Here is a 70,849-nt window from a genome sequence, read left to right as displayed (position 1 = left end):
CAGTACTGAAAGAGAAACATTCAATTTTCAAGCAAATATCAGCTGTGTCAATTGAATCACAGAATTCTATTGACCAATACCAATGGTGATAGACATAGTAACTACTAAAAGATTTATGGATTACTTGAGAACCTCAACTCCCCGGCGGGCGTGGGTTCAAGTGCGAACCACAATTACACGACATAGTTAACGAATAATTATACCAAAAATCACAAAAATATGCATCACGAAGCAATTTTTTATTCCCCAAATTGGTAGGCACTTCTCACATCAGAGCTATTACTGCTAGTACCATCAGTAACAAAAATGATTTTACGACCCATCAACGCCCATAGCTCGTGCTGCATACCCGTATGCGCAAGCAAAGCAACCACGCTCCCCATCACCCGATCGCGTAAACTACTGCGAAATCAAGGGCCTCTAGCGGCAGCAACCCCTCGCGACGGCCAAAGTCGAAGAACGAAACCTCGGAGTCTAGGGCGACAAGACAAGCGGCAAGGCCGGGGGAGGGGGGCGGGCGCCGTGGGGTACCTGGGGTGGTAGTAGAGCTGGGAGTCCTCATCCCATTCGAACCCGCCGCCGCCCGCCAGTCCAGCCTCGCCTCCGCCGCCGCCCCCGTCCATCGCCCCCTAGCCGGAGCACCAGAGATTCGAGGGAAATTTAACTATTTGCCACCATTTCAAACTACCACTCATAGAGATGCCACTTTTAGGTTAGGTTGTACCTTAATTTTTTGCCATAGGAAAGATTGTGTTTGCTAATTTTTTGCCAATTGTGTATATGTGGCATCTCAACAGGACATGCTAGTATGGATGGTAAGAGTGAAATGTCCCTTTTGGCCCTATCTCTATCTTTTATTCCGTAAGACGCAAAATTAATTTTTTAAAGATATTTTTATATTAATATATAGCCGAAAGAATGAACATATGAACTTGTTTGTCATAGTTATAGTCTACTGTATATGATTAGAAGCTATGAATTTGGTTCCTTTGGCCTACTAGGAATGTCCTGTTGTATGGTAGGATCCTCTGTATGACATGATGATTTTTTGATGATTAATTGTATGCTGTAGTCATCTTTTGAAGATTAATTATATGATGTAGTCAAGCTTTTAAATTGATATTTATGATTTATATATGAGTTGGAGACCTAGTTATTATGCATATACACGTGTATGGTCTAATTTTTGAACGGGTGAAATTGGTGATTGTTATTTATTCATGGATTAAAGAGTTGTTACTATACTCGTATATATATGTGTTCATTCTTCCAGCTATATATTGCTATAAAAATACCCAAATAATTAGTTTTGTGTCTTATGGAAGATAAGACATACATAGGGGCAAAAGGGACATTTTACCTCTACTATCCATGCTGGCATATCGTGTTGAGGTGCCACATATGCACAATTGGTAAAAATTAGCAAACACTCTCTTTCCTGTGGCAAAAAGTTAAGGTCAAGAGTGGTAGTTTCTAATGGTGGCAAATAGTTAAATTTCCCGAGATTCGAGGCTCGACGGCCGCCGCGCGCTTCGATACTCGTCAGCGTTGTCGCCGGAGGAGCTGTGGGCCGGGCCAGACGGATTGGGCCTCGAGAAATAACCGAAGCAGTAACCTCCTTGTGGCTCACCTGGGCTATCGAGCTCTTGGTCCAGTGGCCTGCTGATCACATGGGCCTCGTTTTATGGACCCGAGTATTTGGACTTCCCGACCTCTCAAAAAAATTATTATGTCCGTGTTTTAATAGATGACGTCGTTTACTTATTGTCATTGACTATTCGTCACAATAAATATGTAAAAGTTTAAGTTTATAAATAAAATACATTCCATAAATCCAAACACAAAAATAAATCATAATTATATAAGATTTTTAATAAGACGAATGGTCAAATATGTGTCAAAAGGCCAAAAGAATCGACTATTAAAATATGGAATTATTATTTGGACTTCACATTGGTCGGGTTTAGCATCTGGGCAAACTGGCGATGTCTAGCACGTTGCTGAGAAAAGAAAAAAGGGGTAAAGTGGATTTTTTTTTCTTGCCATGAGAACCTGAAAATACCTTTTGGAAACTCCTAGGTGAAAGTACATATTTCTAAAAAGGTTGTCTCCTAGATAGACGGTTTATAAAATAATGAAAATGTTTTATATCTTTGGCCTTTACCAGTAATGTAAACATTCATCGCAGCTAGCAATCCAAGCAGGACAATAACAAGAACCACACGAGAAAAAAGAGATTGTGCGGAGAGAGACAAAGACCGGGGGAGCCAAAATATTCCAAACTGATTTAAAGTTAATTTTAGGTTTTCTTCCTCTTAGTTTATTTTTCAGCATTTGCTTTTAGATAGCTAATAACATGTATATAAAAGTTTTATTATTTTTTCTTTGCAAATATATTATTTGTGTTTTCATTAAAAATGCCAAAAAAATGACTCCTTTATATATATGCCTCCAGTTTAGTTCAGTTCCCACGGAGACCCGGTACAGCCCAGCGCAGAAAACCGAAGAGACCCAAGTGTAGCATCTTGCTTGATACATACGGCAAATTCAGTCTCCTGACACACCCGATCTTCAGAGCCATCGACCAACCAACTTAATTAACTACTGGTACTCATAATCAACTTTCAAGAGATGAGTTAACTAATCAATTTATCTCCAATTCTCCATCGATGGAGTAGTTGCCTGCGAGAGAGGGAGTGCGTGCATTGCATATTGTGCATGCATCCGCTGACAGATGCACGAACGGCGCTGGATGGGCACGCACGAGGCGTCTGTTTAAGAAGCTTTTTAAATTCTAAAAAGCAACTGCTTAGCAGTTAGTTTATGGTTTATGAGAATCTAAAAAAGTCTGTTTAGCTTCTGAATTTTTAGTTCACTTTCTAGAATCTCTAACTATATATTCTCGGAAGTCGTTAACCGTTTGGGGCAGCTTTTGAACCTGCAGCTGGGAGAAGCTCTCCCACACATGCCCAAGGGAAGCAAAGGGTGAATGTTTAGGCCTTTCTAGAAAAAATCAAATGGTATATTTATAAATAAAAATAATTTATAGATAAAATATTTATGTATATGTTTTTGGTAATAAAAACTAAGGTTGAAAATAAGTTAGGATAAAATGACTTTAAAATTTTATTTTAGTTTACAATGAAAAAATGGGGAAAGTCAGAGAATAATGAAAGGAGTAGATCGATCTAGAGCTGACTCGATCGATCAGCATGTCGTCCTAGCCAGGAAGTTCTCGATGCATAGACGGCTTCGCCTTTGGAGTTTGGAGTTGTATCTCGAGTGTTCTGCTTGCATGCTAGCTAGTGGTACAGTTGCAAGGCATGCGTGCAGAACTATTTTACCATAACTATGTATAAGAAAATTACCTAATAGATATGGTAATAATTGATAATAGAAAGACATATGTGGATAACACATATAAAAATTGATCAAAAATTACATAAAATTGCTCTTATACATGATGCATCATACCACCAAATGTTAATTAAATTTGATAAAATTTTATAGTATGAACACATGTTTATAAATTTTAGGTCGAAGTTTATATAAATGATATGAATAAAACGGCTAAAATGGAAAATACCTTACTTGTACCCAAAATTTCAATACGAAAGTAAAATATAGGTATGAGTACAGGGCGGTAATGAATAACCGGTGGCAGGTCTAATCTACATGTGCATGGTTGCTGATTGCACTAGGTAACTTTTATTTTAGATAGCAGCAATATATTCTTTTCAATTGATTTCCTAATAAGTTTCTAGACGGAGTGTTCATAAACAAATTGTGTATGATGTCTTTAATGTAATTTTTAATTTTATATAAGTTAATTCATTCATTTATATTAGTTGGTATAAAAAAACCAATTAACTCACATAATCTAAAAACTTACGAGAAAAAGAACACCAATGCATATGTTGGATAATGAACACAAATCACGTATGACAGCCACAGGTTATTCATTATCATACAGTGGTCAACCTAATATTCATATCCATGCAGTTCAGATAGGGTGCGAAGCATAATTACTCTTTTGGATTTTGGGTATACGGAGAGTATATCCACTTTACCCGCTTTGTCCATATCTATACTCTATTTAGTATATATAAGGCCAGGCTTAATTTTTTTAGTTCACGTTTACACTATAGAAATTTGTCGATTTTGACCGGAAATTGAAAAGATGATTTATTATATGGAAGAGCAATTTTGTGCAAATTTTGGTCCATTTCAACATATAGGATCCACACATATAGATCTTTTTTTACCTATTGGGTTACCTATATGGAAATAATCATTCGGTAATTTATATTTAGTTTGAACATCAGTAATCTCTTTAAAAATAAGTATAGGAATGATTTATCCAATATCCTTTCTAGTGGTGGGCATATTATCCACATCGTGTGGAGCCAACAAAATAAAAATATTAGTACTTTAGTACCAAGGCAGGTTCAATTCCTAATCCATCTGTTCCAAAAACCTCTATTTTTAATAGTTCTCATATATAACTATACAAGACCGAAAAACTAGAATGTCACTCACGTTTTTAAACTCCAAAGCATTTATCCACCTATTTTTTAAATATCAATACATTTATCTCCTATTTTATCAAACCGCAATACAATAATTTCTTAAAAGTAAAGTATTCAAAGGGATAGAGAAGATGAGCTAAAAATAAAGTACTTCTGGGGCAAAGGCAGTAGCATTTTCAACCATATCAAAATTTAGCATCGCCGAAATTTGGTATTTAGCAATCTAAACATGGCCCAAATATTCTACCCTACCATATGATACAAGATTTCTAGTTTTCTAGAAACATTATTATCACTCAGGGGTTGATTGTCAAATGGCATATTCGTAAATGAAAAATAATTTATGAATAAAATTTTCATATATGCGTGCGTGTATATTTAGTAATTAGGAACAAAGATTAAAAATAAACTATGATAAAAAAAACTCCACAATCAACTCCAAACCTGAGATTAAAAATTCAAATTTTACTTATAAGCATAAACGAAAATATTTAGCAAGGTACCAAACTAAACATCACCCATATATCCCAACGTGCTAAATTACAGCGTTACCAAATGTCGCTAAAATTTCGTGTTGCCAAATTTTAATGCGATAATTTTGATATCAAAATGAACACGCCGCTAGCACCACCTGTTTGATTTGCCACCGGTCCAATCGCTGCTCGAATCCTAGCTCTTCTGCATTGCGTTGCAATCTGGAAGCACCTCACCTGAAAAAAAAAGGCCAAGAAAAAGAAAACGAAAGTATATGTTTGAACGAGCAAAGATTTCTTTCATCCACACGGCTCACTGGCACCTCCAAATCCCAATGACCAGACCCGTGTATTCAGTTTTTTTGGCCCGTTTTTTTCACGTCGTCCAACCAGCAACTACGTGTATATATACATGGTTGGCATCGGTTGGTTTGGTGGATGGAAAGAGATGGATAGAGAGCTCAACACCTGGAGGGTGACTCCTGGGTGAGTTCACTCAACCGACCAAGTAGGAGGTAGGGTATCGTCGCCCATTCCTAGCTAACCACACGCACACCGGCCATACACCGGCCAACGAGCAGCTGCAGCCACACCAACCACTCGTCACATCAACACAGGGCAGCGACGTAACGGTCAGCGTACCGTTACAGTTCGTTAGGTAAAGATGTAATCGTTCCACGTTATGTTTACGAGTAAAAAATAATCATGTCTTAGTCAAGGCCAAAAAGTTAAGCAGGATTAAAAAAACTTTAAAATTAATTTAATAAAAATCTAAATTTTGGCTAATAAGTATAAGAAAAACGAAAAAAAAGAGCGAAAATTTATGGTAGCTTGAAAATATAATACATGTGGATAAATTAAGTAGAGAATAACTAGATGAGAGGGCAAGTGATGAAACAACTATATCTTAAGATAAATATGAAATGGTAAAAAATAACTTTATTTTAGAACGGTGAAGCAGTAAGATTGGGTAGTAAGGGTCCCCCAGGTGTTCTTTTACTATGTCACTATATTCTTATATATTTTTAACTCAAGAATCAACGAAAATAGTCGACCTTACTTTAAACCTAAACTCTAAATTTCATTGATAACAAACTTATAGACGTGTAATTATCCATATGCAGGAGTACTACTACAATTTAAGGTTATTGTTTTTATATATTTATAAATAAAAAATTAGAAAGAAAAATTATATATGTATACTTAACAATCTAAAAACCGTTAAAAACTAAGGCCGAAAGACAAACTTTAATATTAAAACCCTAAAATTAACTTTAAAATTAAGATTAAAAATTTAAATTTTAGCTTATATGCATATCGAAAATATGCAGGGGCATACAGACGTAAGTAGTAGCAAATCCGTTGTCGATTTTTCTCATGATTAAGCTAAGCTAAAGCACAGGGTTAGATGACTGGACACGAACGAGCTGGTAATGACGGTTACAGGCACGGCATTGGCTCCCATTGTTTTGCAGTTATCACTGCTTATAAACTAAAATTTAAATTTTTAAACTTAATTTTAGGCTTAAATTTGTGGTTTTTTCATCGTGTTTTTTATACCTTTCGTTTTTAAATCGCTATGGACATATATATATATAAAAGTTTTTATCTATAAATTATTTTTCGTTTAAAAAACACATTTTCGCTTTGAAACAAATGAGAGCCATTGTTTATTTTCCCTCTCCCGCATGATGCACGTTTTCGTCGACAAGGCACACCCGGCGACACGAGATGAAGCTTCTCCGGCCTCCCGGACCCCCGGATCGACACGGGCGTACGTACGCGCTCACCGGCCCGCCGTGGGGGAACGAGCGAGCGGCGAGCACGTCGCATTGATATGTGGCCGCCTTCTCGCGTCGCGCCAAGTACAATCCCAGGATACGGAGCCGGGCCCACTTATCCAGGAGTACTACTAATAAACCAAAAAATTTTAATGGATGATATCGTTCGGCCCGTCTTCTCGCTTACACTTATAAACTATTTATGACCAAATATTTTGAAGTTGATTTTTCGTATGTTACGGAAGTTTATTTTTTAGTCTTATTTTTTAGATCGCTAAATATATATATATATAACATTTTTATTCATAAATTATGTATCATTTGCAAATACATTGCCAGTTTTTTATAAAAAAAAACAATCCCCTATAGATTTTTGAATTTACCTTGACCAAAGTAAGTAACTACTATTTTTAGATACATTTGACATTAAAAGATGTAAATGTGACTTTGAGTTTTATATAATTATTTATATAATAGTTTAAAAAAACGAATGACAACATATATATTTAGAAAGTCAACACTGTTAAATATTCGGAGCTGGCCTTTAATTCCAACCGCCAACTGCCAACAAGTTTACCGAAATGAAAGGGAAAAAACAACACAAAATTTAGTAGGGGTGTTAACGGAGCGGACTCGAACGGATAGTTATCATACAATATCCTAAACCATATTTTTTAAACGGATACGAAGCGGGTGTGAATGTTTTCGGATGCGGATATGGATGCGGATTGTTGCGGATATCGGAGTCGGTGCAGAGTCGACTCGAAAACGGATTATTATGACCGGATATGATATGTACATGTAATCAATACATTATCATTCAATATTAAATTAAAAATACTTATTGATGGGCTTTTGATCTATCCGCTAAAATGTCTATCGGATAATCCGGTAAGAAAATTAGATAATCCGCATCTACCGGATATTAACAATACCACATCCGTATCCGAATCTGCAACTCACTGTCCGAATCTGACTCTGTATTTGCCGGATAGTTGTAAACCCCTACCACATTCTCAATTCAAGTAGATTCAGATTAAATATTATCCGATCCGTTAACATCCCTGAAATTTAGAAACATCTATACTAGTAAAAAATAGCAGTGGTTGGTTGCCACCCACTCCACCACCAATTCTCTACTTGTTCCTTCTTCTTAATATAAGTATATTCTGGTTTTGTATAGCTAAATTAGTTATAAAAAATCAATTAAATGTCACTCGTTAAATAAGAAAATCATATGAAGTAAGAAATATGTAGAGCTAAAATGGATAGATATTTGAATATAAGGTATGAATGAGACAAATGTATTTTTATAGCATACAAGTTTACCGAAATGAAAGGGAAAAAACAACACAAAATTTAGTAGGGGTGTTAACGGAGCGGACTCGAACGGATAGTTATCATACAATATCCTAAACCATATTTTTTAAACGGATACGGAGCGGGTGTGAATGTTTTCGGATGCGGATATGGATGCGGATTGTTGCGGATATCGGAGTCGGTGCAGAGTCGGCTCGAAAACGGATTATTATGACCGGATATGATATGTACATGTAATCAATACATTATCATTCAATATTAAATTAAAAATACTTATTGATGGGCTTTTGATCTATCCGCTAAAATGTCTATCGGATAATCCGGTAAGAAAATCAGATAATCCGCATCCACCGGATATTAACAATACACATCCGTATTCGAATCTGTAACTCACTATTCGAATCTGCCTCTGTATTTGCCGGATAGTTGTAAACCCCTACCACATCCTCAATTCAAGTGGATTCGGATCGGATATTATCCGATCCGTTAACATCCCTGGAATTTAGAAACATCTATACTAGTAAAAAAATAGCAGTGGTTGGTTGCCACCCACTCCACCACCAATTCTCTACTTGTTCCCTCTTCTTAATATAAGTATATTCTGGTTTTGTAGAGCTAAATTAGTTATAAAAAACAATTAAATGTCACTCGTTAAATAAGAAAATCATATGAAGTAAGAAATATGTAGAGCTAAAATGGAATGATATTTGAATATAAGGTGATGAATGAGACAAATGTATTTTTATAGCATAAATTGAATTCAAATATACACTAGACATAGATAGTTTTTTAACTATGGACACAAGGTTCCACGTATCAACCACTAAATATTAATTGCGAGAGAAGAAGACAAGAAGACTATGACCATATATTCATTATTAATTACGTATGATATATAAAGAAAATAACGGTTAACGGTAATAATGAATCGACGATAAACATTTTAAATTATTTAGTTCTCAAACACTTTTAAAAAACATCACATCGAACCTTTGGACACCTAAATAAAACATTAAATATACATAAACATTAAAACTAATTATACAGGTATGGAGAAGATCGTGAGATGAATCTTTTAAACCTAATTAGTATATGATTAACCATAAGTACTACAGTAATCAACATGTGCTAATGACGAATTAATTAAAATTAAAAAATTCGTCTCGTGATTTGTATGGTAGTACGCGTTGACGTAGCATCTCTCCTAAATTTCTTTTCCAACTCCTTTAGCAATACACGGCAGATCTCCGGGCTGGAGGGTCCCACTGACTCCCACATGGTCCATGGGCTGGGTTCCAGAATCGTGGCGGACGAGGAGGCATCTTCTGGAAGTACCTGGACGGCTGGCGGTGGCTTCGCGCTAGTTAATCAACTAGTCAATCAAATATATATATATATATATATATTGGATAGTTCGTGTTGTATAATAGTAGACTATAAGCCAAGTATAAAAGAATAGAGAAGAGTAGTAGGCTACTAATTTATAGCTAGTTGCAGCACGACCTTTAAGACGTAGTATGTATAACATGTGATACCATATATTAAGACTTTATAGGTAACTATTGTATAAATTGACTATTAGATTGACTATAGATAAATTAGAGCAAGTAGTTGGCTATACTATTGAACTTGCTCTAATCTTATCTTATTGCTCTTTTTTCTTCTCTTATCATTTTAAAATATATTTATAATTGTCTGATAGTCTGCTTAGAGCAGGTACAATAACAGGCTATAAGCCAGCTATAAGCATATTTTAAAGAGATAAGAGGGGAGAGAGAAGAGAGATGAGCTACTAATTTATAGACAGCTGTACACGGACTTCAAGATAAAATGTGTATATAACATGTGGGACCATATATTGATGTTTCGTAGATAACTATTATATGAATTGACTATTAGATTGATTATAGATAAATTAGAGTCAATAGTTGGCTATACTCTCACTGTACCTACGAGAGGGCTCCACGTCGGCTAGCGTGGGGTCGCGGGCACGCGTCCTACCGTCGCCACGTGGGTCGTGACCGTTCCGCCTGTTTGACGTGGCATCACCTGCCTCGTTCGGGAACTGGTAGGCACCCGCACCTCACCTCTGCACCTTCTGCTCCCTGTTGCTTGGATCCGTTTGAAGTTTGATCTGGCTGTCTTGTGGTAGTAGTAAAATATTATTCGCTCTGGTTTTAAAATATAAATATAAAATTATTTAATAAAATTAGGTGAATAATAACATAATATGATATTATTTGATAAATAAGTAATGGATGAGCAAGAAAGATATATGCAAATACAGTAAGAATAATTTTATTTGAAAAGTGGTCGACAGAACACATGGTGTTGCGAATATTAATAAACATTCCTAGCTATGATGATAAAATTTAAATATTAAAAATATTTATGTTTTGGAATAGGAGGAACTGGAGAAGAATACTCTTACTAATGAATTTTATTAAACAAGAGGGCCCGTGTGGATCGATGCCAAGTATGGACGAGGATTGATGGTAAATCAATAGTATGTGTGGCCCAAAAAAATATGTTTGTTTGGTATGAAGTCAATTTTAACTCGAGCTAGTGTGTGTATAATAAATAATTGGTAGCAAATCAAATAATCATACTATATAGTTGGGTTGTCAAAATTTTGCTATACAAAAATTGGCTCAAAACCAAAAGCTTCAATCCAAACCAGCCCAAATAACTTCGTTGACATATTATAAACAAAAATAGTTTGCAAATAGAAATTTTATATACGTATTGTTACTGATCTAGAAAGACAAGGCTGAAAAATAAGCTTAGATGAAAAACCTTAAAATTAACTTTAAATTTAAATTTTTATAATTTAAATTTTAGCTTATACATATAAACATAAAAAAAAAAGACGGGTTGCTCCATTTCTTTCTGGTCAGGAAGCTTAACCGTCCATTTGGAACTTAGTGCGGCGATCTAGTCTATCACCGGGGAAACATTACACAATCCACAAATACGATTGTTTACCTATAAAAGAATCAGGACGATGGATTGCTTACCATTATGCGATGACAGTGTCCTCTGAAATTAGTACCATCAGCGGTGATAGGAAATTCGATCATTAATTACGAGAACGCTACGTTACCGGTTAATATCATCGCTGAAAATCCTCGATGGATAAATGTATATAATCACCAAATGGAAATGAGCCACATGATTACTGGCTTATCTGAATAGGATAAATGGTTTAAACTTCGACACGAAGATTAGCCCATGAGAGGATGCGAGTTAATTACCACATGAAGGTTCGCCATACAACATTGAAAAGGAAATTGGAAAGATATGGGAAAATTATTGACTATCAGAGGGACAGAAAAAAATAAACTAAAAAACAATTTCCAAATGGGGTAGATGTTGTGGGCCACCACACACGAAACCTCTATAAATTGGGCGCCAAATGGCCTCACATCTCTTCAGCAAAAAGCCCCAAGGCATAGCACCAGCAAAAGCAAACCAAAGCAGAGTCTCCGCTCCCATCTCTTCTTCTCTCCGAGCCTACAAGAAATCCAAGCTCGCCATGGCGCCCAACCTCAGCAAGTCGAAGGACGGTCTGCTCGGCGACGTCGTGGCCGTTGACGGCCTGATCAAGCCGCCGCGGTTCACGCTCAAGGGCAAGGACCTCGCCGTGGACGGCCACCCGTTCCTCCTCGACGTGCCGGCCAACGTCCGCCTCACCCCGGCGTCCACCCTTGTGGCCACCGCCGCCAATGGCGGCGCCACCGCCGGCAGCTTCCTCGGCTTCGACGCGCCGGCGGCCAAGGACCGCCACGTGGTGCCCATCGGTAAGCTCCGCGACACGAGGTTCATGAGCATTTTCCGTTTCAAGGTGTGGTGGACGACCCACTGGGTGGGTATGAACGGCAGGGACGTGGAGAATGAGACGCAGATGATGATCCTCGACCGGTCGGGTTCGGGCTCAGGCTCGAACCTGACCGGTCGGCCCTACGTCCTCCTTCTCCCGATCATCGAGGGGCCCTTCCGAGCTTGTCTCGAGGCCGGGAAGGTGGAGGACTACGTCGACATGGTCATAGAGAGCGGGTCGTCCACAGTCAAGGGCTCCGTGTTCTGGAGCGCCTTGTATCTGCACGCAGGAGACGACCCGTTTGACCTCGTCAAGGAGGCCGTGAGGGTGGTTCGCGCCCACCTCGGCACGTTCCGGCTGCTGGAGGAGAAGACGCCGCCGCCGATCGTCGACAAGTTCGGGTGGTGCACGTGGGACGCGTTCTACCTGAAGGTGCACCCGGAGGGGGTGTGGGAGGGCGTGCGGCGGCTCGCCGACGGCGGGTGCCCGCCGGGGATGGTGCTGATCGACGACGGGTGGCAGTCCATCTGCCACGACGACGACGACCCGGGCAGCGGCGCCGAGGGGATGAACCGCACGTCGGCCGGCGAGCAGATGCCGTGCAGGCTGATCAAGTTCGAGGAGAACCGCAAGTTCAGGGAGCGCGGCGGCGGCATGGGCGGGTTCGTGCGCGAGATGAAGGCGGCGTTCCCGACGGTGGAGCAGGTGTACGTGTGGCACGCGCTGTGCGGGTACTGGGGCGGCCTCCGCCCCGGCGCGCCGGGCCTGCCGCCGGCGAAGGTCGTCGCGCCGAGGCTCTCGCCGGGGCTGCGGCGCACCATGGAGGACCTCGCCGTCGACAAGATCGTCAGCAACGGCGTCGGCCTCGTCGACCCTCGCCGCGCGCGCGAGCTCTACGAGGGCCTCCACTCCCACCTCCAGGCCTCCGGCATCGACGGCGTCAAGGTCGACGTCATCCACGTAAGACTTCATCTTTTCGCCCCCCTCTCGATTTAGATGCAGTGTATCCTCGTTTTCGATGTTTGATGTTTCCGGACTAAAGGGGCATATTTTATTCTTGAAATTGCATCGGTTTCAGTCGTTTCATTCAATTTTTTGGAAGTGATTGGAGTAGATAGCACATGGTTTGTAAATATGGTAGCTGCGTGAGTACCTATTTCAAGTCTTGAATCTGCACGGAGGTTAGATAATCCATTAGGCAGTTCATTTTCAACTGTGTCAACAGGCAGTGACTTGAAGAGCAGGGTCATCCACTCACATTTGACACTCGAGACCACGTCCTTTTCTGGACACGCTAATCCACTTAGAACCAGGAAAAAAACCCTTTTTTTTCTTTGATTGAACTGTGCCGTAATGATGCCATGAAAGCCATGTAGATTTTGACAGCATTTGCTGCGCTCTTTTTCGAGAAATAAAAAAAAAAGCTATTAACCATGGTGAATTGTGCGTGCGTTGCAGCTGCTGGAGATGGTGTGCGAGGAGTACGGCGGGCGGGTGGAGCTGGCGAAGGCGTACTTCGGCGGGCTGACGGAGTCGGTGCGGCGGCACTTCAACGGCAACGGGGTGATCGCGAGCATGGAGCACTGCAACGACTTCATGCTGCTGGGCACGGAGGCGGTGGCGCTGGGCCGCGTCGGCGACGACTTCTGGTGCACCGACCCCGCCGGCGACCCCAACGGCACGTTCTGGCTGCAGGGCTGCCACATGGTGCACTGCGCCTACAACTCGCTGTGGATGGGCAACTTCATCCACCCGGACTGGGACATGTTCCAGAGCACGCACCCCTGCGCCGCCTTCCACGCCGCCTCCCGCGCCGTCTCCGGCGGGCCTGTCTACGTCAGCGACGCCGTGGGCTGCCACGACTTCGGCCTGCTCCGCCGCCTCGCGCTCCCCGACGGCACCATCCTGCGGTGCGAGCGCTACGCGCTGCCCGCGCGCGACTGCCTCTTCGCCGATCCGCTCCACGACGGCAGGACGCTGCTCAAGATCTGGAACGTGAACCGCTTCTCCGGCGTGCTCGGCGCGTTCAACTGCCAGGGCGGCGGGTGGAGCCCCGAGGCGCGGCGGAACATGTGCGCGTCGGAGTTCTCCGTCCCCGTCACGGCGCGCGCCGGCCCCGCCGACGTCGAGTGGAGGAGCGGCGGCGGCGAGAGCACCATCTCCGTCAAGGGCGTGTCCCACTTCGCCGTCTACTTCGTCGAGGCCCGGAAGCTGCAGCTGCTCCGCCCGGACGAGTCCGTCGAGCTCACCCTGGAGCCGTTCACCTACGAGCTCCTCGTCGTGGCGCCCGTGAGGGCCATCTCGCCGGAGCGGGACATCAGCTTCGCGCCCATCGGCCTCGCCAACATGCTGAACGCCGGCGGAGCCGTGCAGGGCTTCGACGCGAGGAAAGACGGCGGCGGCGGCTTGGCGGCGGAGGTGGCGGTGAAGGGCGCCGGGGATATGGTGGTGTACTCGTCGGCGAGGCCCCGGCAGTGCAGGGTGAACGGCCAGGATGCCGAGTTCAAGTACGTGGATGGCATGGTGACCGTCGATGTGCAGTGGACCGGGTCGTCGTCGAAGTTGTCCCGTGTCGAGTATCTTTACTAGAGAGTCATGTGAACGCTGGAAAGGTCAAAGAAAATATTTTCGTTTTTTTTTTCAATCTTATTTTTTGTTTTGTTGAGAAATAATTTCTGTGTGTTAAGAGCTTCGTAAGTTGCTTAGCTCTGATGGTTCAGGTTGGATTTTCTTTTTGTAAGTATTTTATAAAGTAATGTAAATTTATAATGCATGTGTGTTCTTTATCTTCTTGCTTTTGTCTGTACCGACGCATGGTCTGTATTGTTCTGTTCGGAATCTGAATTCGTAATCGCCCATACGGATATTCTGAAACATAATTTCGGAATTGGTCTTATGTTTTTTACACCATCTGAAAATTATTTTAGGATTATCAATAAACCGTGAACCGTACTTAGATATCAGCATTAGCGAGACGACGAAGCTGAATATCTTTTGCACGAGTTCGAATACTCATCACAGAAATGAGCTTTTTTCTGAACGTCCCGTGGTGGCAGAGCGCAAAGTATGCTATGCGCGATGCATATAGGTTGAGTCACGGAGCTTTTTTTCTTTTTTCCCGTAATTAAGGATGTACATGAGGTACCAGTATTTATTTACCTTCTACTCAGTCAGGTTTAGATTCTTCACCAGATTGCCGCAACTTGGCAATAGCAATACCAAGCAGAGATGTTGTTGAACAATATTAAGTACTAGTATCACTTTAACCCTTCCTTTTGATGTGAATCATAATAAAACGAATAGGAAGAATAGGTCTTTCGTTAAAAACAGCAGTGGTGGTGAATTTACTAATTGCCCCATCACTAACCCTCTTATATTTTCTAAAATAAAAAATAATTAAGACTTATATACCAAACCTTTTTATTAACTCACTTTAGTATAATGCTAATAATACTTTTTAATAAAATTGCATTGCAACATGGGTAATATGCTAGTCTTTGAGTGAAGGGTACTAGCTATCCCTAAACTTATGTGCATGTGTCATCTAGGTCACTAAACTCTTAAAATGCATTTTTAGGTCCCTATCTTGTCCGAGGGTGTCGTATAGGTCTAAACGGGCACCGGCGTAGCCAGGGGGTGGCCCGGGTGGTCCCCGGACCACCCAAAAAAAATCGATCAGCCCTTAATACCCAAAAATGATAATTTTTATCGATTGCAAATGATGTAACATGATCATCTTTATTAAGCAGGATGTTTTTTAAAGTGGATGCAGAAGATATAATGAATACTTTTATAGCCATTAGAATTTAGAAGGCATATACTTGATAAGAAGAAATATAGTACGGTAATATTCTTTAAATTTTTTAGGCATTTAGGCTTCTATTTTATTGCGGGTAAGCCATATAAGTTTCTTTAAATCAAAATTTTACTTAACTACTAATTTTATATGTTTTAAGATGATTTATTCATATATTCTAGTGCACTTGTAGTCTCCTCTATTATCTTTACATATATATGTGTTAGCATCGTTATATTTACTGTATTTATGAAAAAATCGGTCGGACCACCCATATACTAAATCCTAGATCCGCCACTGCAAACGGGCTCCGACCCGCTCCATCCGCTAACGTGGTATGCCACGATAGCGCCTACAAGAAGGGAGAGAAAAGAATAAGGAGGAGAGAGATACGGGGGACCCACATGACACCACCAACACGTAGGCGCCACCATGGCATGTCACGTCAACGGATGGAGCGGATCGGAGCCCGTTTGGACCTATATGACACCCCTGGACAAAATCGAATACCTAAAAATACATTTTGAAAATTAAGGGACCTAGATGATACATGCACATAAGTTTAGAGACCGCTGGTGCACTTCACTCCTAGCCTTAAGGAGAGAGAGAAACTTCTGATGTTGACGACCACGACGAAGGAAAAAAAAGAAAAATGAAGTCTAAAATGGGCCTGTTCGTTTATCAAAATATATAACGGGCCTTACTTTAACCCTTAAAGCCCATCCAGCCCAGAAGAGACGCAGCCCAAAAAGGCCCACTAAAGTCAGGCCCAGTTAGGAGGAGCAGGCAAAGCCAACCGACTCGCCTCGTCGTCCCCATCTGGATCCGTCTCCTCCTCCTCCAGCTTCGCCATCATCTCCCACCTCGCTTCCTCCCTTCCCACCTCCACCAACCGCCGCCGCTCGCCGCACTCCCCTCCCCTCCCCTCCCCTCCCGCCGCGGAGGCGGGGCCACCGGTCCCGATGAACGCCTCGCAGTTCATGGACAAGCAGATCCTCGGCCTCGCGGCCTCCGCCTCCAACTCCAACTCCACCTCCGGCGGGGGCGGGGGCGGGGGCGCGGAGCTGCTCGATCTGATGAGCCCCAACCCGCAGGAGGAGGGCGAGGACCGGCTCCGCCGCCGCCACAGCTCCAACGGCAGCGCCGACGACGTACTGCCCAGCTACGACTTCCAGCCCATCCGCACCACCACCGCCGCCGCCGCCGCCGCGGCGCCGGCCTCGTGGGGGTCCCTCGACTCCGGCTCCAAGGCCGCCTCCGCGTCCTACAACCTAAAGGTGCACCTATGTTCTTATTTGATCGGTGGCCATGGCCTTCCCCCGCTGGATCTGTCGATCTAACTGCGTTTCATGCCTTCGCATCAGAAATCTCTAGTGATAACGTTTTGATGTTGATGAGTATCTATAACTCTACTCTACATTAGTTAGTAAGCAACAAGATTTTAGTCTGTGAACTGCGTTTAGACGCATACTTACTTGGTGATATGCCACAAGTGAACTTGTAGTTGATGAAAGATGCCTGAAGCTTGTGATCTTCTTGGGATACATCCGGGTGTGTTGCCTAATACGCACATGACTCTATATTGATGCACGCTGTTAAATCTGGGTGTTCTAATGCAGTTATGCTGCTCGTTTTAAGTGTGTTTCCACTGTTTTCACCTAGGACTGAATTATGTTGAGCACACATGGCTTCCAAACTAGGCAAATTTACTTTGCTGTACATGTCACATTTGCTAAGTTCATTTACACTTCCCAGATGTAGTGTCATGCGATCTGTGCTGGTTGTCAGCAAACTATTGATGTATACAAATATGAGTTCTTTTTTATTTTTTACTCAAATGCTTCATTGCGCAGAATCAACTTTTCGTGATTCATGATTGTGTTTAATGGCATTAGTATCCTGTTCTTCATCTTATGAATTACGTACTCATTAATTTTCTTATTTTGGGAAGAGCGCTGGCATTTTGGAGCCTCATGTGCTAAAGAAAGTTAGCCATGAGGAGGACAGGAGTAACTTTGGCGCGGTTACTATGGCAGACATTGATCGAACCATGAAGAAATATTCTGATAATCTATTGCATGCACTCGAAGGTGTAAGCTCAAGGCTTTCACAGCTGGAGGGTCAAACACACCATCTTGAAAACTCTGTGGATGAGTTGAAGCTAACAATCGGCAACTATAATGGCAGCACTGATGGAAAGCTGAGGCAACTTGAGAACATGCTGAGGGAGGTATGCTACTTTTCTACCTCTTTTCTTCTCCACCCATATACTATAGATGTTGTATCTAATTAAGAACATAGGCTATCTTGCTAAGGCTCTTGACTCATCAGGCCAGCGTGGTATTGTGGAGTAATCTATCTATGATTTTTTTCGGATGCTTTTTGAACTACTCTGGCATGCCAAATTTCTTATTTAAGGCATATATTTCATGTGGTTTGTCCTACAATGTGATTGTTGGCAGCAGATAATTCCAGATGATACTAGAAGTCACCATTGGCCACTGTTTGAATAGATATACCATGTAATACTATCATACTTTAATAATTAAGTTGAAAGTTACCATCTATAACTTGAGTGATGCTTGATATTGGTCTTTTAAGGTCCATGTTAAAAGTACTTCAGTATTATAGGGGCTTATTGGCTTAGGGCTCATTTGATGACATGTAAATAGGATGCTTACACAGGTGCCTTGCTATGGCTAAATGCATACTTAATTACTTATGTCTCAACCCATTATCTGCATTTCATTTTACTTGTGCATTAATGCAGCACCATTAATCTGTTTTCATGATTGGACTGTGGTACTCATATTTGCTTATTAGTGTTAACAGAGTTGTTTATTGTAGAGGTATGATTTATACATTGGTTTGTAATAGTAGTTCTGTGTTCATTGCTTTGAGGCCTACACTGTTCTGCTATAATTCCTCTGATGCATCACATGCAGGTGCAAGCTGGTGTGCAGATTTTGCGCGATAAACAGGAAATTGTTGAGACACAGCTCCATCTTGCAAAACTCCAGCCACCCAAGTCTGATACCCCGTCATTAGAAAATGTTGGATCTGCACATACAGATTCACATCAGCAGCCAGTAGCTCCACAGCAGGCAACCATTCAGCCACAGCATCAAGCCCTGGCCTCAGCACAACCACCAGCACTTCCTGCCCCAAATGCGCCACCTCCACCTCCAATGCTTCAAAGCCAACCTCCATCACAGTATCCAGGCCATCGGCCACATTCACAGGTACCATCAGGTCCTCCTGCTCCGGTTTCCTCAGTGCCAGCTTTACCACGAGATCCCTATTACGCTCAACCTGCTCAGCCGACTGAAACCATGCACCAACAGTATCAAGCCCCTCCAGTTCCACAGCCACAGGCCCCTCCAGCACCGCCTCAGCAGTACCAATCTGCACCCCAATTTCCTCAATATTCACAACCGCCTCAGTCTGGAATGGTTAACCCTTCGACCCCATTACCACCTGCTGCACCCCAGCAGCCAGAAGAAGCCATGTCATATGCACCTCCACAGAGCTATCCACCTAATGTCCGTCCTCCTTCACCTTATATGCCACCAGCTAGTGGACCTGCCCCTCCTTTCTATGGGCAAAACCCAAGCATGTATGAACCTCCTGCAGGCAGGCCCAACTCTGGTCCACCACCGTCTTATGGTGCTGGTGGATATGGGCCACAGGGAGGAAGTGGTTTCTCTGAATCATATGGTTACAGTGGATCCCCTTCACACCGTGGCAATGCCGGGATGAAGCCATCCTCCTCACCTTTTGCTTCCTCAGGGCCATCTTCTGGAGGAAGTGGCAACTATGGCAGGCTTCCCACAGCCCAAATACTACCACAAGCAGTGCCTATCAATTCCAGCCCAAGTGGTTCCTCTGGCAACAGGGTGCCGGTTGATGATGTAGTCGAGAAGGTTGCGACAATGGGATTCTCAAGAGAGCAAGTGAGGGCAACTGTGCGGAGGTTGACTGAGAATGGGCAGAATGTGGATCTGAACGTGGTGCTCGACAAGCTGATGAACGACAGCGATGTACAGCCCCAGAAAGGTTGGTTCGGTCGATAAGTTGAGACGCGCTTTGGTGCTTGACGTACTCATTCCCCACAGTTTGTGTATCATACTATTGTATATGCTCTGTGATATCCTTCTTGCCCACAATCTCAGAAAATTCGTCAGATTTTATATGGCCTTATGAAAGAACTGGACAGGAATTATTAGGTTTGCTGCGTGGCCTCCGTTGTTTATCCCCACTGAAAACATGCAACTAAAGTCTTACAGGTGTTATTATTATTGAGTTTGGTACTGTCTGGAATGGATACCCTCGTTCTTTTTTCTCTATATATGTGTAATGACGGTATATCAAATCATAACCATGGTTTTTTCTTTTCATGTGTTCTGTCAATAAAGCAATCCTGAGGATGTTCTTAATCACCAATCATCTGACTCCCATGGGCTACCTCCTAAATTCTCCAATACCATTGTCAAGAAATTGTTGTCAAACAAGATGTGATTTTTCAGCCTCCATTTTTTTTAGACAAGATGATGTAATCGTGTGAGCATATGATCTACGACCTGGGCTGAGAGTAGCTCATAGGGGCGTATGATCCATTAGAGCTTGGTACAAGTGCGAGCGCAGTAGTTGCAAACTTGCTAGGGATCCATCACGCATCTCTGTCCATCCATCGCTCTCCGGCGACTGGTCAGTGAGGCAGCCAGCAGCTGAGGGCGACGGCGAGGTTGAAGACGACGCACACGTGGCGGTGTGCGCCCCATCACGTGCCTTCGACGTGACACCCGCCATGCCAGCACGGGGACAGGGCGCCACAGGAGCAAGGACTGCAAGGTGATCATCCCCACTTTACCGAGGCGAAAGCCGACCACCCACGGATTGACCCACGTCTATCCCCACACATGAGAATCTGGATTTTAGAATAGTCGGATCATCGTGAAAACGAAAATTTTATAGGATTTTCATATGAAATGATGCAATTTTTTAATACTCTCATGAAATTCCTTCAAACCGAACAGGGCTCTCAACTTTTTGGGTTTTTTTTTTCCGTTGATTTTAGTTTTTGGTCTCATCTTTAAGACCACACTGGACAGAGGTACAGAGAAGTCTCAACCTAAAATTATATCTGGCCGCTTCGTTTATTTTCAAGGGAAAAAAACCGGAGAAGTGGCGGCGATAGTGGAGCTGCGTACGGCCGGGATGGACGGATCACGGTTCACGGATGGTCCCGATGGAATGATCGCTCGTGCGCTGGTTGATGATTTGGTGGGCGTCGTAGCCATCGACTAGCCAGGCCCATCACCTAGTTGGGCCTCAAGGACCGGTTGGTGCGTGTAACATGGTGCTCTTGCTCGTAAAACTATGTACGGCTCCCTCTCTCACAGAAAAAACAAACTGGTGGGTCAGCTAAGTATTTGGTGGTATACGTCACCATGATTCCTACGTGTTATATAAAAAATCAAGCCAGCGACTTTCTCTTCGCTGATCACCACACTGCAAGATGTGCTGAATCAGTTTTCTCTCTGTGCATCAAAGTATAAATAGCTAGTACTAGTAGACATTTTTGGATCGGCTATTTTGTCCAATCTCTTAGCTAGCAGCTAGCTAGTATAAAAATATAATATGATATGTACTCACCTGTCATCCGATTATGGCTATGTATTACAAGCGATTCTTTCAGTATTTTATTCTCGTTATCGTCTCCCACCATACCGATGGGACAGATCTAGGATTTCCATGGAACGAGAAGAAAAAGACGAGATGGAGAAGGAAAATTTTAACTTGCTGTCACTCTATGACAGTGGATTTGCCACCCTGCTCCCACATTATATTGCTTAAGCACATCAGGTAAAGAGTGACAAAAATTTAAAAGTCCTGTTAAAAAATAAATAATATTTTTTTCTTTACTATGTATAGTCTAAAATATGAAGATTTCTAACTTAAAATGATTATACATTGAAACGGAGGTACTAATTTATATTCCCAGGCTAGATATCAATTGCTAACCGGCCATAAAATCTCCCTTGTTGGGATCAGAGGAGGATTTAGACCCTCTGATCACACAGTGACCACGGTCCTTTTTCCTTTTTAACGGTGGATTTTGAATTTTTGTAATGTTTATATGACTATCACAAAACCATGTAATCCAAAAATAAAAAATAATTTGTAAACATCACCTGCCTGTCTCACGACTTTAGGATCCTGGTCGCACGACCCATCTTAGATGCCCTATTTAGTTTCCAAATTTTTCTCCAGAAACATCACATTAAATATTTGAACATCTAAATAGAGCATTAAACATATATAAAAAACTAATTGTATAGCTAGAAAAAAAATCATGAGACGAATGTTTTAAGCCTAATTAGAACATAATTAGTCATAAGTGCTATAGTATATGCATGTGCTAATGATGGATTAATTAAGCTCAAAAAATCTGTCTCGAGATTTCTAAGCGAGCTATGAAATTCGTTTTTTCAAGGCAGACGCAGACGCCTGGGACAACAGGAGACCGGGGCGTGGGAAATCTGTAGTTTGCACACAGCAAAGCACGACGCGACAGACAAGGCGCGTGTAGCGATAGATACGCGGACGGACGTGCCATCCATCCCCGCCCTGTGCTGCGCGCGCGGGCAGACGACGGCGATCGCTCGCCGTGCCCGTGATGGCGACGACACGTACGCTCGATTGGCGCGGGGATGATGATGCGCTGGGTCGCCGAGGCAGGCGCGGCGAGTCGCGGTGTTCGATACGCTCGTTTGGCGCTGGCTGTACATGGGGGCTGTTGCTTGCTCTCCGAACGATGATGGTCCCGTGGCCAGACCCAGACCACGCACCACGGCGCCGGACGGACGACGCCCGGCCACGACTGTACTTTTTGGCCAGCGTGGTTGGCGCGTACGGGATGGTGTGCGCATCGTTGCCTTTTGTTCGCCGTAGAGAATTTAACAAAGAGCATGTTCGAGCTTCGAGACGTGCTCGCTGCTCGCTTCTATAAACCTCCACGTCACCGAGAGAGAGATCGATCGATCACTGGAGATTTTGTTACAGGGCATATATGCCGCACTGCCTACTAAGTAGGGCTATATATATATATATATATTTATATACGAAAATTAGATCTTGCTATCAGATAAATCAATGAAAATAGAGGCTAAACCTCTGCCTAGTTTGTTCAGACCCATCTAATATTGTTTACTAGATTCGCTACAGATCGCTTGGAGAGGTTAGTGTCGGGGTGGACTTGACGACACTGACCTTTAGATGCAGCGGCTCACTGAAGGCAGAAGAGCTTGGTGGTTGCAGTAGGGAGAGGGGGATTCGTTTGTGACATGTGGGGAGAGGTGGAGGAAGAGAGAAAAGAGGGATAATTGGGGGTGTTATCAAGCCTTCCAGGGTGACCAAATTTGACTAGTCAAATAGCTATTTTGTTGGAGTGCACATTTTTTCTAGAATGACTAAAATTTGGTTCGAAGAATATAGGATGGAGAGGCCCCAGAGATTCTCGTATACTGGGATTCTATTTAGTTTAATCAAAAACAAGCATTGTAAACCATGAATCTTGTTAAAAATTACTCACTAGGTTTGGCAACGTGGTGGATCGAGGCCGGGTTGGGCTACAACGGCCTTGACCCTGTGGATCCCCGGCCCCGACCTAGGGGCCCGTCGGGGAAGGCAAGCCGGCGACGGCGCGAGCAATCGGTAGCCAAAACGTCAGCGTCGACGAGCGCGGAGCAATTGTCAGTCGGCGCGGGCTGCCGACGATAGAGAGGAGACGCTGTGGCGGGGGAGGAGAGGAGCAGAGGAGGTACGGTGGTGGCCGGCACCGATAGACATGGGCGTGCGGCGACGACTGGCGTCGGCGCGGGCTGGAGAGGGGAGGCCAGGAGGAGAGGGGGCGATGGCTGGGAGTGGGTAGGAGAGAGGAGGGGAGAGAGAGTGGGGAAATATGGTTAGGGTATATATATGGTGTGAATTATTGGGCCTATTAGGTTAATTTTGATGCCCCACGGGAATCCCGTCAGGAATCTGCCATCCCTATTACTCACAACAACTGACATTAGCAAACTAGACATGTAATATGTGAAGACCGGAAACTATATTTACTATTTATTATGCTTGTTCTAATACTCGTATGCTTGTAGCCGACTCTAATTTTAAAGAATTAATTTTACATTATTTAAGAAATTATTTTTATTGTTTTCGCCAATCGAAATTGGTCTTGGTTGCTAAGAGATTTTAGCCTAAAATTATAGGAAATTGCTATGCGTATGACTTAACCATTCGACTTACATTTGCAACCATCTAATGATTGCAGCATTACTCATTTGACTCTCTTTGTCTAATCCATGGTTACAGTTATATGCAGATAGTATAATTGGGTCATATGTATAGCGGGACTGAAAATTATATTCTGACTGTTACTCTACTAACCCAGCAATAATTACTTTTTGACTAACTTTGCGATGGGCTAGCCCGGAGGAACACTTGGTCTATCTGCGAAGAATGCTTATCTAACTTGATGAGTTGGATAAAGGTTGGTAATTCATTTGACCAACTTTTTGCGTCAACAGATAGCAACATAATAATTCGAAATGTTAATATTCACATGCATTATACAACTTTAATAGGCTTGTCATTTTGATCTATTCGGTCAGCTCGGTTAATGGAGGCTGATTTCATATTTTGATCTCAGTTAGTTCGGTTCGAATTCTTCTTATATCTATTTTGTTCATCCTAGTTCACACCTAGGCAAGAATACACTGGAAACAGCATATAGCCTTCCTTGGCTAGGTTCTTTTACAAGCTTATACTCATTATTTATCAGTTTTTCACGTATATTCTCGAACTACTAAACGATATATTTTTATAAAAGTTTACTATCTTAACTTTATAAAGTATATATATTCTCAACTTTATAATAGCTAATCAAATTGTTTATATTATTAAATAAATAAAAATAGATAATCTTTAATCTGGAAAATGACGCAGACTAATACCGTAATACGCAGTACGTACACGGCAACCATCCAAATAGTTATGTCCCCCTCATTCGTAACACATCAATCCCACAAACAAACACATGGGGCTCCATCTTTAAGGTCATCCATGGTTGCAGTTAGCTAGCTAGCCAATTCAGCACAGAGCAGAGCACTAACTTTAAGCTTTTCTCAAAGGCAAAAAAAAGGGGAACTTTTTGCACGCGGTGAACAAGTAGAGGGCCCACACACAGGGACATATACGTACTAGCAGTCCTATTTTTTTTCTTTTACTTAAGCAAAATTTAAATTTATAATCTTAAATTCGAAGTAAATTTTGGGGTTTTTGTTATAGTTTATTTTCTAGTTTTGGGATTTTTTTGGATCGTTACTGCCTCCGTCCCATAATAATTTTATATTTTAATTTCTGTGTCCAACGTTTGAACATTCGTCTTATTTAAAAAATAAATAAAAAATTAAAAAAATTAGTCACACATAAAGTAATATTTATATTTTACCATCTAGTAACAATAAAAATATTAATCGTAAAAAAATTCAAATAAGACGAAGAGTTAAAACATTGTATTTAAAAACTGAAAAATAAAAACGGAGGTAATAAGAACACATATAAAAGTTTTATTTATAAAATATTTTTCATTTGCAGGTATATGATTTGACTTTTTTCTTGAATAAACCAAAATCACCCCATAGCTCTTGAGAGTAGATTCCCTTTTTTGTGATTACACCCCAGTCCATTCAAAAATATAAGTATTTATTTTATTTAGTACAAATTATAGATAATTAAAAGATTTCTCTGCAACCATTTCAGTGCTCAATTTTTAAATTTTGAATTACTTTGATTCTTTTTTAAATACTTGATTAGCTTAGCATTTTAATAGTTGAAATTGCGGGAATTAAGTACTTAAATACAGTGATAAAAATTAAATTCTACAGATACTAAACGGAATTAGTACTACCCGTCGATCCTCCGGAGAACGAGGAGAAAAAAGTGCAAAGAGATCTTGTCCCCGACAAGATTCACTCTGGGCAGTGGACAAGACTAGCTTGGGTTTTCTTTTTCTTCTAATCCAAAAATTCAAGGTATCATTCTGTAAAATAGTCACAACCTGTCGTTTCGAACCCACGTGACATATATTAGAATATAAACATTTTTAATTTATTTATTAGGGAATTGAAGATTAAAAAAGAGAAAAAAATGATACTCTTTAATAAATAAGTAATAGACGAGGATAAGAGAGCAGATATGAATAAAGTTTGAAGAATTTTGGATGAGAAATGATTAATAAGATAAGTAGCATTGTTAATAATACTTATATTTTAGTATAGATTTTAACCTCGGAAATGATTAATAGAGAGAACACTTTTGACGGGACGAAGGCACTGCTTACTGTTTATCGAGCATCAATGATAGAATGGAGCCGAAATATGATGAGATTCATGATGATTGCATGACCCCATTGTTGGGCCAGTCCAGTGGTACATGTCGAAATACCTTTTCTCGACATGTACCACTGCATTTCTAGAGCTTTCTTAATTACCAGTTCATATGGTATATAATTGTACATATTTTTTCGATGTATACATCCATTCTATAATAACTGCATTTCTAGAGTTTAAATTTATTTTATGAAGGGTTCATTTTCTGAGTCTTAGTTGTTCCATTTACTAATCTCATTGAATTTTTTCTCTGCTTCTCCCCATAACTAACTCACGCTCCAAACCTTCTTATTTATTTCTTATTTAATAAGAGCATTTCGACTCTAAAAATGTGTTTTTGAAGCGCCAAAAATACAATTATAATGGGAAACATGTAATAATCTATACCTCTTTACTTTTTATCTCTAAAAATAAAATTATATTTCTTGAGAGAGTATAACGTGTGCTAATAACGGATTAATTAGACTCAAAAGATTCGTCTCGCGGTTTCCAAACGAAATCTGAAATTTATTTTGTAATTAAACTACGATTAATACTGACCGTACACATCACCTGTCTTCCAAAAATTTTTGGGAGCTGAACAAAACCTAAAGTTATTCATCATACATGCGGGTATCAGTGCTTCAGATATTCGGCTCATTTGGAGCACATTCCTACCGCATCCTGGCGGACCGATTTGATGGCAACATAGGCAGTTTTTTTCAGTTCGATCCGTCGGCGTCTAGGCACACCATCATCATCATGATGGGCTCTTGTACTGTGCTTGATTTGATCGATTAAATTCTCTCTATTAAGTAGTATATTTTATTGCTTCCTGCGCTTTAAATATATAACTATTTTTAAAGTTGAACATGAGTATTCAAAGAGTTCGTAGAATTAAACAGATGAAGCTCAAGAGAAAAAAAATCATGTCAGAAATGTTAGTGCTACAAAACAGTGATTGGTAAATATAACTGGAAAAGTTATTGTATTGTATTTTGGAATAACTTTTAAATGCTAGAAGTTGTATTTTGAGAAGTCGTTAGAGGGGATCGTTTGATGATATATTTATAAATTAAAAATAATTTATAAATAAAACTTTTATATATTTTTTTATCTATACACAAGTTAAGGTTGGCTGCGATAAAAAATCTTAAAATCAACTTTAAATTTAAATTTTGGTTTTAAAAGTCCAAACATAAACAACGAAAAGATTGAGTTGGTTTTATATATATATATATATATATATATATATATATATATATATATATATATATATATGTGTGTGTGTGTGTGTTACGTCGGACAGGTTTGGTGAGATGGACTACTCGTCATGGCGCCATGGGAGCGAGCTCCGGGAAGTGTCCACTGAAGCTGCCCGGAATGCAACAGTGATAAGCACGTCGCATAAGCGAAGGTGCTAAGAAGTATCAAGAGATAGAATAGATTAAATTTGCATAAATAAAGAAATATATTTCTAATAAATTCTTGAGACGTGTGTGTCGGTCGTCGCCTTACAACTTAATAAAGACGCCTTTTTTTTCCAACTTTCATTTTTTTTGGGTGGAGAATTATCTACCTTTTTTACCAAAGGGGAGCATCCACTATGTACACACAAGTGGTGTGCATAGCATACTACACGCCACTATTCCAATCCGATAAGGGTAATTAAAAGCGAAAAGGTATATTCTGTGTTGATGCATATCTAGATAGAGTTTTGATAAGAGTTCTTTTGTTCCCCACAATTTGTATGTATTTTATTTTTTATTTCTTTCAGTGAGACAGAGGGTCATTTGGAAGACTTCTTTTTAGGTGGCTCTAATATACTTGTGAAGGTATACTATTTATTATCATGTCATTTATCTTTTTTTCCATTTTTTTAAAAAAATGCTCATAGGTTGTCTGAATTCTAGCTATTGGGATGCTGACAGTTATATCATGTAATTATCTAATCTAGTTGTAAATGTATAAAACTCGATAATGTTTTCTTTAAAAAATTATCAAAATGCTGTGCATTGTTTTATTAATTATCTATCAACAGTGTGATTGCATATTCATAATTCATTTATTCTTGGAAATGAATATCAGTGGCCCATTTATTCTCAACTCATGACGGATACTATTACGATTACCTTTTTCTGCACATTTACATTTTCTTATAATGTAGGACCACAAGATAAATGTTCATGATTTGCTACGAATAAAGAAAATATATACAATATTTAATAGATCATGTACATTTTAATCATGTTTCTCACTTATTTATTTATTTAATATATGGATTCACTTGTTTAAATCAAATATTAGAATGCTCTTAATTAATATCAGTAGCCACTTTCTAAAAAAATACAAAGAGCAGTGGTGGGCCATAAATGATCAAAAGCTTGCCTAATTAACCCTATGTTCTTTTTGGCATTTGGAAGTGGCTGATCATCCACACCCAAAATGAGAATGTGATGAACATATTATTAATTCATGAGTAATTATTACAAACATGAAAATAGATTTATTTAATTTTTAAAAGAAACTTTCATATATAAAATTTTTGCACGAAACACACAGTTTAGCGGTTTGAGAACATGATAATGAAAAACGAGGTATAAGATAATTCCATAAACCAACAAGAGCACATATGCCCTAAAAGGTGAGGACCTCCCCAAATTTTAAGCAAGAAAATCCCTCTTTTAAATAAAGTCTATTGTCTTTTTCATGAGTTATGTGGGAATATATATTCAATGTTCTTTCATTATCGGTGTATGTTAACTATTTACCGTTCCATTTTAAGTATGGTCTTACTAATGATCCCTAGGTTCTTGGGCCTCAATACTCGAGGTTTATTAGGCCTTCACAATTTAGCGTCTATATATTGAGCCAAAAGTTATACACAGGGCGAGAGTGACTAGCTTTCTATATTTAAATAATGTATATTGTCATTTCACAACCAACTAATATATAGGAATACTCTTCAACATATTCATTTTGCCCTAGATTGTTAAACAGTGAAATATTTCTTTTTCATTTCCACTTGAATTCTCTCTTGTTATCACTACTTTACATGTGGCTAACATAGCGGGTGTTTAGCGAGTGAAATAAAAATTTTTGTATTTCACATCAGACGTTGGATCGGATGTCGGAAGAGGTTTTTGGACACGAATGAAAAAACGAATTTCACGGCTGGCGTGGAAACTGCGAGGCGAATCTTTTGAGCCTAATTAATCCGTCATTAGCATATGTGGGTTACTCAGCATTTATGGCTAATCATGTACTAATTAGGCTCAAAAAATTCGTCTCACAATTTCTCACATAACTGTGTAATTAGTTTTTCGATTTATCTAGTATAAACATTTGATGTGTTGTTTTTGGGTGAAAATTTTTGGGAACTAAATGAGCCCTGTATCACATGTAGAATGTACCTTTTTCTTTGGGGTGATGGGTTATGTTTATTTAATGACTATTTTGACTGTTTGATTGAAGCTTTTTTAATAGTTGGTCGGTCCTTTTTAGGATTCCGTTCAGTATTTTAACGGAATCTTTTCCCCACATACAATTAACAAATAAATATTGTTGCTCAGTACTTTAAATTATAAACTACTCCTGAGTGAAAGCCATCGTTCACAGACTTTTAAAAGGCAGATGCAAAAAAAAAAAATTAAAAAAAACAAGTCAAAAGAAGCTAGCAGCAGTAGCCCTTTCCCATTTGCCATTGCTTTCTTGCTTCGTGTATGCTGGTTATAAAACGTAAAGGTTTATGAGCGGCCAAAAATAATTCGTGGATAAAAGTTATATACATGTGTTCTTAGTAATTTAAAAATTAATTAACTGTGCAAAACAAATTTGATAAAAATATCGGAAATTAAATCTAAAAATAATTTTCAAACTTAAAATTTTGGTCATGGCCTATAGCTATGCTCCTATCGGTCTTAACAGTCAGTCATCTTGTATCTTTTATATAAACAATTAACCAGATGCAAAGCCGACTTGTACCCACTGGGATTAATTAAGCTACTTTATACCCATGACAATCATTTTGGCTAGTGGAATGCGATTGGTATTTTTATGCCTATTTGATGCTAAAGTGAAATTCGCCCAAGAAGATAACCAATATTTATCAGGTCGTACTAAAAGGCTAAAGAAATAATTCAGAGATTTGATTGGCATGTACCGAACATTTTCAACGTTCATTTGTGTTGTCATGCAGCCAGAGAGTGTGCCCTAATAAACAAAAGGCAATACTTCTTCAATGGAACGCTTTTGAGTCTACTTTGAACTTTTTCATTTTTTGAAGGCTATTCTACTCTGAAATTACGTTACAAATTAACAGTAATTCCTGTGCACATCTTTTTTGGCATTTGATTTTAGATAATCGAGAAAACATATAAACAAGTTGTATCCATTATTTTTTAAATTATTTATAAGCCGTTTCATTTATAATATAGACAATATCCTGAACAGTAAGGAAGGAGTCCTAGATAAAAAGAAATCAACTACAGACTACAGAGCTCTACTTATACTTTACTAAGACTGTTTGTATAACATCCTTCTCCTTAAATCTATCGTGGCATCGGTCAAATCCTACGGCCTCAAATATCATACGGATCTCTCTTCGATGACACAAAGGACCTATATATTTTAGAAAAATGTTTTAAGAAGCCCTAGATATGCATTTGATGTGGATACGCTGAAAATTATATGCACAATTGGATTTAGCAGCCAACGTATCTTCACTCAGATTTGTAGTAGTATAAATGAACACTCAGGGCTACGCATCACGGCATCAACCCTACTTCTGTTGCCATTTGCTGAGTTCCTAGTAGCACCGAACCGAGGAAGCTGTCCTCGCCTCACCTTCCCTCCATTAAATTCTCTCTCTGCTCTCCACCTCCCTCTCCTCTGTCCGCTCCACTGCTGCTCGAGCTGCCGCAAGCCGACTCCATCGCTCGTCTGCTCGAGCTTCCGAGCTTGAAGAGGGAGGAAGCTCAATCATATCAGCAGCCACGGTTGGGTTTTGTTCCGGCAGGATTCGTGTTCTTTCTTCCTGGTCGATTCAGGCGTCGTGTTTCTTGAGCGAGATATTCGAAGCTTGCTAGTTGCTTGCTTGTTTGTGTCCTCTGCTCGGGGCTCGCGCCGGCATGGCGGCATTACGGGTGGGGACGAGGGCGGTGGAAGGGAGGTTCCAAGGGAACGGGAACGGCGGCGGTGGCGGTGGCGTGGCGCCCTCGGTGCGCCTCCTCGCGGCGAACCGTGACGGGAAGCCGAGGGGCAGCCACTCGGCCGCGCCGGGGAAGCTCAGGCGGCGAGGCGGGCCCATGCCGCTGTGGCGCGTCGCCGTCTTCGCCTCCGTCGCATTGAACGTCGCCACCCTCGCCCTCCTCCTCCACCACTACGCCACCTCTCCTCCTCCTCCTCCTCAACACCACAGCCACGACGACGCCGCACCCGCAGCACGCATCAGCTCGGGAAGCGCCGGAGCCGCGCGGACGACGGCGTCGTCGATGGCGCCGTCGACCGGCAAGCCGGCGGTGACGCCGGACTCCGTCATCAACCTCGACCAGTGAGTTCCTTCTCCTGTTCCTTTCTTAGCTCTTCCTCCTTCCACCACGAAAAGAAAAGGAAAACAAAACAAAAAGAAAAAGAATCTGCAACTTGCCATTGCCCATTTGGTAATGGTGGGCGTGCGTGCGCGCGCGTAGGGGCGAGGCGTTCTTCCCCACAAGCATGTCCAACTCCAATGTCACTGTCAAGGAGGAACGAATGGGAATGAACGCCACGCCGATCTAGGGCAGATTCACCCTCAAGATCTCTCAGATTTGCGCGGGCTTTCTCAGATGCATGCACCTCATTCAAATTTCTTGGAGCTTCCATCGATCAATGGATCGATGGACGGAGATGGAGATTGAGATGGGATTAGATTTAGATTAGATATAAGAAATGGCGTTTGACATTCTGGCTGTCGGCTGCAGCGGGGACCCGACCATGTTCGAGGCGTTCTGGCGGGAGACCGGCGACGCGGCGGAGCTGGTCATCCCGGGGTGGCAGACGATGAGCTACTTCTCCGACGTCACCAACGTCTGCTGGTTCCTCGAGCCGGAGCTCGACCGCCAGGTGCGCCGCCTCCACCGCACCGTCGGCAACGCCGCCGTCGACGGCTACCACGTCCTCGTCGGCACCGGCTCCACGCAGCTCTTCATGGCCGCGCTCTACGCCCTCGCCCCCGACGCCGCCGTCGCCGGCCAGCCCGTCAGCGTCGTCTCCACGGCGCCATATTACTCGGTAAGCGCCAAAAAAAAATGAACTCATTTATTCAATTCAACCAGACAGCAGCAGACAGCGAATTGAGAGGTTGCATCTATGTCGATTCTGTCGCCGAGTATGTCGAATTTTTCTTTCGCATCAAACTCCATGAAAAATAGCACTAAAATGTTTTTCCCCGATAAGGATATACTCAATTATACCAAAATATAATTATTTTTATTGTCTCGTCGATCACCTCATATTTAAAATTTTTCTTCGTAATATCTATTTATCCTCTCATGTCCGTTAGTATTTTCTTCTTAACCTAAATCTCTGCTAAATAATATAGAAATGCTTATATTTTTGCAACGGAGTTAAGCAGATTGCAAAAGGCAATGTCATTATCATATCATTCCCCACTAATTGATGTGTAGATAGGGCTGAATTAAACACAGTGGGGGTGCACTTGATTATGCCCCCTAATTCTTGGTCACCTTTCTCTCTCTATGGCATGTGATGTTTGATGATTCCAGAGCATATGGGGTCTGTTTCTGCTGCCGTGAAATGCCAATCATGTCTGAACAATCACTTGTCAAGCTCGGTGATCGAATCAAATCCTGCCTGTTTGTTTGTAGGGCCGGCCATTGATAACGGTTGCTGCGACTTGCAGGTAGCCGACATGTCTCTTTAAACAAGGCCTCGTTTATTTGCAGAAAACCAAATCTGAATCTTAGGAAATGTTAGGCGGGAACGCAGTGTCCTAGTACAAAAATATAACTGAAACTCTGCATGTGCTGATCACTGATGAGAATATCTGATCATAGGCTCACACATGGCCGGCCAGCTCGCCGCCTTGTTTGATTCCTGTCTGTTTTGGTGAGTTCATGTAGTGTGGTTGGTTGGTTGGTCTGCAGTTGATTAACCTGAGAAAACATAGAAGATGATCATTGATCAGGCATCAATTCTGTTGCTAGGATTCCATTTTCATGTGCCTGGCTACATACATATGTAGTGATAGATCATGTGTTCAGTTTATGGCCTCATGGGGGTCGGTGTGCAAATTCTTAGTTTATTAACTGTTGTAATAATCGCTAGAAAAGAAGGCAAAAAAACAGAGCATCTCTCTGACCTTCTTGTTCTCTGACGGAGATTCAGTTCACTGACATTAGCTGATCTGATCTGATCGGATGTTGGGTGCAGTCATACCCGGCCGTGACGGACTTCCTCCGGTCGGGGCTCTTCCGGTGGGCCGGCGACGCCGACACGTTCGCCGGCGACTCCTACATCGAGCTGGTGTGCTCGCCGAACAACCCCGACGGCGCCATCCGCGAGGCTGTTCTTGCTTCCAGGACCGGCAATGGCAGGGCGGTCCACGACCTGGCCTACTACTGGCCGCAGTACACGCCCATCACCAAGCGTGCCGACCATGACATCATGCTCTTCACCGTGTCCAAGAGCACCGGGCATGCCGGCACCAGGATCGGGTACGTACATGAGGCCATTGATGCTGCCTCTCGAGCTTTTTGTTGATGTGTGTGGGTGTGCTGCAGGTGGGCGTTGGTGAAGGACACGGCGATCGCGAGGAAGATGACCAAGTTCGTGGAGCTGAACACGATCGGGGTGTCCAAGGACTCGCAGATGCGAGCCGCCAAGGTGCTCGCGGCCGTCTCCGAAGGCTACGAGCGGCGGCCGGAGCAGCCGAAGGGGACGGTGACCCCTCCTCCTCCGCCTCCACGTCTGTTCGACTTCGGGCGGCGGAAGATGGTGGAGCGGTGGAGCATGCTGCGCGCCGCCGCCGCCGCCTCCGGAATCTTCAGCCTCCCCGACGAGACCTCCGGTTACTGCAACTTCACAAATCAGACTGCCGCGACGAACCCTGGTACGTAGATACTCACTATATACTAGTATATACGAGCTGTGAACCACGTCGATCTCAGCGGCTCATGATGGCATCCATGGCGGCAGCGTTCGCGTGGCTGAGGTGCGACAGGGAGGACGTGGAGGACTGCGCGAGCTTCCTCCGCGGGCACAAGATCCTGACGAGGAGCGGGGCGCAGTTCGGGGCCGACCCGAGGTACGTCCGGGTGAGCATGCTCGACAGGGATGACGCCTTCCTCATCTTCGTCAACCGCCTCGCGTCTCTGGGCTGACGAAGGTGAAGGCGAAGGACGCCGGAGGCGGAGACGACGGACTCGACTCCTCTCCCCGCACTGGCGCTCTGCTTATCCGGTAGAAGACACTGACACGTGGGCCATAGAGCAAGTGGGGCCCACTTGTCAGGGACCGTACGTGTGCCTGGGCCTGGCAGGTAGTGGCGAGACTCGAGAGCATGCCCATGAAGGAGCATGAGTAGAAGAAGAGGAGCATAGCTTTTCTCTCGCTTTTTTTTTTCTCTTGCTCTTTTCTTCGTCTTTTTTTTGTGGTATTTCAAATATTTTGTTTTTCGATGTTGTGTTCTATGGCTAAGAATGGCCTGTATTGTAGCTTAGTGCATGCGCGATTTCACATATGGAAATAAATAAATAAATACTTTTCTTTTTATTTCTAGGATGGAACCTTTAATTTTCGAGTAACTTGTATATTAGGAGGTTTTGCAAAACCGCTTCTCTTACTGCCGCGAAAACCGTGTATAACGTAGCGATAAACCATTAAAAATCACAAAAAACTGTGATAATATACTCTGTTAGGTGACGGTTTCAGTGGCCCCAGTGAAAACATAAACCTTGCTCCTTGCATATTAGACCTTTTTTTATAGCAACTTTATACCTTAGGCTAGGGATTGAACAATCTCTTCGGGTCCGATTGTTGGACTGCTTCTTCGTTTGCCCTTCCCTCTTTTTGGCCACAGTAAGGTCAATAGTATACCTAACGACTCATCGAAAAATTGCATGCTCTATTATTATTGATCTAATATCTAACTTTTATAATAGTTGGCTATAGATTTATACCAGTATATGGGTTGTCTCTCTCACGCAACTTTTTAAAGTATGTAGCTGGTTGTAAATTATGGCCCCTCTTTCTCCTCTTGTGTTCATTCTTCCCACAAGCACGGATAGTGTACTTTTGTACTATCCCTATACGAATTAAATGGTCCACACGGCGCTGGCGTGGATGGGAGCAAACACAAGTCGAATCGTTATTGTACGATGATAGTACGATTAGAGTCGTACGTATAGCATCGCTGACAGATATATCATATATAAGGTGTCAATTATTGTAACCCGTTCGTAACCGTGTTGGAGAGCAAGCTCAAGTGCGGGTGGATTTTGGAGTTACCACCTGTTCTGTCCATATGAGGCCACCTAAAAGATTCGGCCCATAGGAGAGAGACAGAGAGGCCCAATTTCAGCACTCTGGGCCCACATGGCGGTTCGAGATGGCCCACTAATCGATGGGCCTAGTAGACCGTACGTAGCGTGTGAACAATAATTAGGCCTACTGGGCTAGTTTCTTGAGAGACAAGGAAGTGAGCCTAACAGGCCGGAAGCTTATGAGACACGGAAATTACGAACGCTACAGAAACCAAATCGGGCCACGTTGTCATCGACTGCGAGGGGAGAAGAGAGAGAGACCCTTCCCGTCTCCGGCCACCGCATCGCCATGGCCGCCTCCTTCGCCGCCGCGGGGGCGGGGGCGGCGGCGTTGGGGCGCCTCGTCGACCGCACCCGCGTCCCCGACCCCGCGCTGCAGCGGCACGCCGTCGCGGCCTTCTTCCGCCACCTCCTAGCCCTGCCCGCGCCCCTCCCCTCCCCCGCGCACGACGCGCTCTCCTCGCTCCTCGCGTCGCCGCACCCCGCCGTGGCGGCCCACGCCGCGGCCTCCGTCGCCCGGCTCGCCGCCTCCCGCGCCGACCTCCTCCCCCACGACCTCGCCCTCCCGCTCCTCCTCGCGCCCCTCTCCGCCGCCCCATCCCCGCGCCTCGCCGCCTGCTTCGTCAAGGCAGTCTCCGCGCTCGTCTCCTGCGCGCTTCGCTCCGGCCCGGCCGCGCCGCGCTTCCCGCCCCACGATCACCCCTTCGTCCAGGCGCTCGCCTCGGGGGCCGACGGCGCGCGCGCGGAGCTGCCGCGGCAGGCAGCCAGGATGGTCGCAGAGGGGCAACAGGGGGTTTTAGGGTTTTTGAGGCCATTCGTGATGTTTGCTGCGGTGAGGAAGGGAGACACTGCGTTCGTGAAGGATTTGATCGGCGCACTGGCCGCGGCGGCTGTTGCAGCGCCAAAGCCGGATTCTACAGTGCCATTGCTGAAATTGCTTGCGGAGTGCTTGCTGCATTTTGGCCGTGGGGATGGCGAGGTATGTTGCCTTTGTATGTCTCGGTGCTTATTTTGAACAGTCCTGAACTCTTGATTGGTGCATCTCATATAGTGCCTAATTGAAATGTGTTTGTTTATTGGACTATTTATTCATGATCAAAGTGTCAAAGGGACCAGCAAACTCTGATCTATTGACCTTATTGTGCTTGCTTCTTCAGGAAGTGCGACTCTGGCTTAGTTCTGTGGAGTGCTTGGTGGATGCTTATGTGGTATTATTGAGGAAGTTAACTCATGCTCAGATGGTACCCTTCTCTCCCATTTGCTTGATTTATCAAACAGGATTCTCCCTGATTCACTGACGTTCTAAGATTTGCTCATATTGATCATTTGATTATGAATTAGAGTATCAAGCCATCAATGTACTATCCGGTGTTCCTTCAATTGGCAACGAGAAGTTTATTTGTGCTTTTAGTGGAGCTTTCTTCTGGTAGGATTTAGGAGTTGTGCAATAGATTGGGACATGATTTTTTGCTCAATAGTGCTCACCTTGAAAAAAATTATGATCCTTTAAAAACATAATTTACTGGAGATTATGAGGTGCCTTATGTGCCACCCATTTTTACAGGGTTTATTTTATATTGGCTGTTATACTGACTCTATAATATTAGTATTCTTTATACTGGAGATTCTGCTTGCTGTACTTGTTCTCTATTGGCAACGTGGCTATAATGATCTAGTGGTATTGGATGCATGCTTTGTTATATTTACTTGGTTTGAATTGCTATTGTAGTTGATATGCTATAACTTGCTTCTTTTAACAGACAACTTATGATGCCCAAGCAAGTAGTGTGGAGTTGATAGAAATGCTTCTTTCACAATGTTCACTTCATCACCAATTTATGGGAAATGCTTCTGTAGTACTTGGATTATCAAAACATTTGTTTTTGACGCAAAAGGATCTTGGTTTATGCTATCTGCCAGAGATTTCTGTTGTTCTCAGCTCTCTTGCTTTCATTCTCAGTGGGCTGGAGTTTGAACATGAGCAACTGGCTGGCTTGAAACTTCTGGCCTTTTTGATTGAGTGGAGACATGAAAATGGTACATTTTAATTTTTTATGACCCCTTTTCTTCTAGTGATCATTGATGCAACACAGACTACAACTTGAGTGTTTGTGATGTATTCCTGATTCTGATCAAAAGTACATCAATATATTATAAGTCTTTTAGTAGTATGTACTTATAAAAATCATTGATATGGTCAGGTATGACTCAGACAGTTGATTTGATAACAATATGATATGAAAGAACTAAAAAACTACTTGCATTGACCTAAATAGATGCTCCTGTGTATAGCAGTGTTTAAGGTTGATTATTCTTAACTGCACTCACATCACTGTGGCTTAGGTTTGAAAGAGGGAGCAATCAATGTATTATTTATCTGTATCCCTTTTTCCATTAGGTTCACACTAAACCAACCTTTTTATTTTAACTTAAAATGGGATCTGATACAATGTGATGTTTCGAGGAACACTCATGTCGTTTCATGTTTATGGTTTCAGCACTCAGAACAAATGAAGCAGTACATGGCTTTAGTGAGGAGATTATTTGTGTTCTACCAGTTATCAACCTTGTTATATCTCCATCTAAATCTGTCAAATCAGTGGCATCTCGTGTTCTATCAAGATTTCGCTTGCTTGTTTTAGATTTGCTGGCACCTTGTTCACCAGAGCAACAGGACACCTCAGTGGTTCACCACATAAGCAACCCTACATCTATTCTTCCTAAACTTGTACACCATCTATGGTTTCAGGTGAATATTTGTCCTTCCTACCTATTGGCTATGTTGTCCTGATGTGGTGTCTCTACACCCTACCCACCTTTCTACCTTGTGCATTGGGTAGAGATAAGAAGTAAAAGTAGGATTATTCCTTCTTAAAGAAAACCCTTGTCCATCTTAATAAAGTTCTAAAGTTCTTCATGCCCAAGCTATTCACAATCCATGACAACTGACTCATGTATAGGGCACTAGGTCAGCATATCTTTTTTTTTTTCGAGAACAGGTCAGCATATCTAGTATCTAAACACTGTGAACTCTCTGGAATCTTAGACTGGACATAATTCCTGGAGACTTTTTTTTGCTCAACTATAGGAGAGTGGGAGGGAACCATCACTTTGAACCTTCAACAATGGTTTATGCTGATGTGGCATGTTTATTCACATATGCCTATTGCTTAATCTGCCATACTTTCGAATCTGAATATAAGGTTCTGTAACATTATATGTTTTTGCAACCATCGTTCTATATCATGTGCAGATGCACTGAACTTGCAAATTACGTGAAAATAAATAAAATCAGGTGGATGTTTTTCAAAAGTTCCTCAAATGGATATGCCAATACTTGTTCTATGTTGCTATGAAATTTTAATAGCAGGATCAACTTTGCCAGATATATATGAAGAAAAACAATTACTTAGTGAATGCCTGACTGGAAAAATTGCACAGTTCACTGAATATGCCTTTTTGTATCTTATAATTGCAGTCGTCTTCATCAGGATTCATGTTTACAAAATATATAACTAGCAGGGGTATAGCTGAGTCTGCAGGAAATTTGATCGAGACAAACTATTGTACAAATCAAATAAACAATTATCTGTTAGCCCTTCGCAAGGAAAAGCTTACACTGGATAACCTGTATTCGAAGAAGATACCATCAGGTTGATGATTGCACCTGTACATTTGATATTCAGCTTTGTATTTTGCTTTACGCAATTCTGGAAACTGATTCTAACTTGTTCCCTCTTCTAATTTCTTGCAGTAGCAATATCATCTCTGCTAAGCTCTGCAGTATCTGTTTTGGTACTGCACCCAAAAATTGGTACTTGTGCTGCTCAGTCCTTGGGTCTTCTTGGTGCAGTGGACCCAAAATTGGCTATGCCATTGTTGGTACTTATCCTCTTCTATAACAAGGTCTTGTACAGTAACAATGACTGCAACACATATATCTTGGTGAGTGCTCTGAACTAATGTTTCTGCTGTACACCATGTGTGATTTTTAGTGATAAAGGCATGAAATAAGAAATTAAAATGAGCCATACATGAATTCAAGTTGAATGCAAAATCCTGAAGTACATTAATTTCACATAGATCTTTACTGTCCAAATAAACATTTCGTGCAAATCGCAAACTGAAAAGCCACAGTTGTAAAATCCACTAAATCTAAACATCTATTTTTAAAAACATAATGAGACTATTTATTTCTGTGAGTTTGAGTAACATGAAATTCTTACCGCCTTTACCTTAATTAGCTTAATGCAAGTAATGGTAAAATATCTCAAATAACAATCTGACTAGAATATTTGACATGCTTTTTTGTTATAATTCACAGCTTAGTTTGCTAGAGTCATTGCCATCACTTGTTGTACATGGTTTTGTGCTTCCACTCGCACTGCAGTTGATATTACCAATGCTTAAAGAGGATGTAAAATCGTAAGTATCCTCCTGATTCCTTCTGCCTCTAGATATAATGTTTCAGTTGTTCTTTCTTATTTCATTGTAACACTATGTGAATATGTGATATTATTTTATTGTTGCTGACTTGTTATCATATTATATGACCTTCTGTTTGCTAAACCGCAGGGTACTATATGCTATAGCTGTTCGACTGCTTTGCAGGACGTGGACTGTCACTGATTGGGCATTCCAAAACTTGCAAGTAAGACCATACTTTGAATTGAATGTTCTACTATTTTTATGAGCTTTTAGCCTTTCATGTGATGTGTACGATTACTTTGTACTGTTGAATGTTCATGTTATGAATTATGATATAAGTCATTAGTTTGTGAATCAGTTCTGATTGCCTAGAGTGTTAAGCTTAAACCCATATGTTCCTTAGTTTCAAACATGATCCAATTTAGACTGATGAGAAGACTGGTCATATGCCAATCGGCACATCTCCTTTCTGGTGATTTACTTTTAAATTCAGGATGATAACTACAATGTTATTGCCAATTTTCCATGTTGGGCCGACAAATAGTTGGCGCCCACGGCACCATGAGGTCTATTGGGAGCAACAACACTGCCTGTCCCTTGTTAGCTGGACTAACTAATTACATATTCAGTCATTTTCTTAAGCTTCAGGTTAGAATGTGCTATAAATTGAAACTTTGGATTTTATCCTCTCATAAGGGCTTATATCTTCATAAAAAGGAACGAGGAAAAAGTTGGTTCCATCTTCGACCTCTCTTTCTCCTCCAGTTCCCGGTTCACCTCCTCTTATATTCTTCTGTGTACCATGTTTCTAATTCTGGACCTTTGCTCATGTTTCATATACTTAGCACTTACCTTTACCTTTAACATTTCTTACTTAGCCCGTGTTCTTTAGTAGGTTTAGTAACCAGCGCGGAAAATGTAGCAGCAGATTAGCATTTTATTAATTAATTATTAACTAAAAAAACTTGAAAAATATATTGATAAGATTTTTGAAAGCAACTTTGCTATAAAACTTTTTTCACAAAAAAAGCTCGGTTTAGCAGTTCGGGAAGTGTGAGCACGAAAAATGAGAGAATCTGGGTTACTAACCCATGGAGAACGAACGCAGCCTTAATGGGCACGGGAGTAAATGTTAGTAAAGTGCTAGATGCCATTTGCCAATCCTTTTCTTCGGACAAGGTACAATGTTTTTTATAAGTCTCTTTGGTAATAGGTTGCACTTAACTTGATTTCCTTATTTAACAGCTTAACTTGTAGTGAAGTGTTATTATCGGCTTTTAGATAAATTTTTCATGAGAGCTCATGAGATATGTACATGATTAGTATAATTAGTTCGATGTTGACAGTTTGTGATTTCCTTTTATCATTATGATACTGAAACTAACTTATATCTAAAACAGGGAATACTGGATCCTGAAAATTTTTCCAATTTCATTAATGACAGAGAAGTTTCCACAAGTATTGCTGCATCAGTGCGTGATGTGTGCAAGCAGAACCCAGATAGAGGTGTTGATCTCATATTATCTGTCGCGGTGTGTATGTTTCTCTTTTCCTGATCATTTACTATTGACTTGGTTTGCTTTCTAACCAATCCCCTTGTAGGCTTGTATTGAGAGTCGTGATTCTGTTGTTCAAGCTCTTGGCCTGGAGAGCCTCTCCTATCTCTGTGAAGAAGATCTAGTTGGTAAGTTTTTACCTCTGACTTTCCTTCAGTTCATTAGATTGTTGGCTTATGATGAATGTTCTCTATAGATAGTACCATATTGTTATAACCTATATAAGAAGTCATGTCATGTCATCTAAAGAGCAGTGTGAATAAAAGAACATAGGAACTTTCACTTTCAAAACTTCACTTCTGAGGTGAGCGGCTAATCTGTTTGCCAGATTTCTACACTGCCTGGAAAGTTATATCAAAGCAGCTGGTTGATTTTTCGATCAATCCTACTGTTTCCCATGGGTAAGACTGCTGAGAGCAGCTAGTTTGGTTTGCGGTGCCCTGCTTGTAGAAAAATATATTTCTTATTTCACCTTTTTTGACTTTTCAGCTTATGCATTCTATTGAGATGGGGAGCAATGGATGCTGAAGCATATCCTGGAACATCAAAACAGTTGATACAAACATTGTGGAGCATTAGAACTCACAGGGAGGAAAATTCTGACCCTCTCTGGGTTAAAACAAGAGGAACTGCTTTTCACTCCTTGTCCCACTATAAGGTTTTTTTGCACTGTTGTCTTGCTATATCTTATCACATGATCTGCTTATTATGATTGGAAATATTTTGTATGTGTGCATTTAACAATTGGTATTTCCAGATATCGCTTATTAAAGAAGCTATTCCTGATTTCTCACGAATAAATTATGAATGCTTTACCAATGAACGAAATCTTGAGGTTCTGAAAGCAATGGAGAACTTTCAAGCCAAGATTATCAAATTTGAGCACATGTTAGTATTTTCAGCATTTTTTCTAAACTAAGGTGCTTATAGACATCCTTAACTGAGGCTTTCCCTATTTGTGCAGTAACCGTCGTCGTTTGGCTACAGATAAAATAACCACTGTTCATAAATTTGAGAAACTACTGGAGGCTTTCCCTCAGGCTGTATTTAAAGGTAGTCTTGTCAGAGTCAAATGAATTACTGTTATAAAAAATGAAAAGAGTATGTTTTATATTATGTCTACTCCCTCTGTTCCATATTTTAAAACTTTTTGGCCCTACCTAGTTTATCCATTGATCAATGTATATGATTTGTATGTGTCTAGATTCGTTAGCATCCATATGAATCTAGGCAAGTTTAGAAAGTCCTATATTATGGAACAGAGGGAGTAATATATCATGTTTCTGAAGGGTAGTTTGGCCGGTTCTATGTTTAAGGAAAAATTACTCTGTTCTGTTGCATGTTTAATACAATCACTTCAGTCATTAATCCACTTCAATTTTGAATTGTAGAAAAGTCAGCACATCATCGGTTGCCTGGTGCAGCTCTTCTAACTCTCAATTTTACCCCTAAGGATATCCTTCATGAAGGGAAATCTAAGGTAGTAATCTGTGTAGCTGTTTCATAATATCTATAAACACCAAATTAATCCTTTGTTCTATATTATATTCATGGTGTATATTCGATTTTCACTTTCAGGATTTGCCTAGAGTTCATGCTTCATATGAGCAAGCATTAGGGGAGATGGCTGAATCTATGTATATATCAAGAAATATGGTGGTAGCTCTTCTTGCATTGCATTCATGGAAATCATTTGTTTCAAATTGGATGCAAGCAGTTATGGCTTGTCTTGACACTAAAGAATCCTCAAAGTCGAACAAAGCTTTGAAAGTAGCTGATGATATATTTAAGGTGTAAACATATCTTTACCTTGCTTCACTTCATAAATGTCTGTGTTTGAGAAATCATTTGTGTAAATCCTCATTACAAAGGATGATATGGGAGTTCCATGGTTCAGTGGCACCTCTCTTGTTGTTTGCATGTAATTTCTGATGCAGATGGGTGCTTATTTGTGTATTCTGTTATTTTAATGACAAGGTGCTAACTTGAAATAATCATGTACTCCCTTCATTCTAAAATGGATATTGTTTTGGATATGTATAGTCAGGATTCAAAAACCATGGGTACTGGGATGAGGAAAAGAACATGACATTTTTCATTTGAGTATTTGACATTAGTACATTTATCACAAAAAAATACTTTCGTATCATGGTCTTTTTACTAGTTTTTCTGATGTTTGGGAATGTGTTGATGTTATAAACGACGAGTAAAAACTAGTTCTCAAGATTTTTTTTATCTTCGTTTGACATAGGTAGACTGTCTGATCGTGCATGATTATTTGGTCCTTTTAGGTGCAAGTTACCACTATCTTACTATGTTATGTTCCATTCTTGCTATCCCTTTCTATGTGCTCCTTGTTCCTTTATGAATATAGTTAGCTTTCTTACCTTGCTCATAATTATCTTAAATAGGTCTCAAGATTTCCTAATTGTCTTTGCAGATTCTGTGCAAGCGTGTTCCTGTATCTACTCCTAGAGTTGTTGTTAACATTGCTTTTGCTATTGGAGCATTGTGCTCGGTAAGGTGTTTCTATTTGCACTTTATGAATGAGGACAATATGATATACTCCCTCCATCCCTAAATGTTTGACGCTGTTGACTTTTTTATATACGTTTGACCATTCGTCTTATTCAAAGTTTTTTTATAAAATATGTAAAGTTATATATATGCATAAAAGTATACTTAACAATAAATAAAATGATATAAAAATAATTAATAGTTATATAATTTTTTGAATAAGACGAGTGGTCAAATGTACAGAAAAAAAGTCAACGACGTCAAACATTTAGGGACAGAGGTAGTAGTTTTTAGGATTTTACTGTGTTCTGCTTTGTCAACTGTCTACTTAAACTTTATGTATGCAGTTGAAATCATGAACTTGTGGGACCTGATAGATCAAACATAGTGTGTTGTCATTACTGCTGGATCCAGGATTTTGACCTGTGATTTCTAATTTTTAGAACAACAGATGTGGGATTTAAAAAAAAAAAATTTTTAGGCTTCTATAATTTCATCCATATCTTCCCTTTTTGTCAAAGAAAAGGAAAAGGTTATGTTGTTTGCAGAAACCACAGATTCTGACGTTATCTGTTATGCTAATTCATACCGGCTTTCTTTCTTATTGGTTTTTGGTAATCGTGTGTTGGAGCTGGATGAGAGTTTTCACTTTGATTTCTTCATGTCCTAATTTGGAACCCTTTTTTACCTCACTACCAAAATGTATTGCTCACCAAGTGTTTGCCAGGTCGTTCCTGCAACAGCCCATCTAGTAATCTCTTCTGCATCAGATTTTCTTTTGAGATGGCTATTCCAATATGAGCATGAACATCAACAGTGGTCTGCGGCTCTTTCTCTGGGACTAATATCAAATTGTTTTCATCCCACTGACAAAAGGAGCAAGCTTCAGGTTATCAATGGACTCCTTGAGGTAAAAGACCTTGCTCTCTCCATCAATTTCTGTGCTAGGTTTAGCACATTAATTTTTAGATAGTGCAGCTCCGGATATAAGGGTTGTTTATAGCTCATAAACATCACTCACTGTTCATAGATACGATTTTTTACTTGATGGCCTAGAATCTGTGCTGTCAACATTTCAAAACTTTGATAAAAAAAATATCTAAATTGGCTACGTGATAATTATATCACTAGATATTTCATTAAGAATATTTTGATAATATAATGATAATATTATTATATATTATTGGAAAATTAGCTGAAGTTGCATCTCGATGACCATGCAAAATCAAGCATAAAATATTAAAGGTGGATTTATAGATGCCTTGGAGTTACCAGATACCAGTTAAACTATGGTGTTAGACTCATTACTTGCCTAAATGCGTAGCTTCTGTTGTATATGGAACTAGCCCAGGCTTAACTGGACTGGTATAAGCTTATAATGTGTTGCTTCATGCTGCATATATTGAACTAACTTATTCATGATAAGACGTGGACAACTGGACCAATCCCTTTAATTCAAGATGTTCATGATGCGACCTGCTACAGTTGCTGGCAGCTCATTTTTCACATCGTTAGATATAACAAGGATACATTCAAATTACGCATGGATAGTTTCTCATAATGCCATATGCCTTCTTGCATTCAGGTAATCTCAAAAACTGAAAGCTACCTGGTGAAAGGAGCTTGTGGACTGGGATTGGGCTATTGTTGCCAAGTTCTTTTAGCCAGAGCAGATAACTCAGCCGGATTAGAATTAGAAGCAGCTGCACAACTTACTGAGCGTGCATCAGTTGAAGAAATTCTTCACACTTTGACATCTTCATTAGTTCAGCTATGTCCATTCTCATGCTTTTCTCTCAAGAAATTAAGTATTTGTGGAATAAGATCCTTGGAAGGAGTGGAAGAAAAACATGTTAGCTTAGATGATGATCCTTGGGCTGTTGCAGGACTTGTTCTTGGCCTGGGAAACTCTGTTGTTTCCCTATATAGGCTTGGAGCTTATGAAGCTGTTATTGAAGTCAAGAATATATTGATATCATGGATACCAGATGTTGATTCTAGCTCGGTGTTATTTGAGGAAAATGATTCAGCATCCCTATGTATGGGCTCTTGTCTAGCCCTTCCATCTGTTGTAGCTTTTTGCCAGAAAGTGGAATTGTTGAATGATGACCTGGATGCTCTGTTCAATCGCTACACTTCTTTAGCCACTGAGCTCCTGAGCCTTAAGAAACCTGGAACTGTCTTTCAGAATTTGCTGATGGCTATCTGTATCGGGGCTGGATCTTTCCTGTCTTGCATATTGAATGATGGGGTGCATGCTATGAAATTTACTGATGTTAAAAATCTTCTTGATACTCTTAAACACGTATATACCCAACCATATCCTCCTCTTGTCCATTTAGGGGGCATGTTTGGTACTGTCAATGCTTTTGGTGCTGGTGCTGGAGACCTCACTGATATCTGTTGGCAACCAACAAATTCACAAATTAAGCATGAAAAGGTCTTTACCATTGTCTATGCACCCTAACAATTTTTCAAAAAAGCAACAACTACTAATACTTTTATTTAACCATTAGAATAATATATTCCCTTGTGACAGGAGTCATCTTTGGTGAGAGGTCCTGTACTCACAAGTCCTGTTGGTGAGACTCTTTCGACGTCAATGATTCAGGAGATATTTCTTCTTGCTAAGGATGCTGAGGATGGCCACATACAAGATTATGCTGCATGGGCTATTTCATTTCTTAGAGGCAGATGGCTATTAAAGAATAAGAATATTTATGATGATGATTGTTCTCAAAGAAGTTCTAGTGATTCTAATCAATCCACAAGTTTTTCTGATGAAAGCTTAGTGTGGAACTTAAGTTTGTGGTTGAGAGATCTTAACTTCGAAAAGGTTTGATCTGAATCTCACTTGTTTCATTTTTGTAGAAAATATTTTCATGTTTTCAGATGAAGACATGCAATCTTACATGCTAAAATCTACATTGAGTAAAACAAGATGGTGATCTTGAAATGTTTATTGTAGCATTCCACTTCTCCTTTATCCGCTCCAACTCTTGAGTTGTTGACTGTGGTTTGCGTACCTGTACTGCTACAGTGGTTGAAGGGTGATATGTTTTACTATTTTGTGTTTTGGATTTAATGCCAAATGTCCCTATTAATGCATCAATCTCAAGATTTACAAAAAACACATGATTTCTCACCAAACTTAAGGCAAATTATGATCCATCAGTGCACATGCATATTTATTGTAAATTGATGAAAAAACTGACACTGCATTCAAATGCTCTTTCACATTTTAAACATTAGTTTAGACTCTTTGATATTTTAAGCTAGAAACTTCACAGGTGATTGAGTCATGGCGAATGGATATATATGTTCCTAAAGAAGTAAATTTTTGCATTATGAGTCATCCTACTATTAGAAGGTTGTTTAGTTAGAACTTGTTGCCATTTTCTTATTTATTTTTTTCTTTACTGTCTACAGCCTGATAATATTTTGTCAGCAAGTACAGTCGCAACCGTTTTGAGATGCCTTTCCAAAGCTCCTAGACTTCCAGCTATAGACTGGGGGGTTATTGTGCGGCGGTGCATGAAAGTTGAGGCGCACATTTCTGATAAGTTGACGAATCGTCATGATTCTAAATTATTAAGGGAAGAATGCCTATATCTTTCCCTAGCTCAAGCAAGTCATATCAGTCCCCTTCTGCACTTTATTGATGATCTGACAGACTTACCCAGATTCAGGAGATTAGAAATAAATTTGCAGTCAATTTTTCTCCAATATTTATCACACCTAATGAAACTCTTCTCTCACTCAAGATTAGATAAATTGTATGAGGATTTAATTGAGTACTTGTATTCCCCCACGTCTTCGTACTTGGATTACTCATCTGAGCAGAGAAGCATGTTAAGAACTTCATTCTGGACGGGCATTCGCAATTGTCTGGTGGAGGATGTGTCTGAAATGTCTAGTGGTTTCTCATGTATTAAGAAATGCATTGAAAGCTTGTCACCTCTCCTGAGTCTCCATAAAGATGGTCATCCTGAATTCATAGAGGAGTGGTCTGCTGCTATCAAATGTCTTACAGTGGCCCAGAAAATTTTGTTTGGTGATATGCTGAAGGTGCACAAGTCTGTCTTTCTAAATAATTCTTCATGAGTTATTTGTTTTACTGAGTCGTGTGTATTTTGTGCAATTATTTTTCACAATACTGTGACCACCTTTATTTCAGGTTGAAATTTCGTCATCCTTGAGCGAAGTAGAGCGTATTGATGTGGCCAGAAAGATAATCATCAGGGCAAGAATGTGTGCTAGCAGTTGTGGTTCTGTGGATGAGCTGGGGAACGTAAAGACTACTATACTGAGTACAAGGCTTGATGGTACTTGCATCTATTTTTTTGTATTTTTCTGTTTCTTTGTATTGTTCCGTTTATTTCCCCTTATTGAAATGAAATGCAGCTCTCCTGCGTTTTCGAGAAAAAAATGGTACTGGCATCTTAGCTTTAATATATTATAGTAAAAAACTCATAGGTTGTATGTTTAGGACTAGTCCCAATCTTCTATCCATTGACTTTTCAGGATTTGGACATAGGGTGGCTAAGAAGGCAACAAGACACATGGACTGTTCTTGTTTAGCTAGCTAATTAATGAAATTACTGTATCTATTAACTAAAATTTGATTTTAGGAATGAACTTATAATCTGATGATCGAGTCGGTTCCATGATTATAAGTTCATAACCCTAGCGCCCGTTCCCATTTTGGGCGGAACAGATCTATTAATTCTTTTATTCCAATTAGTAAGAGGGATCTTGAACTAAGAAATAGACCTAGCAGCTAAAAGAGGGTATCATGAGCAATTGCAAGAATGGGGTTCATTGATATTCCTGGTATTACTGCAGAGATCATATAGGTTATTGTTTTCAGTATAATTGGATTTTGCCACAATTTCATTTGCAAAAGCTTATTGTTTGAACGCCACTTTAGTTAGAGTACCAGAACTTAGTCAGTTTTACTATAACATGCTCAAGCTGCTGTGATTCCATGGATTGATGCTCGCTATTTTATAGAACATAAGTAGCTTTAAAAGTCCCTACTTTATTTTAGAAAAAAAATACACGCATTTACAGTAACCAAACACAATTCTCCTCTTTTAGAAAATATCCTCTCTTTTCTTTAGTAATCTCCTCTTTAATATGTGGTTTTATCATGAAATTAAAATAAAATATTAACTTTACTAGGGAATGGATTTTTTTTTAGTTTCATTAGTGCCAAAATCAGGGCAATGAGTATATTATTGTCATGATTTTGACATGTTGATTTCCGTGGTATCAAGTCAGCGTATCAACTTTATTCTGTTGTATTATATATGCATATTGCCTCAAAATTAGCCATGGAAATACAACATATATATGCAATGAATATCACCTAGCGAAATCATTTGCAAATTGCAGGAGTCTGATATAAGCTAACACTTACCATAATAATTACATTGCACAATAGCCTTAGCATTGCTCCCACATTTGGGAGGGGGTAGGCCTGCCACTTTTCCCTTCTCTGTTATGTTCTTTCTAATTTCTACTGTCTTATTTTTTCAAGAGAAATAACGATATCTGTTTCAGGTGTCTGGTGGAATGTCCTTGTTGAGGTTGCTGTTTCTGTACATTATGCTGACAGTCATATAAAAAGACAGTGGCTTCTCGATGCTTTGGATATTGGCTGTGTTACAGTTTATCCCTCCACGGTAAATGCTACAACGTTTGCACACGCTGCTTGACCGCAGACCTGAACATTACCTTACAGGCTGCTTTTCTGCAAACACTTACTCTGTACTGATTTGTTTTCAGGTACTCAGTTTTGTTGGCCTACTTTGTGGTAGCTGCTGCATATATATGCCACTTCTCATTGTTAACCCAACAAATGTACTAAGTGACTTGCCTGTCACCCTGCCTTCCTTTCTCTCTAGCAGCATTTGGGATGACCTCAGGAATTCTGTCGCTGATAAGCTATGGTTGTTGACCACTCGCATCTATGTTTGGGCAGAACAATTGACTCACGGTTTGGGCCTAGCAGGCCACGACCATATTCATGGAAGTGAAGCTGCTAAGGCAGTTTTTCTTGCCAATATTTTGCGGTATACTTGCATTGCAGTGGAAGATCACTTAGCTGTTGAAAAGAAGCTAAAGCTTGGAAACCTGGAGGCTCTATGATCCAAGGGAGAAGTGTTTTCATTTTTATCTTATCTGTGCTGTAGCATATATATGTCTAAAACTTGTGCTTGTTATTGCTCTCCACTTATGTAGCAATGCCTTTTCTCTGTACATAATTCAGCTTTACTATCTTAACCCATACTAGGAAATTTGACTTTTCCTAGAATGAAGGATGACTTAATCTGATGGAAGTAACTTGAGATGAAAACTGTCTTCTTTGAATTTTGAAAGCACACTCTTATATTTTGTCACCAATTCATTAAAGACCCTAACATTTGAGAGAGCAGACCTGAAAAGTGTCGTCAAAAAGGGGAAAAAAAGAGTTAGGAACTGCCCTGTACTGGTGGAGAAGGCCTGGATGCAGGTTTACCTGCATTGTGCTATAGATCAATCTAATCGCAGTATAATATTTGTCTTGCTCTCAAGAGTTCACATTTTATTATCTTCCTGTGATATACACGCTTCTATAACTGTGCTTTCATTTAATATGGTGCAGGTCTATCCGGGAGCTTTTGCATTCTACTCGGAATCTGCAGATGCATGTGGACCTGCCTTTACTTTGTTTGAAGATGTTTTTCCAACGCAACCAACGTATATTAAGTCCAAGATTGTTTTGGCGATATATCGTCAGAGCTCAAGACCCTCCCACCTGCTTGTTAGGGTTGTGGCCTTGTGGGTTATATTTCTGTGGCTTCTGGTATTGACAAAGATCTCATTTATTTTGGTGCTTAGTTCCTGCATCTTTCAGGTACTGACCTTAGCCAACTCTCTCGAGAATTAAAATACAGTTAAGCCATGCGGGGCCATCGTTTTGCTTATTCTAAGCATAAAGGAAATGTCTTATTAATAATTAAAATATATTTTATGGGTATAGCTTTTATGTGCTCTTAGCAACCTAATATCCAAGACTGAAAATATATAAACTACAATGGAAAAAAGTTCCTAAATCAATTCTAAATTTAACATTTAAAATTCAAATCTTATAAGCATAATCGAAAAGAGGAGGGAGCATGTTGTAGATTGACTAGTAGTATATGATAACCTGGTCATTATAGAACCAACCAATATAAAAATGGTCGATTTAAAAGTTATCACTAATAATGATTCTCATTCTCACAGAAAGAATTCCCACAGGCATCGCATTTGATGCTTAATTCCTCGCACACCATTTCCTTTAAAGTTTTGTCCGTTGACTTTTTACTTGATGGAATCTTTGTTTTTAGTTTAAAGACTTTAGGTGCTTCTAAAAATAGAAAAGAGACTAAACGCGGAAAGGTTAGTGCACGTTTGTTTCATACACACCCATTTAGCCTTTCCCCCACGACGTCTCATTCACAAAGTGCACACCGAGGGTTGGCACTGTTCGGCCTATGCCTAACTATGGAAAATTACTGCTATGCGTTAGCTTCCATGATAGATTTAGGGGTTGTTTAATTTGATGGGGCTAAACTTTTTATCCTCATGTCACATCGGATGTTTGGACACTAATTTGAACTATTAAACATAGATTAATAAAAAACTAATTTCATAAACGAGAGCTAATCCGCGAGACGGATTTTTTAAGCCTAATTAATCCATAATTAGCAAATGTTTACTGTAGCATCACATATGCTAATCACGGATTAATTAAGCTCATTAGATTCGTCTCGTGAATTAGTTCAAGATTATGGATATGTTTTATTAATAGTCTACGTTTACTATTTATAAATAAGTGTGTATACATTCGATATGACTAGAGGCTAATGTTTAGCTACAGAAAGAAACACCCCCTAGCACCCCAGATGCTGTTATGCATTAGCTTCCAGGATAGAGCTAAAAAGGTAATCGGAAATACTGGAACTCTTCCTCAAAAGTGATTTTCGAATAAACAATGTCAAATCGACGATATATAGAGCTAGCGAGCTGGATGTCACTTTTGCACGTAGCTAGGTTAGCTTCCATGTATAGCCCACAACTCTTGTACGGACGAACGAAATAAACAAACCCAACGGAATCAATATCTTGCTTGCCTTGTCCTATAGCTGTTCATATAATAGCTTGCCCCTTCCACTCACCCAAGAGCCTTTGGCAGATTAGCGCAGTGTTAACTGTTAAACTTTATATGCTTTCATCTAGATTCTCCTATCTTAATGGATCTCTCCCTTTAGATATTGTGATCAGATATGCTGGCAAGTGTAGCCGCGCGGCTACCTACAAACATCTTTGCTGAGATGTTTCCATGAAAGAACCAATTAGATGTCTCAAGAAACATTGCTTTGCTACCCTTTTTGAGTATGATATCTATGTTGATGTCCTGGCTAACAGATTCTGCCAAGCAATCTAATTATCAAAGCCATGTCCTTTCACCATCGCTTTGTGTAATCCCTTAAATATAACATGGCCAATCATAGCTCCTGGGCCCAAAGTCCAACCAATCACATGGTTCCAAGACCAATAGCTACTCCCTCCGTCTAAAAACAAATCAATTTTCCAATTTTTAGATACAATGTTTGATTTTTTGTCTTATTTAAAAAATTATGATTAATATTTTTGTTAATATTAGATGATAAAACATGAATAATACTTTATGTGTAACTATTATTAAAAAATTAAAAAACTTTTAAATAAAACGGATGGTCAAACCCTCGACATCAAGCCAAAGAGTTGTCTTTTTCATGAACGGAGGGAGTAGATCACTGAAAGGTACAATAATTTATTATTGTGTGGCTATCGAGGGTTGGGGAATTAATTAATGTACTGTGTGTAATGGTGATCATGATTTAGAGCAAAACACGTATCATTGCAGGAATTTTATTAATCGAGGTAATGAATTGAATTTGTAGGTAATTCATTGTCTCGGATCTGACCTGGTTTCTTCTCTTCTAAAAGTGAACAGGAACATGAATGCGGCTCGTTTGCCCCGTTACAATGGTCCATGGGGAAAAAAAATCAAGGGCTTACATGCAATATGGACGATGACAAATAAGAAGACCAGCAGCTTGACTACAGTCTTGAGACATAAAGATGCGGTGGGCTCAATGTAAGCAGAGGCTGCATACTTCTATTTTCTGCGAGTAAGCAGTCCTGATATATGGGCCACTTCTGATAGGTCACGTAAAATATCTGTTTGAGGCAGATTATTAATATCTTTGGCTCCACACTGGCCAGAATCCAGATGCAGCCAACTTAAGCTGTTCTACCGTCAAGGTGTCATGAGATGATCATGTCATGAGAGATGATCAGCTATTCTCAATCAACCAAAGCATCGCCAATATACTGTGTTTCGACAATCAACGTGCGGCTCTGCAGGCGCAGGTCAGTGATGCTATATTTGGCAACTATTATCTGCATGATTCACCACTGGCAAAATCACACTGCATGATGTCTTGTGATGGAGAGGAATTTGATAGAAGTAAGCATGGGAGGCGAACAATGCCCAATATTGCCCATAGAATAGCTAGGTAGCCCCATGGCCTGCCCAGACGACAGACAGGATTCTATCGACAAGTACGGTTCCATGCACGCCCGTGCACAACCTCCACTCCCACTGCGTGCCTCTTGTGACCAGAATTCAAAGGGACTGTGCCTTGCCACAGTGCAGGGTAACCTTGCATCTGTACTACCTGGACCCATAGGCCCAATATATTTCCCCACAACCATGGATAGATCGATAGATATATCTTCTTTCACATATGCACACACTATGACTGTTCACTCCCATTGTTCTTTGCCTCACCTCAACCTCTCAAAAGTATTTAACATGGCCCACGTACCTAAACTACTCACACCGTGGACCACCATGAACTCTAGAGCTTTTGAAAATGAGGTACCAAATGTTGGCTGTTGCTGAAATTATTTTGAACTTCGAGCAGTTTTGAGTTCTCATGAAAATTCAATGAAAGTAATGTTTTTTTATCTCTCTTTAAAAAGTATGGGGACTCATATAAGACTGCCTATGCTTGAGCAATGGACGGCTACTAACTAGTACTAAACGGCTAGTTCCACTAAAAGATTTGAGATTTTTTTGGGGTGACGATTGTGAGTTTTAGCACTTGGATGCAAGTTGAGAGGGGGTGCAGCTCAAAAGGACAGTCATGCTGGGTCGTGAACTTGGGAAAGGCTGCTCCCATGCATGCATCCAGACACAAAATGTAGGGACTAGCTAGCCTTAGCTTAGCTCAGTATGGCTCGGCCCCCTCTCTTAGGTCCAACGATTTGATGGGCTGTGGATTTCAGGATCGAATTAATGTTGGTGTACTAGGAAAGTGGCTTGCACACAAGATCGTGTTCTTACGGGGGATCTTAGGAAGATCTTATTATGGTTTCTTACGCTGCATCTCTTTTATCAAATCATATGATAACATGACATGCGCAGTATATGCATACCTGCGAGGTGAGATGGTATCGAAGATCTTGTGTGATAACACGCCATAATTAATTCGCCTTTTTCATTCCTTGCATTTATGTATCATGCGGCACCAATTACATGTGGTCATGTGGAGACGAAGGTACCCTAGCTTCTACTGTGCTTCTACATGAACAGTATAGCTATATATCCTAACGGTGAAGGCTGCTGCTTTTAGGTGTTGCTGTTACTTGCCTAAGACATCTTAGGCGCTGTTTAGTTTTAAAAAACATCGCATCGATTTTTTTAACATTTAAATTGAACATTAATATACATAAACATTAAAATTAATTATACAGTTATGGGGAAATAGTGAGACGAATTTTTTGAGCCTAATTTATACGTGATTAGCCATAAGTATTACAGTAACCAACATGTGCTAATGACGGATTAATTAGACTCAAAAGATTCGTCTCGCGGTTTCTTGGCAGAATATGTTATTTATTTTATAATTAGATTACGTTTAATACTTCATATGTTTGTCCGTATATTCGATACGATGTTTTTGCAAAATAATTTTGCAAACTGATTGGGGCTTTAGTGATGTGAATCTATAGTTCTATACTTGTCTGTTGTTGCCTTCTTGGAGACTGTGATCTCCCTTGAGAAACTTTTACATGCTTGCTGTTGACTACTCAAATTGACCTGACCTTTCTTTTGCGTACATATGTTGAATTGACCTAACTATATAGTTGCGGGGTGTTGTACTGCTGCAAACACTGTTGATACACAGTATACTTGATTACTGCTTTAGCTAGTGTGTGTGTATAGTTTCAATTATTAAACATATCCGAAATGGTTAATGGTACTTATAAGCCGAAATTGGAATTTAAACCTTAAATTTAAAATTGATTTTAAATTTTTTTCGTCAGTTTATTTTTTAGCATATGTTTTTAGATCACTAAGAGCATATGCCGTAAAATTTTTTCTTCGTTTGGTTTTTCCCACATAAACGCCATACGATGAGTTTATAATCGATCGACTTCTGATTATAAGTCCTAACAACTTGATTTAAAAGCCAATGTTAAAAATAAACTACAAAAATCTAAAAGCCTTATCAAGCTTCCATTATCTTAAAAATGAAAAAGCCTAAAACTTAACTCTAAATTAAGTTTTAAAGTTAAAAATTTGATAGCGGCTTATAAGTTGAAAGGTAAACAATGGGATACTAATAAGTTAACTTTATATATATACCATATTCAAAGCAGTTTTCTCTCTCTTTTTTCGGAAGAGGTATATATATATGGAGATGTGTATGACGGTGTGATAAGTTGAGAACTGCCAGTTGTTCTTCAGTACTGCAATACTGTTGGCTTGATTGGGTTATGTATACTTTTAGCAACGTTTTGGCTTTTAGAGCTTTGCGGCAAGTAGTACTAATTACATGTTGCTGTGGTGGTATGTAGATCATGATTACGCAAATTGTGCGTAAGCTTCATCTACGCACCTATAAATGACAAAATCTAAGACAAAGATATAGCATGCTTCACCCATAGTCATCATTGAGAGCCATATGTGCTTTTGAATTTTTTTTTTTTAATCTGAGATGGTCGTCATCGACCGACCTGTAAAGGTAAAAATGAACTGTAGTCTCTTGTTGGGAGCTGTTGGGCATGCATAGACATATATATCGTGAGCGACTGAACACACAGACATATAATTAATTAAGTCTAGCCCCAGGTGTTTCGATTAAAAATCATTACTGTTAGCAACATTTACACTTTGGATCACGGTTTGGCTGATATTTTTGCTTTGAACTAGTTAATTTTTCATCTGTTATAGCTTGATCACCCCAAACCACTTTCTTCTGCATATTAACAACCTTGAGTACGTTAACTTTAGCGCACAGATGAACTTTATCACCCATGCGAAAGCCATATTTTTGCCAAAGAAATCGTTAGGCATAGCTAAAGAAGAGAGCTAATCAAAGGTGATCCAAAATGAAACTTCGAAAATAAAATGTGACCCAAAGTGAAATTCACTCTTATGAGAACAATATATATTGACCTCAAATACTGCTGAACTATGGTACTAGGAATAATGTTCTTAATGCTCGGTACGTTTACCATTTTGAGTTAATTTTGTATTAAACTCAAAAACTGCAATGTTCCCTGTACTGTTTAGAATAGTATGACTTTTTATGTGGAAAACACATCTAGTATTACACACTGTACAATGCTCCTGATCATGCAGCTTGGGTCCAGAATTAATCATTAGCGTGAGAGAACATATATAAACTCTATCTAGCTAGACCTGATTAAGAATATCACTTAATTCGCTAGGTATAAGTGTGGAACATGACAATGCATGCATGCTGATAACTTGTATCTGATGGGTTCCTCTCTAATGATTGCCAATTATACCGCCGCACCGCCGCACGACACTTTTAATTAAGAGGTCGAAGCCATAAACAAGGATTACTTAATTAGTTAACAGCAGCATAGCACCACTCGGTCTGTGCTCTTATTGATTGCCACACGTTGTCAGTGTATATCGTCTGCTTCTTTATGATTGTGCTGCTTGCTTAGCCTGGATTAGTGTTAGCATATATACCTGCTCATGCATGAGCAGTCATGATTACCTTAGAATCGATCGGGCGCGCTGGAGAAAAATTGCTTGTTTTTTATCATACTGTAATGAAATAATTACTGTTACTATTACTGTATGACCTTCAATTTGTCATTAACTTATTGGTCGAAGTTCCTTTTTCATTGGTTCTAATTGAGGTTAATACAATGCAAGCGTGATACTATTAATAAACTCTATGTACGTACATCATGATTAAAGCCGTGAGTATGTGTTCATCTGGTTAGGTACGTTGGTTACCTCATTTGCCATGTATTTTCATATAGGGATGTTTTTTATATATTTTTTACATGAATTCTACGAGTACGCATACGCGAGCAGGCAGCTGGAACTATTTGCAAATGGTGATGAGATGAGGAAGGCACTGTGGTAGATATTCTTACGAGTAGTGGCAATGTCACCCTCACACTTTTTCTTGTACTGCCATTAACCCCGATTTGTCCTTATTTATCTGTTTACTTTCTCTCGCTCTCTCTCTCTCTCTCCCCCATCTCTTTTTTGCAGCACCATAATATTCTTCAACTCTCACTCCATCATTCAATACTGGGGCTTGCTTTTTCATATTTTGTTGCCTCTACATCTCACCTTTCCCTTGTGCCGCAGTTGTGTGTATAGTAGGGAGAAGCTGATTTCTATATCTCTCTTCCAGAGATCAATACCAGAAAGAAGTCATGTTGATCTCCTGCTTGATCGTATGTTAGCTCCTCCTACGAACAATTCTTTGAACAGAGACAAGATTGTTCATCTTGTTTCCTTTTCCATTTCTATTATTTCTCCCCTCTTTTCCGTTCTGCAGCTTGGATATTAGTGGATCTTGGAAGAAACAAGCAGCAACTATAGCTAGTGGGAATATCTGCTACATATTGCTCTTGTTTTTCTTCGTCAGATCATCAGATCTATCCCCTTCGACCCGAAATAGGTAAGGATGAGCAGGTTTTGACTAGCTGGCTAGATGCACCTGAGAGAAATTTGAGAAAAAAAAATAGAGGGAATGTTTCAGTCTATGTTTCTTCCCTAAGGTACTAATTAATATTAGTATCTATTTGTGCTCTCGGGAGATTTGAGCAAACATCAGGTTATTTTCGCTTCGAAATTTGTGCTTTTCTTGTTGAGAGTTGCACACATGTGGTCATACAGTGGATCATTGCCCATGCATTTGTTTCAATCAGACCATTAATTCTCATCGGTACCTATTTCAAATAATTCTACTGCATGAAATCTACAGTTTGTATGTCCCCTTTCTTGTTCAGATTTTTTCTATAAGAGAAGCAAGCTAATTTCCCCATTTCTTGCCTCTCTTGCCTCCAAAGGTTTTACAAGATCAGAAGCACCTCATGCTCTGAAACCCTATCCTTCGCCTATCTTTTCAGTACAATCCTTGCTGCCGTGAAAACCCTAACCCTAGAAGAAGTAGCACAAATATGCATGCATTTCGTTGGGAAATAACCGCTGACAATTTCAGTACCACTCTTGAATCTGCAGGTACAGCTAGCTAGCTCGGCGGAAATGGCATCCTCGTCGAGCACCAACAACTCCGCCATCTCCACGGTGGTTGCGTCGGGGGCGGCGACGACGACGCCGGGGGCCGGATCACCGTGCGCGGCGTGCAAGTTCCTGCGGCGGAAGTGCCTGCCGGGCTGCGTGTTCGCGCCATACTTCCCGCCGGAGGAGCCGCAGAAGTTCGCGAACGTGCACAAGGTGTTCGGCGCCAGCAACGTCACCAAGCTTCTCAACGAGCTGCTGCCGCACCAGCGGGAGGACGCCGTGAGCTCGCTCGCCTACGAGGCGGAGGCGCGCGTCAAGGACCCCGTCTACGGCTGCGTTGGCGCCATCTCCGTGCTCCAGCGCCAGGTCCACCGCCTCCAGAAGGAGCTCGACGCCGCGCACGCCGAGCTCCTCCGCTACGCCTGCGGCGAAGTCGGCATCCCCACGGCGCTCCCCGTCACCGCCGCCCCGAGGCTCGCCGCGGCAATGCCGGCCCCCGGCCAGCTCGCCGCTGTCAGCGCCGGCATGTACGGCTCCCGGAGGCTCGGGGTCGTAGACGGCGGCGGGATAGCGCCGCCTTCACCTCACGCCGGGTGCTACTACGCGCGGAACAACAACGCTGGAAGCATCGGCGCTGACGTGGCGCCAGTCCTACCTTACGCTTCCGTTGCTAATTGGACCGTGAACGCCATTAGCACCACCACCACCAACTCAGGATCAGAGAGCATCGGGATGGATCACAAGGAAGGAGGAGACAGCAGCATGTGAATTGAAGCGCGGCAAATAGTAAGTAACATTTGAGTAAATTAATTTGTTGCATATTGCAATCATTCATCCATGTCCGCGTCGATCGATCTGTTCTTCGTGTGTTATCAGTGTGTTGTATACTTGTCTTGTGCAGTGGATTACTCTTAAGCTACTACCTCTTCAGATGCGGAGATCTGCTCGTTGGCCTTAATGGGAGGAGGCTTGAGGAAGATAGCACAGCCCATTCATCCCAGGTTAATTAAGAGTTAAGAAGCAACCTATCTATCTATATATAGCCAGCATGAATTATATATATCCCCATCCCTTTTTGCATGTTGTGCAAACCATACTTTGGAGTTCTATATGTAATCGAATCGAGATCTCGATCTCTCGTCTTTTCATGATTAATTCGGTTTTTCGCAGGATCCATCAGTCATTAGTACGTAGCATGCTGTGTGATCAGAAAATAACCAACTTTAGGCCACATAAACAATGCACCGAACACATCTATCGATATGTGTAAAGATCCTGGTGCTTGCATGCATGCATGAGTACCAAGCTAAGCTAACCAGTTGGGCTAATTAAAGGCTACATGATCTGCATCTTATATCATATGTCATAGGCACCAGTGGCCTATGCTTGCATATATGCTCCACATATACACCATCTTGAGATGCTTAATTTTCTGGGAAGGAAAGATTAAAACAGTTGTTTATTAAGAGCATCTCACATTGTTTGGTTTGCAGACATTCTTCGCTTCCATATATGTTATAGTAAACTGTAAAGCTTTGGAGAAAAGCAGTATTCCCGTCACTATTCTTATAGGCCCCATCTTTTTATGGATCTCACTGTGGTCCATTGTACATGTATTTATTCTATCATCTGGAATTATCTTCTTTGGAATTAATTGCCTTTTTTACCCCTTTGGAAGGCTGGGGTTTGGTGCTAAAGTTAAAACATTACTTTACAATGCTTACGTGTGCTTTGCCTGCTTAATATATATGGTTATGATCTTTTTGTGGTCATTTACTGAATTGTTGATAGGTATTGAATTGCACTGTTAATGTATATTTTTTTCTTTTAATCATCCAGTTGGAATTCCTGTGGCTCTTGATGCTGTTGATCTGTTTTGACATTTGACTATATTATCAAATTTACCTCTATTACTGCATCACCGAAGCTAAGTTTCAAACTTCCCGATCCTTTTCACTAAAAAAACTGAAACTTCTGGCCGGATGATCTCTCGATCTTGCATTTGAACAAAGTGAAGCTCCATTTGGAAAGAAGGTATTTCCCTTGTTCCACCCTCTGAACAATTTCCCCTGAAATTGTTGCACTCATTCCAAACTGTACCTAATACTATGCCCTTTCTTGATATCTTGTCAAAATTTTGTTACCATTAGCTTTGTTTCGAAACATATCCTATTGGTCTCATATTAACTTCTATTAAACAATATCACTCCACTAATTCGGCTTTTAGAAAGATGAAAGTTTTAGGTAAGCAAGTGTAGATTTAGACCGCCATTAATTGGACCTGAAGTCTCCACGAACTGCTTGTATATCATACATGCTTATTTTTTTCTAAAGAAAGGAATGCATTTGATTTTCAACCGACATTTCTTTTACATATCCGAAGTATAAGTTGAACTTTCATGGTTATTTGCTAGAATGTACAATACATATTATTATATTTCCATTGAATTTATAACCTGAATACACACACATGACAGATATGCAAAGCATATATCATATACATCATTGAAATGAAAAGAGTCTTATTTCTTCAGTTATTAGATTGCATTTGCAGGAGAGCTTGTTTAGCATCATGGCACGCAGCCTAAATTTAACTTGGACTTAGCAGAAAAAGCAAGAACTGTGAATGACTCAATAAGCTATATATGTGTGGTCATTAAATTATTATAACTTCGGTTACGTGTATTATGATATAATTACTGAATTTTACACAACTTTCTACATGCACGACTGGACTCTTTTTGGTCCACCAATTACTTAGTGCTTATTTCCTAACCTCAAAATGATTTCCTGACCATCACGCATACGTTTTAAGTTTGTGTGCTCACCGGCCAGCCGATCTGTTATCATGCAATCCCACAACTTTAACCGATTAGACAGATAATGTGTGGATAACTATGGTTAAGTTTGGTGTGTATATGGTGTTTCTGTAAAAATAAATCGTTTATAAATTAACATTAGCATATTGAATTCAGTGAACAGAGTCAGACTTGATGTTTATACTAATTAACTCATAGAATCAGACTTGACGTTTAAAGTTAAATTCAATGAACCATGATTGTCAACTGAAATATTAATATCTTGGCATTGTCAAGTCCTGCTCTTAATTAATTAATTAGTCGCAGATCGAATAGAGGATTTGATTGGCTGGGAATGAAGAGATATGGTGGTCCGCGTAGTGTCTTTGCTGTCTAGCCTGTTGTCGTTTTCGACTAATCGGGCGAAGTTGATGAAATTAAACGGGAAAAGCTATTGTCGAGATGACTTTATTCTCTGTAATTAGTAGAAGTGGATTATTAAAGTATAAAACGACGTAGTAATTTTAACCATCGCTGCTAGCTCTTTCTAAATTTGCAAGGATGAAGTGACTAATTTAAATTTGCATACTGAAAATTTGCTAATGAATAATTCTTCTATGGATGATCTCTGCAAAAGAAATAGATGGGGTGCAATACCGTACTGTCGATTTTTTTTATTTTTTAAATTGGTGGTCCTAGTTAGTATTGAGTAAGAAAGAATGTAGACTGTATGACTTTGGGCATGTTTTTAGTTATTATCCACGTTCTTTTTCTTGTGAGGGCAAATTATTTTCAAGTTGCAACACATGTTTTTTTACTCCCTTGAAATATAACAGAACGGGTCATATGTACTAATAAAAAAATATATGTTGTGAGATTAACTATACAGTATAACAAAGTGAATAAATTAATGTAGAATTAAATTGTGATTTGAAATTTAAAGAGGGGACGAAAAATAACAAATATTCCTATATTCTTTGTGTGTACTTGCCAACTTGATTGTACACATGAAAGAAAAAGTTAAAAGGAATAATTGTAGTCATCATTATATATAAGGATCATATATGTATGTTTTTTTGTCATGTGTGTATCTTTCTAATTCATTGTGCTAGAGCTGCCAAATCTGCTAGTAAAAAAATGTGTGTTTGTAGTGCTAATACTTTACTTTGTATTTGGTTCATAAAAAAAATTGGACAGAACATTTACAATAGAAGCTCAAACTGAATAACTTGTACCGAGAATGCATATTTTTGCCTCATATTTAAAATATAAGAGAGTTGATTTTAGATATGTGTAAATATTAGAAGTAGACTTGAGAACCTTTTGGAGATATGTTTTCTATCCAAAATCCTAAACTTTAGTTTTTGGTGTCAATTTTAGACACCTCTTATAGATGCTTAGGAGCAACACTAATAAATAAAATGCATTATATTAAATCCCATAAATAAATCCATATATTCAGCTGACTACAGCCTTACATATTTTATAAATTAAATTGTGGCTCGATCGTATTCGAGCTGCCTCTGTATATGTAAAAGGCATTTACACTGTGCTGTAAATATGCAAGCGTCGCATGCTGTCATTCATGCAGTGGCTCATACACCTCTTTTTTTTTTTTTGTCCTTTTCACTCTACAATCATACGGTACCCAGTCGACTGGTATGCTACTGGTACATATATATGCATGTTGATGTATATATGTACATAGCCGGCCAGCTGCATGCACGCTTCTTTCTCCTTAAATATACGTACTACGACCATGTGGACTGTTGCTCCGATTTGACGTGACCAATGTTGCAAATGCCACTACTGATCTGATCACTGCACGATCGATCGATTTTTTATCGATCGACCGACCAATCATGGCGACGTGTGCACACCAGCTCTTGTCCTCTCCTGATGAATGTGCTACTGTGCTTTCAGTTTTTCACTCAATCTGTTGTATGTTCCTTATATAAATCATTTGAGGAGTTGTTTTATGTTCCTATATCTTTGTTCCTTCCTGTGATGCTTATGTATGTTTGCAATTTATGTTTATATACTGTTTGCTTGTTGTTTTATCAGCTAGTGCAACGAAATTTGAATTTTGATACTAAAGTTGATTTTGAGAATTTTATCGTCATAGTATGAGCAATTTTACCGTACTTAATAGTTGAGAAGATACCATGAGGTACTAGGAGATACTAAAATTTACATTAAAATTTTGGTATCTCTTAGTACCTACTTACTCGACTGTAAAATTACTCTCATAGTATATATTATCATGTGTATTATTTTGTAGCATTAGCTTTTGAACCACAACCACTACATATATTAAAATTGTACCTATAAATTCTTTCAAATTGATTTGTCCATTTTTCTCTACGGGTTATCAACATGTGGAAATCTTTCGTTGAATGTAATTTTTCTGATATATGTGAAATTACCCAAATCACTTATTTAAAAATTTAATCAAACTTCAATATAAATCTCAAGCTTTCATATAATTTCAATAAAAAATGCAAATGGTTAATTGAAATTCAACAAAATTCAGGGTTAAATTACTGCAATTTTGGTTATATCACCTCAAATGTTTTAATTTATTGTATAGATTTGCTCAGAAATTCAAATCGTTTCGAAGCTGAAGGCAAAGTCCTATAAATCTTAAGTAAGTTGGGCACCTTTGAAATTTCCTCTAATTTAATTGAAAGTTGTTAAATTTCATTTTTATGGCTCAAAAGTTTCCACAAATTGAAGGTTTTCAAAATTTGTGGTGAGGCTTGTCGTTTATGTTATATGAAGAGGCAATTGTAATTTTGAAAACGAATAAAGGTAGACTTTGGAATACGTGGAGGAATCACAACAAGAAGGGATGTCGCAAAATTATATATCGAGGGACATGAAAGTAATTGAGAGGTAGTAGTACATAATTATTTCTCTGATGATTTAATAGCATTTATTGAGCGTTTAGTTTTTATCCGAACATCCTACCTGCATGCATAATATTGCAAAAAGGTTACTGTCTCCGACCAGTTTCATAATACTTATGCTTTTAAAAAACGTTTTGCAAAAAAAAAATTTCTACTACAATATATACATTATATATATATATATCAATAAATATATGAATTTTGAAGTATATTTTAAAATTAATCTATATAAGCATATAGTCTTCGTTCGTTAAAGTAAACATCCTAGAGTTATAGTCAAAGTTAAAAAAAATTAACCTCAATACTATCCAAAATAAGTACTAAAGAATCATCTATATATGCCTCTATGGAACAAAAACAAGTATAACTTATATGGATAAATATATATTATCTCTGTTCGTGGTTATAAAATGTTTTGGTTTTAGTTTATCATATTATACTAATGAATTTGATGCAATATAATGCATATATTGATTTATAGATAAATTTTGTAATATATTGGAAAGACGGAGCGATTAAATGGGCACAAAGCATGATACATATGACTGTTTCTTTATGTGCATGCATGTATGCGAGGGGCTGTACGTGCAGTGTCGGGCCTCTACCGGTCAGCAGCACAGTCCAGCGCAACAGTTTCTTCTCCCTGTTCATGTGTAGCCATGTAGATGAATAATTGCGGTGTTTCCCAACTTAATAAAACAGGTAGCTGCATGCTCGCTGGCTACCCAATAGCCCCCACCACAAAGCTAGAAAAGAGAAGCTTCTCTGTAGCTCCCTCTCTTTTATATATATTATATATATAATATAGTGCTGGTTAATTAACATGCACGTTCGTCTACGTGATGTGTACTGTTGGTTCGTTCGTGCATCCATCGATGGATCTTTGATCGTCCGGTGGCGGCGTGTGGAGGAGAGCTCACCGGCCGGCCGGTTGGTGCCGATGATTGTTGGTACATGTCTGCTGATCCATGGCAACGTTTTTGCACCTGTCCGTGCTGACAGCGAAAACACCTTTAGTAATGGCAAGTTTTCTTTTCTTGCTTATATATAAATCATGATAGAGCGTGCCCTCTGCGAGTGTGTTCTTCTCCATTTTTCCCGTTTTCTCCGCCTCCCTCCCACAAACGTGTTTTCTCTCACTCACGAGTATTGACCGTGTAGTATAATATATGTGTATATATAATATAAATTTTCTCCCACTCTGCGTCTAATGTGAGGGACTTGTTTTAGCTATACTATATATTATATATAATATATTTTTTTTCTAAACTTGTGTAAATTTAAATTTATGCTAAAAGAACAAAACACATATACATTGATTAATTGATAAATCTAGACACGACAGAAAGTGATAAATACGAAACAAAGTAAATAGTATATTAAAAAGGTGGATAAATTAAATTAATAGTTAATTATGGATTCAGGATAGTGATTTTTATATTTTAAGAACGAAATTCGATCTCACTGTGACAAATACGCAGATTTTCTTTTATTGATGGCTGTTTTGTGCAATGGCCCAATAAATTCTAGCGGTGCAATGATAGCATCCAATCCATCATTCACAAATCCATGTTGGTGCCAAACTAATCCATCCATCCATCTATCTATAGCATGCACATTCATCTGTGCACCAAATTATTGGCTGCGCATGATTGCCGCACATTTTATTTCCATCGGTGACTGTGGTCGAGATATTTGTCCACGTATACGCACCGGCTTGATATGATACATAGGGAATGTTTGGGAGAGTTTTAGATTCTAATAAGTAGCTGCTTGGTAGTCAGTTTCTGAGAATTTGGAAAAGCTCATAAACATAGCTTCTCCACCTTCTGGATTCATAGTTCATTTTATAGAATCTGTAACTACAGATTCTCAGAAATTATGGACCAATTCGGACAGCTTCTGACAGAAGCAGCTTTTGGAAAAAGCTGTAGCTGGGAGAAGCTCTCCCAAACAGGCCCATATACTCCCTTCGTCTATTTTTTATAGCATATTTCATATATGCCTATATAAGTCTATAAAAACCAGTAATCTTATTGACTGGCTTTTTCGAACTCCAATTCAACATATACCTATATAAGTCTATAAAGACCAGTAATCAAGTTATTTATCACATATTTTACCTACTCAAAAAATTAAGTCTTTGTGAGAGAAATGACATGAGCAAGAGAAAATATCTTTAGGATGGATGAAGTAGCCTTTAGTACAATGAACTAATGGATTGAGCATGTACTCATGGAGTCACTCTTGGCATACCAATTCATGCTTCATGATTCATCCCAATTCTTTTATTTGAAAGATACTGCATAGGCACCTCTCTCCTTTATGTAGGACCAACTTCGATGTGTGATGGAATATATATGGACAATGGCTAGATGCCTAAGCATATAGGCATGCACCAAATATATAAGTTTCTAAATTTCAAATTTAGTTATGTGCGATCTTTCTTTCAAGTCCATTGCAGCTTATACTTCATCCACACTTTGTGTACTATCACATAGGGATGGAAACATTTCGATCCATGGTTTATTTAGGATTGGCTCTGATTTAACTGAATAAATGAACTTTCACTATATAATAAAAATTAGCTCATCTAGTTAAAGAAGAGCTAACCACGACTATCCCTTCTGTAACAACTTACTTTGCCATTGGCTTGTCATCCTATTATGCATGACTAGGCGATTGTCAAAGTCCTACTTTATTCACTTCCATAATTCTTGTCATTTGGACAAGGGTATAGTAAAATTTTTAAAATTCTGACTATTAATAAAATTTAAAATATTTAGTGTGAAAACACCAAGACAATATGTATATATACGGCATAAAGAGTACTTTAATAAAAGTAAATATTTAATGTATTTATTTTATATTTTAATAGAAAATCACAGTTAAGAATCGATTTAGAAAATATATCATCGTCTATAATAGCAACAATAATTAAACAGGAGGAGTACCTAATTAGGCACAGTGGATGTATGTTTTGTGCTAGGCAAGGCTTGAAGTAGACAGTAATAACCAGGATCTCAGTAAATTTCAAAGAATATCTAGTTTCGTCATTAATGGGTCATTGAGACAGTGAGCGGCAAATATAATATCGGGCCGACTTTCAAAATCAAAATAAGGATTTTATCGTTAAAATATGTCTAAGTTTGCTAAAGTCTGGATTATTGCAAAAAAGACTATGCCTTCGAAAAAATGTGTAAAACTTCTGCGTATTATATGGAGCTCCGGGCAACTTGTTTCTAGTTTTTTTTTTGCTAAGTTTATTTTTCAAAAATATTTAATTCATACATAGAAGCAAATCCACTCAATACTCCTAATCAAACCCATAATCCTATTCATGGCAGCCGTTAGATCGACTTGTCCGAGATAAAAGAGGAGGTCCGCTGCTGCCACGTGGACGGTCTGGATCGATCGACCAGGCTAGCTCCTGTACACGTGTGATGGGATGATCGAGCAGGCGAAACGCAAGCGTTGGTGTACGTACGTCGTCCGATAAGCCGGCCGTACTGATACGTACGTATAAATGCATACACGTACGTATATGTAGGTGCTTTTAACTTACAGGTAGTCATGTACGTACGACGTCGGAGTCGATGGTACGTACATACATGTATATACACCGGTAGTGGGTCAGTATGTCGTGTCTACTACATCCTCTCCAAACAAAAAACTCCCATTATTTATAAAAGTAAGTTTACTTTTAAACCATCAGTATTAAAAATATGGAACAAATATATTAAAAAAATTGTTATAAGTACCAGCTGGTGTTACAAACCTATAAATGTGTTTTTACTATGTAATGCCTCTGTTTTATATTGTTTTATATGTTAAGACTTCGTAGCCTTATCTTGGTAAATGTATATAATTTACATACATGTGTGTGTGTATATATATATATATATATATTATATATATGTGTGTATGTATGTATAGATTCATTCGCATCTATAAGGTCTCCTTTGATTTAAAGGAAATTTATAGGAATTTTAGAGGATTTTATTTCTATAGGAATTTTTCCTACAAAGCCTTTTGAATCAAAGAAATAAATCCTATAAAATTCCTATGAAATGTCTCTTCCTGTACAAGTTTGGGAAGAAATTGAATAAGAGGTTAAACCTCATGGAAAAAAAATCTTTTGAGTCTTTATCTCTCCTCAAATTCCTGTGGTCCAATCAAACGGTCATTCCTATGTTTTTGCTGTATTTTGCAATACTCTGTTTTATAACTACATGCCTGTCAGAATTCTATGTTTTTTCTATTTCTCTTTTTTTCATTTCTACGATTGAAAGGAGACCTAAGGATGCGTTTGGTTCGTGGACGAGGTGGGTTGGGTTGGCTCCATCTCTGGATTGTAGAATGTGTTGGTTCTATTTTTCTGTTTGGTTGGATGGATGGATTGAACCCTGTTTTTTGTTTGGTGGAAGGGACGAGATGAGATGGGTTGGTTCTGTTTTTTGTTTGGTTCAAGGGATGAGATGGGATAAAGGTTATCTCTCATATCTAAAATAAAATATTAAATACTAGGATTAATATATGAATAATCTAAAATAATTGATTGTATATTTATACAAGTAATATATTTTAAATAAATTTAATAAATAAAATGGACACATGTTCGTGGTCGTCCTGGGACAGATCCGTCCCACCGTTTTGATGGGATGAGTTGGACCTGAATTTGAGAGAAATATTTTTCTCCTGGGTCTAACCCATTCTACCTATCCACCAACCAGGATCAAAAATATATTGACTCAATCTCCAGCTCATCTTATCCCATTCTTCAAACCAAACGGCTGGCGGCTACGAAGGAGAGAGCGCGCGAGCAGGAAAGCTATAGGTAGCTACGAAGCTAGGTAGGGCGCTGCTCACATATTGCACATGCGTGTCAGCGTGTCACGCATGGAGATGGAGATGGAGATGGAGATGCAACTGCAAAGCAACAGTATAGCTAGCTGGCTATAGGTTATAAGCTACTGCTTGTAGTATATAGGTAGGTGAGGATTGGAGCGACCACGACGACACGTACGAAGCGAGCGTGCCGGACAGTAACGCACGCACCAACGTGAAGACGACCGATATCGACCGAGACAGTACGCGAATACTTCGAATATTACTACTGTGTGTGTGTAGCGGCCGGTCACGTCGACGACGACCGACCGGACGGCTGCCTGTTACTATTTGTATGTTCCTTCTCTATCTTTTCTTGCCATGCGCACCGGTCAGTCATGCATGCCCCTTTTTCTTCCGGGTTACATCGTTGATGTCTAACCGTTACTTTCATTTCATATTTCATTTTGTATTAAAAGACTTCCTATATTTACTTTATATTCATCCCTATATCAATATTTATATATTTATTAGTATATATATAAATCTAAATAAAAACAGAAGTATTAGAGCATGAAACGAAGGAGATATTATATGTATCAATAAGTTGAGAATTGCTACCACACAGCCTGCTGTTTTTTTTAGTTTTCTCAGCCGAATCTGTGACCATTCAAAAATCCAAAGATTCCTGCAGACTTCTACGTGGCTCTATGATCAATGCTTGTGTACACAGCTCAAAATAGAGAAAATACGTCATTCCACATTGCTGTCAACGGCGACTCGCATCTCCACACTCTTCCCAAATTCTAATAATATGATAATATCAACTAACCCAAATTTTATATAAATGTTTTTTTCAACTACCAATCTTACCGGTTTCTTTGGTTTGTCTTTTTTTTTAGAAATGAAAATAGTTTTGCTAGTTTTGTGATGTGTAGCACCAAGTTTTGTTAGCACTTAGTTACATGGGTCTGGTTTTGTTAGGTTTGTAAGTATTTCTATTTCTTGTTTTAATTCTGAACAGTACTGATCTAAGCTAGTAGGTATAAGTTCTGGATAAGATCAGTTTTGCTTGTGCTGCTAGTTTTTATTCTTGCTTTGTGTCTTTGCTGCTAGTTGGATAGTTTTGTTATTTTTTGTTGTTTGGAGTTTTGTTATCAAATTTATGGCAATAGGTATTAGTTTTGTTAATTTAGTTTTGTCAGAAAACCTCCAAGCAAACCGCTACTAGAAATGCTTAGTTTTGTAAATTTTGTAGTTGCATTGGTTACTAAACATGCATGACTGATGTCTTGTTAGCTGATACTTGAATTTACCAACTCTAATTATTTTAGAATCAACAATTCACCACTGTTGTAGGCCCGAAGAAACCTAATATACCCACTAACTGACGATGACGAAAAGTGTAGGGCTATGTTTTAGCAAAGCTCAGCTAATCCAATGCTATTTAGTTTTGTTAGAAATAGTGCAGAGAAATAGTTTTGTTATTTTTAAAAGTGTTAATTGTGGAAGTAA

The 70,849-nt window shown here is 39.8% G+C and overlaps 6 protein-coding genes across 15 annotated transcripts in view; 5 read left to right on the top strand and 1 right to left on the bottom strand.

Moving 5' to 3' along the window:
• Positions 1–665, bottom strand: part of LOC102707527 (angiogenic factor with G patch and FHA domains 1) — a 6,128-nt gene extending 5,463 nt beyond the window's left edge. For all 7 annotated transcript variants that reach the window (XM_040526948.1, XM_015832753.2, XM_006643742.3 and 4 more), the window contains exons 1-2: positions 532–665; positions 1–5 (exon numbers count right to left, since the gene is read on the bottom strand). The exon at positions 1–5 is cut by the window's left edge and continues 101 nt beyond it. In XM_040526948.1, the coding sequence (XP_040382882.1) occupies positions 1–5; positions 532–623 (97 nt within the window). In that variant the 5' untranslated portion in view covers positions 624–665. The remainder of the gene's footprint in view (positions 6–531) is intronic.
• Positions 666–11,553: 10,888 nt separating this feature from the next.
• On the top strand, positions 11,554–14,775 carry LOC102707250 (galactinol--sucrose galactosyltransferase). Its single transcript, XM_006643741.3, has 2 exons — positions 11,554–12,883; positions 13,382–14,775. Exons 1-2 carry the CDS (start codon positions 11,639–11,641, stop codon positions 14,510–14,512), a joined length of 2,376 nt encoding a protein of 791 aa, XP_006643804.3. The 5' UTR covers positions 11,554–11,638; the 3' UTR covers positions 14,513–14,775.
• Positions 14,776–16,523: 1,748 nt separating this feature from the next.
• On the top strand, positions 16,524–19,971 carry LOC102706974 (vegetative cell wall protein gp1-like). Its single transcript, XM_006643740.3, has 3 exons — positions 16,524–16,996; positions 17,671–17,949; positions 18,665–19,971. The coding sequence occupies exons 1-3, from the start codon at positions 16,682–16,684 to the stop codon at positions 19,790–19,792; spliced, it is 1,722 nt and encodes a 573-aa protein (XP_006643803.1). The 5' UTR covers positions 16,524–16,681; the 3' UTR covers positions 19,793–19,971.
• Positions 19,972–30,947: 10,976 nt separating this feature from the next.
• LOC102704576 (tryptophan aminotransferase-related protein 2-like) lies at positions 30,948–34,952 on the top strand. Its single transcript, XM_040522079.1, has 5 exons — positions 30,948–31,700; positions 32,110–32,419; positions 33,581–33,864; positions 33,931–34,259; positions 34,346–34,952. The coding sequence occupies exons 1-5, from the start codon at positions 31,279–31,281 to the stop codon at positions 34,528–34,530; spliced, it is 1,530 nt and encodes a 509-aa protein (XP_040378013.1). The 5' UTR covers positions 30,948–31,278; the 3' UTR covers positions 34,531–34,952.
• A 969-nt stretch (positions 34,953–35,921) lies between these two features.
• LOC102706690 (protein RST1) lies at positions 35,922–50,553 on the top strand. The gene is made up of 24 exons (XM_006643739.2): positions 35,922–36,670; positions 36,849–36,932; positions 37,452–37,728; positions 38,190–38,440; positions 39,170–39,344; positions 39,446–39,636; positions 40,016–40,116; positions 40,267–40,342; positions 41,520–41,651; positions 41,722–41,803; positions 42,004–42,076; positions 42,165–42,333; positions 42,433–42,563; positions 42,640–42,728; positions 43,067–43,155; positions 43,254–43,466; positions 44,116–44,193; positions 44,920–45,102; positions 45,778–46,632; positions 46,732–47,028; positions 47,622–48,260; positions 48,370–48,517; positions 49,758–49,879; positions 49,983–50,553. Exons 1-24 carry the CDS (start codon positions 35,981–35,983, stop codon positions 50,343–50,345), a joined length of 5,508 nt encoding a protein of 1,835 aa, XP_006643802.2. The 5' UTR covers positions 35,922–35,980; the 3' UTR covers positions 50,346–50,553.
• Positions 50,554–50,651: 98 nt separating this feature from the next.
• Positions 50,652–60,392, top strand: LOC102706228 (protein LATERAL ORGAN BOUNDARIES-like). Of its 4 annotated transcripts, none has more exons than XM_006643738.2 (6): positions 50,652–50,746; positions 50,842–51,093; positions 53,214–53,398; positions 53,493–53,639; positions 58,798–59,586; positions 59,732–60,392. In XM_006643738.2, the coding sequence occupies exons 4-5, from the start codon at positions 53,553–53,555 to the stop codon at positions 59,566–59,568; spliced, it is 858 nt and encodes a 285-aa protein (XP_006643801.2). In that variant the 5' UTR covers positions 50,652–50,746; positions 50,842–51,093; positions 53,214–53,398; positions 53,493–53,552; the 3' UTR covers positions 59,569–59,586; positions 59,732–60,392. The 4 variants fall into 4 exon arrangements, with proteins under 4 accessions (XP_006643801.2, XP_015698431.1, XP_040378012.1 ...); XM_015842945.1 differs by having other exon boundaries at positions 59,702–60,392; XM_040522078.1 differs by lacking the exons at positions 50,652–50,746; positions 50,842–51,093; positions 53,214–53,398; positions 53,493–53,639 and adding exons at positions 57,839–58,007; positions 58,112–58,234 and having other exon boundaries at positions 59,702–60,392.
• The last annotated feature ends 10,457 nt before the right edge of the window (positions 60,393–70,849 follow it).

This window comes from Oryza brachyantha, chromosome 1 (genome assembly GCF_000231095.2).
Source record: "Oryza brachyantha chromosome 1, ObraRS2, whole genome shotgun sequence".
Taxonomy (NCBI): Eukaryota; Viridiplantae; Streptophyta; class Magnoliopsida; order Poales; family Poaceae; genus Oryza; species Oryza brachyantha.
This window is presented reverse-complemented; position numbering and strand designations above follow the sequence as displayed.

Excerpts from the sequence above, each read along its gene's own strand:
- LOC102704576 (XM_040522079.1), top strand. The coding sequence starts at position 31,279 with ATGGCGGCATTACGGGTGGGGACGAGGGCGGTGGAAGGGAGGTTCCAA. Across the intron at positions 33,865-33,930 it reads CATGCCGGCACCAGGATCGG|GTGGGCGTTGGTGAAGGACA; the intron begins GTACGTACATGA and ends GGTGTGCTGCAG. Across the intron at positions 34,260-34,345 it reads GACTGCCGCGACGAACCCTG|CGTTCGCGTGGCTGAGGTGC; the intron begins GTACGTAGATAC and ends CCATGGCGGCAG.
- LOC102706974 (XM_006643740.3), top strand. The coding sequence starts at position 16,682 with ATGAACGCCTCGCAGTTCATGGACAAGCAGATCCTCGGCCTCGCGGCC. Across the intron at positions 16,997-17,670 it reads CCGCGTCCTACAACCTAAAG|AGCGCTGGCATTTTGGAGCC; the intron begins GTGCACCTATGT and ends TATTTTGGGAAG. Across the intron at positions 17,950-18,664 it reads TTGAGAACATGCTGAGGGAG|GTGCAAGCTGGTGTGCAGAT; the intron begins GTATGCTACTTT and ends CATCACATGCAG.
- LOC102707250 (XM_006643741.3), top strand. The coding sequence starts at position 11,639 with ATGGCGCCCAACCTCAGCAAGTCGAAGGACGGTCTGCTCGGCGACGTC. Across the intron at positions 12,884-13,381 it reads TCAAGGTCGACGTCATCCAC|CTGCTGGAGATGGTGTGCGA; the intron begins GTAAGACTTCAT and ends CGTGCGTTGCAG.
- LOC102706228 (XM_006643738.2), top strand. The coding sequence starts at position 53,553 with ATGAGAGATGATCAGCTATTCTCAATCAACCAAAGCATCGCCAATATA. Across the intron at positions 53,640-58,797 it reads GTGCGGCTCTGCAGGCGCAG|GTACAGCTAGCTAGCTCGGC; the intron begins GTCAGTGATGCT and ends TTGAATCTGCAG.
- LOC102706690 (XM_006643739.2), top strand. The coding sequence starts at position 35,981 with ATGGCCGCCTCCTTCGCCGCCGCGGGGGCGGGGGCGGCGGCGTTGGGG. Across the intron at positions 41,652-41,721 it reads ATCTCATATTATCTGTCGCG|GCTTGTATTGAGAGTCGTGA; the intron begins GTGTGTATGTTT and ends ATCCCCTTGTAG. Across the intron at positions 47,029-47,621 it reads GAGATCTTAACTTCGAAAAG|CCTGATAATATTTTGTCAGC; the intron begins GTTTGATCTGAA and ends TACTGTCTACAG.